We start from the raw sequence: 72,089 nt of genomic DNA on the forward strand, positions 1-72,089 counted from the left end.
TTTAACTGAAACAATTGACAATGCCAACAGATGAAAAGTCGAATACTGAATATCGAAAATGATTATAACATAGCTGCTTAAACTCTTAATAATACAACTGGAAATCATTGCATTACATAATCTGTATTCCCTTAGTTTTAAGCCATAAAGTTTTAATTTTGAACAGTGATCCCTGCAAAGTGATCGAGAAAAAAGAAAAACCGCCGCTCGACCTTTACAAAAAATCTAATTTTTTTCATGAATGTTTATCCTATATCAGGGTACTTCTAAACCACAATTAATTATTTTTTGCAACATCCCATAGCGACACAACGGCTACCGCCATTTTGCGTTTTTTTCGATTTTAGGCTTTTACGTTGTTTCGAATATCTCAGCTCGTATTTGTCCTAACAAATTTAAAATTGCTGGACGCCTCCAACTTGTACAGAGCTAAAACTTTGATCTCTTAACATTTTTGCCTAAAACCACTTGAAGGGGGTAAAATCAGGGCCTACAATAGCAACATTTTTGGACATTGAAAACATGTTTGGGAAGAGGAAACAACTTACGTAGAGGTCTGAATTTGTGAGTGCATGTAGTTCGGGGTCATAAGTTAATACATAAAAATTTACAGGCCTGTAGCTGCTCCCAAAGGCCTAAAAATATCGTAAAGTTGGTGAATTATGTCAATTTAGCATATTTCACTGTCCAATATCTCCAATGGGCCTGGATAAAAAAAAAAGTGCTATATTGGGGGTAGTTAGTCCTTTAGTATACCATAACGCACAACAAAGCACGTTTTGTGTTTTTGAGCAAAAGGGATTTAAAGTATTAAGTAATGACATCATACTCTAGGAGGTGTTTTGTTCATGAAATCTACTGGAAATTTGTTGTGAAGTAAAATGCAGTAGGATGAATGGTTAGTCCAGTCAAGACTCTCAAGCTCATTTCTTTCCTCTAGTTGTAACACTGTCTTATCAGACCCACAGCAGCACTGGTGGAGACTGCCGCTATCTGCAAAAGGCGAAGAAAGTCAAAATGCACCCTTGACAAAAAAGTTCGTAAGTATTCCTTGCTCTTGCTGCTTGCTATATCAATGATACTCAATCATGTTTATTCTTGTTTTAACTGTCAACTCTTGCAGGAGACTGTTGTCCTTTCTTTTAATCTACATTCTCAAGTCAGTGAACACTTATTCGCTGTAAACACTGACAATTTTCCAGTAGATTTTATGCACAAAACACCTCCTAAAGCATGACGTCATTACTTAGTACTTTAACCCCCCTTCTGCTCAAAAACACAAAACGCGTTTTGTTGTGTGCTATGGTATACTAAAGGACTAACTACTCCCAAAATTTCAGATTTTTCTATCCAGGCCCATTGGAGATATTGGACAGTGAAATATGCTAAAGTGGCATAATTCACCAACTTCACGATTTTTTTCAGGCCTTTGGGAGCAGCTACAGGTCTGTAAATTTTTATGTATTAACTTTTATCCCCGGACTACATGCACACACAAATTCAGACCTCTAAATCAGTTGTTTCCTCTTCGCAAACATCTTTTCAATGTCCAAAGATGTTGCTAGTGCAGACCCTGATTTCACCCGCTTTCAAGTGGTTTTAGGCAAAAATGTTGAGAGATCAAAGTTTTAGTTAGCTCTGCACGAGTTGGAGACGGCCAGCAATTTTCAATTTGGTAGGACAAATGCATGCTGAGATATTCAAACGCCTAAAATCGAAAAAACGCAAAATGGCGCCAGCCCCTGTGTCGCCATGGGATGTTGTAAAAAATAATTAATTGTGGTTTTGAAGTATCCTGATATAGGATAAACATTCATGAAAAAAAAAATATATTTTATAGATGGTCGAGCGGCATATGCTTGATCACTTAGAATGGATTTACTCCTGTATGATCTTCCCTGAAGACCTATCTCTGGAAATAATACTCTTGGTTATTATCTTATTTAGCCAGACGAGACTGATGTATCAGTCCTTCAATAAATACGATATATATATATATATATATATATATATATATATATATATATATATATATATATATATATATATATATATATATATATATGTTGTGAGCTTTGTATGTGTTGTTTCTTTCAATTGAGGGGATCAGCGCAACAGTGGTCTAACCCACATTTTTAAAAATGGAGAAAAATCAAGTTAAACTTAAAACACACGTGGTTTTTTGTACAATATAACAAAAGCAAGCACAAGTGCTTGAATGTGTCATACATTGCACATACATATATTGGACAAAAAAACACATGTGTTTCAAGTTTCACTTGATTTTTCTCCATTTTTAAAAATGTGGGTTATACCAATGTTGCGCTAACTCCCTCAATTAGAGTTGGGTGTTGTGTAATTTCTATTGAGTTAACTGCTAGCAAAAGCTCTTAAATGTCAAACTATTCAGGAGTTACGTACTATATAATAGATATTCTCATCACGTTAACATAGCGTGACAGATGTTAATAATGAGTAATTATTCAGGGACGTGTGTTATTACAGTTTAAACTCTTTAGTTAAATGTTACCTTCTACACGGTATATTCTAACGTAACTTTTCGTTGACTCGAATAGTTTCGACTGTCATGGGAACTTTATGGTATTTTATTCTGGCATTTAAGCTATGATTAACATGCAACCTGTGGTATCAGTTAAATCATTTTTTTCTTTTTTTAATTTTTGTGGTTAAAATATGGTCTATTTTGAATAAATGTTTTCTTGGTAACTAATGGATCACTTACAGCACCATGGTATTGAAAGAAGATGAACGGGAATGGACTGCGGTAGACAGTAGAAAGAATCACGCACTAGAAGTATTAATATCACCTGGCAGCTGTCAACCGCTTGTATAAGTTTGCTGCCGTCTAACGGCGAGATGTGTAACTTATACTACCTTTCAAAAAAAAAAAAAAAAAATTAGCGTTCATTCAAAAGTTATCATGCACACTAACGGGCAAACGTAAGACGTAGTTACCAGTTAAGATATTAACGAATTGACTCCGTTACTGAATAACGCCGAGATAATTACTCTAGTTATATATTGCAAGAAAAGCATAATTCAAAAGTTCTTTTTCGTTCAAAAGTTATCGTGTATGTTAACAGACGAACGTAAGTCGCTTTTACTCTATAAGATGTCAGTGGATTGACCCCATTAACGAGCCTGGCCAAGATAATCGTTCTAGCTATGTACTGTCAAAATAAAAGAAAATCAAAAATTTGCTTCCGTTCAAGAGTTACCGCGAGAAGTAACTAATATATGTACGTATTAATGCTACAATGTTATACGAGGCTACAATGTTATTAATGCTACCTGAAAGATAGGGATGCGCACGAGACGAGTCGAGACAGGATTTTCCTGAGAAAATTAGAGTCGGGACACGGCTCTTCCAATAAAAAAATATATACATTTTTCGAGTCGGGACACTCACACTTTTACAGCACATTTTCGAGACGAGACAGTCACAAATCTTGTCTCGTGCGCATCCCTACTGAAAGAAACTGAACTTATTTTTTTTAACTTACTTATTCACGTTTTAAGCATAAACCTTCAATCTCCTTCAAAGTTCATAGTACTTGCACTAATACACTTGTCCAATCTTTTATTACATTTTTCAAAACATTGTTTAAATTTATCTTTTGTGATGCTTGACAGCGCCTCCGTCGTTTTTTCCCTTCACCTTAGCAACATCAGCGAAACGCTTTCCTTCCATGTCTCCTTTTCGTACCAAGTTTCGTCACCTGTGATACTTTTTCTTCTTCTTCTTCTTCTTTTAAAGTTTGGATCATTTCGGGACTCTTTTTACAAAGCACAGCATGCTTCCACCCGACCTTGTTTTTGTTCGGCAGTCAGCAGTCACGGCACGAATTTGAGAGCCATCCTTTTCATTCGCAAACCTTCTGTTAAAATTCGCTGCACTGAACTCCAAGTCACTCCCTACATCTCCACCATTTCTTCAATGGTTCGTCGTCGATTTTCATTGATGATTGCACGAATTTTTTCATTTTCATGTGTTCGAGCTGTGGAAGGATGACCATAACAACGCTTGTCATCAATTGATATTTCACCATTTTTCAAACGGGAAAACCACTCGAACACTTGATTTTTCCCCATAGCATCGTGCTTGTACGCCATTTCTAACATTTCAAGAGTAGAGATGCGCACGAGACAAGATTTGAGGCTGTCTCGTCTCGAAAATAGGTTGTAAAAGCGATGTCTCGACTCGAAAAACGTATATTTTTCTATTGAAAGAGCTGTGTCTCGACTCGAACTTTTCAGGAAAATTCTGTCTCGACTCGACTCGTGCGCATCCCTATTCAAGAGTTTCTGTTCCACTTTTTCCAAACCGCCGCACGCTGTTCACGAAAATCAGCCATTGCAAAAACAACGTTCACACAAAACAGTTGTCACTATAAAAGATGCCGAAACTAGCCCTAACCTTAAGCGACGTCACTGGCTTACTGACTCAGAAATGTTCGCTCTATGCACTCCTAACGGCAAAACGCGGTACTATAAAACCTCTGCCCACCAAAAATTAGTTCGGTTTCTTTCAGATACCCAGTGCTCGAAAAAATAGGTAAGCAAACCTATTTGAAATACAAAATACAAAATAGTATCACAAAATGTATTTAAAATGCAACATACAAATTAGTTTTCAGAAGTTTATTTAAAATACAAAATACGTATTTCAAATACATTGCAAAATACAAAATAGGTACCACTAATTTTATATATAGTCTGCAAAATATGTGTATGCACTATGATTCATATAATTAGACATCAAACACTTTTTTTTGTACTAACCAATATCAAACACTTCCATTAGGACTACATCAAACACGATTCTTTCATTTAAGGAAATGCTTATTTTCTTTCAGCAACAATTGTTTCTCGAACATTTGTCATTCATTCTCATTTTGTGGGGTCTCACAATGAGGACCTCAAATGAGAAAAGTCACTCAACAGCTGCTGAACTTGGCACACATGACAAATAATCTTTTTTAAATAATCTAAGAACAAGAGGGTACTTCTCCAGTACACGGTGAAGTATCTGAATTTTCAAAATACTGGAGACATTGTAACTGAGAAGCATTGGAGGACGCACATATATTGTCCTCGTGATCGCTAGTGTCTGACTCGAACAAATAATATTGTACATCATTAAGATCATCTGCTTTCTCATCTGATGGTACGGTCTTGTTAGTTGAATGTTCGTGGTGTGAATTTTTTCTATAAATACGTTTTTCACAGATGATCTGTTTTCCTTGGGAACCCACCTAAGTTTAAAAAAACGAATGAGCGAAAGAAGCGAGGATAACATCATTTATTGATTACTCCAAGGTTAAATATTGATGGAATCTTTTGTCCATGCCCTTTAGCAATGCCTTCACTAGCGGATTACAGTACTTTAATGAACGTAGTTCCAGTTTTCCAGTACTTTCTTCATGCGAATAAGTTTTAAGATAAGCTCGCCATAAAAGAAGGAATCTGACGATTGGACTCGATGAAGTCCTTCTGCGATGGGCTCCATACAATTTAAGTATTCGTCGAAGCCGTAGCTAGAGATTTTAGCGCCCGGGGCGAAGTGGAATTCGTTGCGCTCCTACACAATCCTTTTCCTTTTTTCATTGCATATAAGAGGAGCAGCTTTTGTTGTTACACTACGTTAAATTTTTATCAAGCTGCTTGGACAGACCATTGCCACAGCCAAAAGCAATCATTATGTATTCTTTTACAAATAAGACTTGTTTTCAAGAGGCTTATTTTGGACTTTTTGTTAAACCTCACGAAACTACTTTTGGTTGTATACAAATCCACTTGGGGAACAGTTACACAAATTTACAACTCTTACGTTTCATACTATCGATAAGAAATGAAATTTCAATACATTAGAAACTACATACTTTTAAAATGTTCGAAATGGATGACAGCATTAATTAATAGTAAGAATTGTAAACTTTTGCAATTTCATTCTGTATGGCGCGGTGGCTCAGTGGTAGAGCGTTCACCTCTGGTGCTTGGGGTCCCGGGTTCGATCCCAGCCCCCGCCAAGTGAACTTTGTGGTGGACAAACACCGTGCTCGTGGGTTTTCTCGGGGTTCTCCCGTTTCCTCCCACTTTCTTCATTCCACCATTTTCACTCATCTCTCATTATCACCGTCTCCTTTAGCCTAATCGGCATAACTGTGGGACGTAAAACTGAAAGATTTCATTTCATTTTTTTCATTCTGTATGTGACCACACAAGTAACATTTTAATTTCGATTCTTTTAGGGTAAAAAAATATTTTGTGAAATGTAACATAAATTCAGAAGAAGCTTTCTTTGCGAATTTCTCAATGTTGACTGATAGAGGTGAAGAATATGTTTAATGTTTGTATTTAAAATCGAAAATACAGTTTGGCTACTTACGTATGTTTGAAATGATAGAAATTACTTAATTTTTTAATGAATGAAAGTTTTGAATTTAAGGTTACTCATTATTAATTGAATTAACACATTAAAAGTACACTAACACACTCATATATGTAAAAATATTACACAACTAGATACGTACGCACAGAAAAATATCCAGGCGATGCAAGTAGTTGATGGAAAAATTATCCCAATATCAGTCTTTGAGCAAGACGAAATTCTTTGGGAAAAGTTCCGACTCCTTAAGTCTAGTAGTGATGATTTAGTATTGTAACCTTCAAAGAGGCCGCATCTTATCAATATAAACTAGATAATTTGATATCAGTTGATTGATAAAGAGCACATGAAGTGTTTCACAATGATAGATGACGAAATAAGGTTAGGAAATGAGAAAGGGTGAATGACCACTACAAAGGTCATAGTGGATGCTCCCTACCATACGATAAAGAAATATGATTGTGAAATATTCAAAGCTGGAAATGCTTCCTGCGTATGCAATGGCCCCTGGAAATGGTCCCTGGAAATGGCCCCTGCAATGTTTACGTAATGCCCCCTACCTTACGATGAAGAATGTATGAATCTGATATATTAAAAGCTGGAAATGCTCCCTACCGCATGGCCCCCAGCCCATGCCCCTCCCCCTCCTCCTCTTTAATGAATTTAAAAAATGAAATTATATTTTGTGAAACCCTTTAATAGGAAGAAAAAGGAAATAACTTTATTTTATTTTATTGCATTATTTTGTATGCCCAGCCATACTTGGTGCCCGCACTAAAGACGGAGTCTTGTTCTTATACATCCATCACCGAAGAACTTAAGACATGAACTGAGGTTTTCGCGCGCTTCGGAAATCCGGATGAACTGACCTTTGTACGATTAGATAAACTTGTTGAACGTTGATATATGATGAAATATCATCTGACTACGCCACGACGAGTAATTTTGACCGTTGATGCATGACTAAACATCATGTGATACTGCGATAAGTAATCGGGGCTACAACCGTATGATTAAGTAACATGTGATTGTTGACTAACCACGTTTGATTTTCCATAAGGTGAACACGTGATGAATTTGAAAGTACTTTAAATACAAGTCCTAAGAGAAAAAAATATATAAAGATACACAATGCAATCGTATGAGAAGAAGGATCACTGCGATATTAATATTGAAGCATCATTATCTGATGCTGAAACAGAATTATATGAATCATCATCTTCAGATGTAGAATTTGATATTGATGCAATAGATTTACCAGTATTAACAGTTTTAGAAATCCCGGCATCATCACCATTATCATCATCAAAATTTTGGAGTTTAGACTGTTCTTGTAATAGTCAAAATGTGGACCATGAATATATAAAGAAAACTATTGAAAAATGGGAATTTAACGACACATTAATATGTGATGGTTGCAGAGAAGGATCGTATTATGTTTATGCGCACGACTGTATGAATCTACCCCCAAAATCATTGGAAGTTCGTGCTTGGAACGTTATAGCAAGCCCTAGTGTTGAAGATGATGTGTTTTACCTGTATGCCAACACGCATATTATTGGAATATTAACAAGAAAAAAATTTATGAAGCATATTTGGAATTATTAAATGATATAGACTATCACGCGGAATTACTAGGGGTTCTATTAAGAAAAGACAGAAGGAAAAATGTATCCAAAAAGTGCTAGTGTTTTATGTGTGTTATGTAGTGCTGAAAATATTAATGTGAATTGTGTATTAAAAACAATAAAAAAACTATACTTACATGAGAATAATCCGCTGGATTGCAAATCAAGTACTCTTCATGATATTGGATCATTTGCAGCAAAGTATTTATCACTTGACAAAACTCTTGGCGAACTTTTTGAATTGTATGAACAAGAACATAGTGAAATCTCATTTATATGCTTTATGCGTAAAGCTTGTGATCTTTTAAAAAATACAGAATTTGTTGGACAAATTATACCATATTTCATTCAGCGCACAAATGAAATTTCACCTTGCGTAAATCAATACATTATTGATATTCAAGATTATAAAATGTCTAATAACGTATTAATTATTAGTGAGTTTTGTCTAAGCGCATGTGATGATACAGTAAATTTCCATTGCTTGGTAAAATCACCAATAGAATATAATTTATTGTCATTAGGTTGCCAAAAACAAATTGTTTGGCTGACATTGAATTTACACGGTTTGAACTGGGATAGTAAAACAGGATATACTGTATCATTCATACGTAACCTTGTATATCAATTATGTGCAATGAATTCAACCTTTTGTTGTAAAGGTTCAGAAAAATCTCTTTGGATTAAGAGAATATTTGCATTAGATAATGTTATTGATTTAGAAACAAAACAATGTCCAGCATTAAATGATTTGTGTGGAAATACATTTAATGAATATTGTTCTTTTCACAAAAATTTTGTAAAGAAATCAGGATGTGCATATCCTAACGCACAACAGTTGAATTACTGGTGAAAATATGAAAGATCAACAGCATTAACTAATGCATTATCAAGATTGTAATGAGGATTTGCAAATTAAACGCATGAATATAGTTTAAAAAATTCTTTTTGTAAAAAATGATAAAAAAATTATATACAATAAAAAAATAAAAAGTTATTTGTGTTTTCTTTTTACATGTTTATAAACAATATCATCATTCTTTTTCAAATTTTTGTCGTTGAACAATTTTAAACACTTTTCAAATTATTGAGTGCGAATATGATGCAAAAAATATAATACAAAATATCCGCATAACACAGAATCATCGTGCTGATATTGTTCACTGTTTGTAAAATATATTTTAGTATTTTTGGATAAAAAGTTTTTTATTTCCTTGGGAATATCCATAGCAAGACTGTCAAAGTAGAATCCATGTTTTTTCTCATTAATGTACAATGCGACCCAGTGTGAACCACTTGAATCGGATGTGTCAAGATTAATTACAAATGCTGCAGGAGGTTCTACCATTACAGGAAGTTTGTCAATAGGATAAATCCCGGTAACACATGCACCAGTCACTTTATCAATCACTAACATTTTTAACAATTAGTCACTATACATGATTATTATTTTTTCTTAATTATAGTAGGTATGTAATTATCACTGTTTTTCACATGTAAAACATAATCATACCCTTTTACATATTCACTATATAGTAATGCTTCATGTATACTGCACCTATATTGTCCAAAACGATGTTTATTATGTGCACACTTGTGAACGTGAAAACTTAATGCAGTATACTTTGGACAGTCTATTTCTTCCAAATTTGTAACATTTCTTTGCAGAATTTCTTCAAGGAAACACTTTCTAGTTAATCCATACGTGTAAATACTGGCAATATTTGAACAATATGATTGAAGTATTTCCTTAAGAAGTGAATACTCTACATCGCCTTTGTGCCAGGTAATGCCATATACATTTTCACTTAGATATTTGTTTGTATTTATGATTGACTCAGACAACTTATTTAAAGGAAATGGTGGTTTAAAAATCCAATTTTGGAGAAAGGGAACGTCAGGATTTACAATGGCTAATTCTTTTACAATAAAGTCATTTTCGTTATCATGATACGCCGAGAAGTGTACAACAAGCCTCATTCTACTCAACTGAATAAATTAGAAGGTGTTATCAGGATAAATATTTCTATCTTTGTCTATTTGTGCTAACGAATCAAATTGAGCATAGACAATATATGTAATTGGTTCAGTTAAAGTTTCTGAAAATGATACTTTTAAATTTACAGGAGAATCACGAACTACATCCCAAGTGTTGTCATCTAAAGTTCCAGTTGGAGATAGAATAAAAGCATACAGAGTATATCCATTAGAATATTCTTCAAGAGTAACAGTATGTGAATAATTTTGATAATATATACCAGTACCTGATATCTGAGTATAGGAACTTAGAAGGTATAAATCATTATTAAAATCAGGAGTAAGGGAATTGGGAGGGAATGATTTTGATCCAACTTGTAATTGCAGTTTGTTAACGTTAAAGTTCCGGAACTCATATGGATTAAGGTGTGATTTTCCATTGAAGGCTGTGTTGGAAACGAAACCAATAACCAGTCCTTTAGGAACATTACCCAGAAAGAGATTATCAAGGTTATATGATTTGACTTGTGCAGGAATAGTATAAGATCTTGTTTCTACCTTTGGGAGAGGTAACTTGGCCGTTTCTGAAACCATTTGTGTATTTAATTGCATAGCTAAATCTGCAGCGACATCAATACGTCGTACATGTAGAATAACTTCTTCAAGTGCAACTTTATAACTTGTATTTTCAGGAGACATTCAACAAAAGTTATCTTTACTACGATGTAATTTGACACGTAAACTTACTTTATTAGGAAGCATACGATCTAAACCTACAATATCAGTATGAAGACGTCCGTACATTTCAAAAGATTTACTATTTTTTATTTTATTGGCACGCTTTTGAAAACCAGCATTATTGTTATCCAATTTATTAAAATGTTTTGCAGTATCTTTATGCCACATGGCACATGCTAAATGTGTTTGAGAAGCATCATGATAATAAGTTAATAAAGTTTCAATGTATACACGATAAGGATAAGATCCTGATAAAGAACTAATTAATTTATCATTTACCGAAATATCAATCTGACTAAATAATGAATGTAGGAAATTATTTACCGGTGCAACAACATCATCATTAACTAAATTCGTTCCATCAGCTTTTGTAATTTTAGAACGTACATAAAGATATAGATATGCAGGATGAATAAATTCTCCTGTTTCTCCAGGAATAACAAATTCAATTGGTCCTTCTGATGTTAATGTGGAAATAGGTCGATATTCAGCATTTATAGTTGCTTCACTAGCTGTTTGTGTCATTGGTATCGAAAAGAAATCAAATTCATTGGTACAGCATTCAGAACTATCGGAATTTAGGAGCGACATTATGAAAAGATATCTTTTATATGTTTACATTTTGTTGGTGGTCCAAAATTTACAATTGCAGGAGCCTTCCTTTTGCGTGACCGTTTCTTACCACTACTAGTTAGCAACTGTCCAACTTTATTAATAGCTTTTGTCTTTAAATTATTACCAGTTTCTTTTACACGTGCAGGAACCGCTTCTTTAAATGGTTTATTTTCCAATACATCCCCCGCAACTTGTATACCGGTTTTTAATGCTTGACGTCCTACAGTTTTTGCACCTTGTTTAAGAAATGGTAAAGCAAAACAAAATAATCCTTTAAAGAAACTCCCTATACCATGTCCCCTTTGATATACAGGTCCTGAAAAATATGGTATTCCACGTCCACGATGTAAAGTAACACGTCTAGATCTCATTAATTATTATTATTATTATTTAACAGGAGAGCGTTTAAAATGAAATGTTACGGTCAGTGTCCCAGATCGGAATGGCAAATTTCGCCCTGCATGACCTTTAATAGTATTTCAATTGTGTTAAAACAAAATTTTGCAAGTGGCATATAATGAATATCTTCAAAGGTAATTGTTTGAACTTCTCCATATTTAATATCTGAAATTGTTGCTATACGCAATAATGGTGCTTTTGTATCACCTAAAAACTTATATTGTATAATATCGGTATAAATAAAAATTTGATGTGGATATCCAATATCTACGTATGGTTGTTTGAATAAACGACGTTCTTTTACAGGATCGGATTTTTCAGAAAAACCTAATTGTAGAGCTAATATAGGTGACAATGTAACAGATTCTACACGTTCATCGCATTCAACACGTACAATATTTGAAAAGCTAACCCGTATAAATCTTGATAATGTATTTAATTCATCTATTAAATGATGAATGGATGGATAATATCCAACAACTTTACTTTTCATAAGGTCTGCATTTTAAAATTTGTACCATAACACATTTTCACCTTCGGTGACGTTATAACATGTTAATGGAATATGTACTTCACTTAACCCTACGTACCAATCGGATTCTGATAACCGTATATTATTTTTTAACTGATTAATAAAATGTGTTGGATTATTTGTAGGATATACATTTGTACTAGCGTTTGAAACTAATGCAATGTAAAAACTATCATCAATACTTACAGCAATCTTTTTCGTTTAAAGTGAAGTGTCAAGTTTGAAGTCCCGAAACGAAATGGTAATTTTAAACCGTGTTCACCTTTTAAGTTTACTTCTATTGTATCAAAATATTTCTTTTCAAATTTAACATAATGTGGTGTACGAAACACAAAAGATTTTACATTACCGTGTTGTACATTATATACACTAAGTTTTCGAACTAACGGTTCAATATTTTGTTGTTGTTTTACGATATCAACACATACATTAATTGAATTGGGAATATTATAATCTAGATTACATGGAAATTTGCCCCGTGATAATAATAAATCAACATTACTAATTTTTTTGTATACTACGTTTTTAATATCGTGTGTATTTTTATTATTAAATCCAAAAATATGTTGTAATCCTGGTGTAATACCAATCATACATTGATCTTTTAATTTTAAAGAATGTTTAAACAATTTGATTTTTATTTTGTAAATATTGTAACATACGAACATTTTCAGGAATTAACTCAAGATTCGATAGAGGAATAATATCCCGGTGTTATACGAACATGATGACGTCCAACTTTATTATCGATAACAGTAGTAATTATTATTTCTTCATTTTCACCAACATTATAAAAACTCCACGTAATATTAATTTGTGTTAAGGCAACACCCCATTCCCCATCACTTAAATCAATAGGTTGTGTTAATTTAAAGCGAAATGAAGCTGTTGTATTATTATTAAAAAGTTTACTACTGGCATTTGAAGGAAGAGTAACGTAAAAGTCATGTGTAAGGTTTGAATTTATCTTGGAGACTGAATAGAATCGGATCTAATCCATGAATTCATACTTGACGGATATCCCAACCATTTTACATACATCCACCCATTTTTACGTTTTAATACTTTTTAAATGAGATAACTTTTCTTTGAATTTATAATTACTTTTTTAAATTCTTGTGCATAAAATATTCCTTTAATTTCTTCTCCATTCCAATCTTTTAATTTATAAGTCACAGGATTAGATTTAATACTTTTATTAACAATAAATATTTCTTGTGACCATTTAGGTAAATATTCTTTTTCCAATAAATGTTTATACTTACTAACACGAAAATAATCACCCGGACTAAATTTACAACTTGTATTCTTTTTATTTACTGTATTTTCGTATAATGTTTCCCACACTTGATTCACATTGGAATCATTTACTTTTGCAGGCGCCATTTTAATACCTGAATGATATGAATGGTTATAATTATTGATAATTTGATCTAAGACATTAATATACCGGTAAGTATTCTTTGCAGTAAAGTAAAGATACAATTTTTCTTTTAATGTTTTTATAAAACGTTTTGCTAAAGCACATTTAATTTCAGAATGAACACTATTATGATTAATTTCATATTCTTTAAACAATTGTTTTACATGACGATTATAAAATTCTGTACCTAAATCGGTTTGCACATTAAACACGGGTAACTCGATTTTTTTTAAAGAAATTCTTATTGCTTTTGCTATTTCAGGACCTTTCTTTGTTTTTAAGGGGCACAATATGCATAACGTGAAAAATATCAATACAACATAATATATACTTATAATTATTATTATACTTTGCAATGTTTTGCATATCTGCCAATTCCATTTGTAATATTTCATTTGGTGCACTAACATAATACTTTTTCCGTTCAAAAACTTTGGCATACGTATACGAATTGGTGCATGCAATGTATATGCATCTTGAGAGCTAACCAATTTTTAATTTTCTTTTTAGATAATTTTGTTTTACTATGTAATGTTTGTATACTCGATAAAGAATTAGGATTTAAATAATCATAATATATTTTTGATAGTTTTGTCATTTTTACATACTATATTCTTTCCAATGTTCAAATAAATTAGATACTGCTTTAGGACTGGATGATTTTCTTATTTTACGAATACGTTGTCTACTACTAATATTCAGTTTTGATGCTGGTGTGCCAATAAATTCTTTAAAAACATTAAGATCTTCTAATAAATTTTTAAATTCATGAATACCTATAGGATTTCTTGAATATTTTCTTGTACGAACAAGATCATTTACTAAATCTATAATACTTGAACCAGGTATTGTTTTTCCTTGGATACATACTATACCAGACTTATCCCACTGAATTTTATCAGAATTTGTACATTGCTTTAATAATAGATCTGTTTTCCTACGTAGTGTTTTTGGTACTGATTGTAAAATGTCTGATACAAATGGTAAAATAGAAGTATTGTTATCCTGTTGCAAAGCAAGTGATGATGATTTTTCTTCTTTTTGTTCATCCTGAATAACGGGTAATGTAATAGGCTTATGTGAAGATGATGTACATTGTAAGTAACGATGCAAAGCTTGTTGATATAATTTCCATTTTTGTTGTACACGAAGATCATGACGTATTAAAATATTATTCATTTCTTCATCTAAACGTGAATGATGTGAATATATAGATTTAAGATTGGACTGAATTTCATGTATTGCATTTTCAGGAACTAAAATCATTTTACGTAATTCTGACATGATTATCGACTAAAAATACTACTGCCTACTGCTGCTAGAAATGGTCCCAAAATTAATGGTAGAAGCGCGCCACCTTTTTGTAGTAACAACCTCTTCTTTTTCTTTAATTCAGTACGCTACTGAGATAAAGCGCGCAAGATCTTTTTATGTCTACGTAATCGTTGCTTCTGGCGTGAATTTAAGGGGATGTTTCCTTTTTTTTTTAGTTACTTGAGAAATTGTTCTTATTAAATTCCCTGAAGCATTTTGTAAAATTTGTTTCCGTTTTGTATTTTTGCATTTGCACAAAGCACAGAGCGTGTTGTAGTGTTGTTTCACCTGCAACATCTTGATACCGACTAAATAAAAATTTCTGTATGCATGTTTTTTATGATAGCGTATACATGCATGATTTCATTAGGAAAAATATTTGTACGTATTCGCAATGCATCGTTTGTTTTTTGGGTTAGGTCAAATAACAAATAAGTGTGATGCTCACGTGTTACATCTTCGAATACATTCACGATTTTCTTAGTATATCGAGGCATAATTTGCCTTGCTAAATATTGTATTTGTAATTTATCACGAGGAGTTTTAAATACTATAATATAATGTGAATTTAAACTAATATCACGTGCATGTTTTTTTGGATTAAATTTTGAATAATAAATATAACAGTCAACTTTTTATGATGTGCATACTTTGTAAAAAATTAGCCACATCACCATTGGTTTCTGACATTAAGTCTTCAAGTATTAATAATGAATTTTCTTTAATTTCAAAATTATTCAAGTCAGGTATCCCTTCCACAAAACGTATTTTTGCATGTGCACCCAGGTTTGGTAATACTGCGCCATAACACCAAAGAATATCATTAAATTTTATACTAAACATTTGATCACGTTCATTAAGTAATCGATTTACAAAACATGTTTTTCCTGCACTTGATGGACCCGCAATTAAAATGGTAGAGGGATGTTGAAACTTTAACATGTTGTACTCAAATGAATGCATACAATAGAGCTTTTGCTTTATATACACTCACACATTCAGAAAGAAAGAAAAAAGAGATAGAGGTTTCTAAGAAAAGGATCCAATAAATAAATTAACAACGAGCTTCTATAAGAAACGAACAAACAAGAATAAATATTAAAGCTTTTGAGCTAAAGTAAATTATTTTATATTTCACACTCATAGAGTGCTCCTACCACTTTCCATAGGAAATTTTAAGAATGAGCTTCTGTAAGAAGCATAGCAAGTAAAATTACATAGCAATTGATCCAATAAATAATTAACGACTTTCCACGGGAAATTTTAACAATGAGCTTCTAATGAAGCGATCCACCATAAAACCATTCACACAAGTCACATTTACTCGTTCGTGGGCCCTTATCCGTAAGGTAAAGTCGTACGTTTTCTTATTGGTATATTGTCAGTTACGTCATCTTCGTCAACACGTTTACGTTTTTTATTTACCTCACGGTGTGTCTTAGTCTCTGTACGACTAAAGATACAGAACCCTGGTTTACGCACAATACTATTTGGGTTTTGTATTACTGTGGACTCTAATTGTCCACACACTAATTTATACAAACACTCAAAGTTAATTTTTGAGAGGTCCTATCGTTTAGTGTTATCCCCCTAATTTTGAGTATGTGCCGAACATACCCATTGGCATTAATCAGCTTATAACAATAGTTTTTGGCGCCTAAACGGTAGAAGGTTGTAAATTCCCAACCTTCAGGAATTTCATCCGTTAGATCACCCAGATAGTTTCCCAGTGGTAACAAAGGTTCCTCATCTTTTTCCTGTATATACATAATACTGTCAGTGTCACAGTAAATGGCTCTGTCTGGTCCTACAGTCGTTAGTAATTTGTAAAGTTCAAGTCTAGCCCACGAAGTAATAAAGGCAGCTAATATGACGTTTGAAAATTCGAGTGGGACATTTTCAGTTTCATTGTCTCTATATGTGATAATTAAGTGATCATCATTAGTTGGGACCACACTTTGAATTTCATACCTCGCCGACGTTAAATACCTAAGAAACGTAACTTCGTCACTAACGATTACACTATGTGACATATCAGTGCGCTGCCCCCATTTGCCATATAATGAATTGAGGTAAAGTTTTGCACATTGCCTCAATCCCGGGTTCGTCCTGATGTTATAATAATTTAACTGTATGCCTTCATGTGCATAATAGTCCTCGATATATTTTTGTTTGTCTCCTTCATTTTTACAATAAGCAGGAAAACCAGAGGCTTCCTGCTTCATTTGAAGGAAGGAATTCACATAAGTTCCGAACAAACCACCTGAATTCCCCTCTTCAGGATCCAGGAGTTCGAATTCCCATATTTCGTATATATCGAGTATTTTGTACCCTTTTTGAAGTGCCAGGTGTAACTCTGGAGTACAAAACGTACCTGTAATAGCACACTCATTGTCACTATGAGTACAATCATCAGTGTTTTCCTATTCCATACATGTCCGGCATAGACCAAAAAGTAAGCGGCCTCCCGCCACGTACGGAATAATCGGAAAATACAAGTATTTCGGGGGGAAAATAGTGCATTTTACTACACCATGAATACTTTCCACATCTGTTAAGTCCGGCCCCGTATGTATCTTAGGTGATTTTACGGGCATAGGTTTATGTGACATTACAAATGGGTATAGGGACGTAATATCGGCGTAACATAACTTCTCATTACCCGTACAATTGACGTAAGATTTGAACACTTCAGTGCGTCCGCCATTGTAACAATTCTTGGGAATAAGGAAATCAGGCAGGTTAGTACAACGTTCTAATAAACCTTTGTACGTCCTTATCCGTCTTTACCTTTCCATCCCAAGAACATTCCCAGAATTCGTATACGTTTATAACTAAACTATACAGGTACTTCCGACGGAGCATTGTTTGTTCATATCTTTTTTCCATCGTATTGTACGAGTCTTGAGCGTCATGTAAAATGTCGTCACGGTTGAAAGGGTAACATCGAGGGCACGAGTGCCAGTAACAACCATAAAATTCGAAGGCAGCGTTGAGTACCTCATGCCATCCATCAACTTGGTTGTTACCAATATACCAATATACTTTTCCTCACCTCTCCTAGCATGCTGGATTTCTATCCCTAATTGTTCTTCCATATACATGAGCCATTGCATAGCTTTAGTACTATACTTTGTCTTATGATGGAAACCCAACGCGGGAATTACGGGAATAGTATTTTCAGGTAAATTCAAAGTACGATATGTACGCATCGCAAGACCTGCAATGGTGGATGATGTGATGAAACATTGCAAACCATTCGTTTTCTCTTCAATAATGTTACTATATTTGATGATCGGTTCTGCTAGAATTCTAACATCGTTCTCGCAATAAGCAAGCATTTCCTTTTCGAGGTTAAACTCCTCGCCACTTACCGCACGTTCTTGGTGCCAGGCTATTAATTCTTGTTTTTCTTCGGTGCTTCGTTCTTCAGGGTCATAGAATTCAAGTGGGGGATAGGAACTAACATAATTTTGATTTTCCTCGGTGTTAAATAAATATGGGAAATTTCCCTTTCTTAAATTTCCGCACAGGCCTAAAGTTTTGGGAAGTTTAGATAATTTACAACGAATAAGTAAATAAAAATCTTTAAAGAAAATACGATTACCAATATTAATATTAAAAATTTTCTGACCCTTAATTACCACATTAGGAATACGATGCTGCTCTTCTATTAGATTTCTAAGGCAGAAAAGACCATCGTATCTGCTACTATTATGTGCCATACAAATTATACATCTAAATTCAGGTCGGTCTGCTAGTACATGGTTAATAAAGTTTGTGTAAATTAAGAATAAGAGATTATGATGCATGGGCTATTAAAGCAGAAGTTCTCTGCAACATGGGCGGAAAACGAACGATTTCCATTATTATCACCACAAGTTTTACAGGAGTCATCGATACCTTTATTCATACAGTTGTAGCAAATATGCTTACAGCATACCAGTACTACGACATTTTCCCTTTCACCGCGCGCATTTGGTGCCTTTAACATCGTTTCTATATCATATGCAATGTACATAAACCTATCAGTATGAACAGGCTTTTGTCGTTGTACAAAACATGTGTGAGTGAAATCAACATGCTTACGACAAGTCGTGCAAAAGTGTTCACCATACACATGATTTGATTTTCGACGCCTGTTATCAATGATGATACCGCAATTATTGCAGACCATAACATTATCACACACAAATTTACCACCTTTATTACGTTTCTCATGATTCTCAAAACACATACCCTCAGCAAACTCTCTATTGCACGCATTACATTTAATTTTATTACTATTATAATCTCGTACGTGTTTGCATTCACAAAGAGAACCCTGAGTTTCACTCTTATGTTTATATGCTAACCCATTATATGCTTGCAAACAATAATAACCATACTTCAGTTTACCAAGTAATTTTTTAATGTATGGAATAGGTTCAAAATGGCCAACAGTGTCACCTCTCTTATAGAAAATAAAGATCTTATTTTCTGCATACTCTCCCGGGTATCGTACTATATATTCCCGGTCATTATTTTCGTCTTCCTCATACATCACAATTTGATACTCCCCACTTAAATATGCCTGGAAAGTTTCAAGGTCTTTAAAATCATATCCTCCCTTTACTTTAACATCAACACCCGCCATGTCGCAGAGAACTTCTGCTTTAATAGCCCATGCATCATAATCTCTTGTTCTTAATTTGCCTACTTGTGGTGTGCTTCGTAATCTACCACACAATTGCCATGGGAAGGCAGTACATATTATTGTTTTCTATGCGTATTAAACGCTTCTCCAAATAATCTTGATGTTTGGAATACTTTTCAACAGCACTTGCTGCATTTCTTCCTTTTCCATGCATACTGTCGGCCAAATGGAACCGAAACTGTACTTCTTGCCTCAAAAGGAAATCCTCATTTGAATTTAAAACTCGTTCAACTGAGGAAAGGATAGTTCGAGCAGAAAAATCGTGTTTTCTTCTAAATGGGACATACACAGACTTGTTATTTCTACTATTGCTACTATCTATGTACAGTCCAATATAATATGTGGGGCGTGCGCTAGATAACACATGTTCTAACGCAAAATTAAATAAGCTTTCAATATAGGCATCAGGATTATCAATACGTCTTTCATTATCCATAGGTCTAACCAGGATTTCATGGCCCGTAAGATGAAACTTACGAAACCGTTTTCTGCTCTTTCTTTCTACTTCGAAGTTATGACTACTTTGATTTTCCCCGTCATTATTATTATTTCCACTACAACTACTACTAGTACTACCACTAGAAGTACAATCAGTACTATTTGTACTTTTGCCATTATTGCTCCCATATCCAACAAATACGGGATCAGGGGCATGTGAGGGGCCAGGTTGAGGATCAGATTGGTCCCCATAACCATGATTATCCTGTACACAAGGTTGATTGTATACAGGATTTTGTCCCTGGACTTGTTGCATGCATCTCCTCACTTCTTGTTCTTTTTCATCGAAATTTAGATTTACTCCATCTAAAAATGCCAAGTCTTCATGACTCAAGTTATGATTTTCTTGAGGGGTCAGTGTTATGGGTGATTCAGATGGAGTACTACAATTATCGGAAACAAACCGCGAACCAAAATCAAAAAAGTTGGATAACTCTGTATTATTTATTCTATCTATTTGCCCTTCTCCGCACGCCATTAAATACATAAATCTGTTTTCAGCATAATTGTAAGACTCATTACTACGAAAGAATCCTTGCACGAATAAGTCAAGCACATCTGCGGCTGAAACACAATGATTTAAAAGTATAAGGTCATTACCTTCGAAAGCACAAAGACTGTGTAGTAAAGCCTCACACCTTACACTGGCTCGATGACCTAATCTCTGTAGCTCCATTATCGCCTTCCAAGTACTGAAGACACGAGGATAGTCATTAAGACCGCGTAAAACTTCATGAAGGAAAAGTTCATCAATCATATTGAGCTCACCAGTGGAACACAGGAAATCCATCTAAAACAAAGAAACAAAAATGTTCTATGTAATAAACATAAATCTAACAAAACAAGTAATAATCAATAACTTGGTTTGAAAAACTATAAAAAAACTTGGTTATAATTAATGGTTAAAAAATACAAGCTCAGCTAAAGAAATGTTCAATGACTTGGTTTTAAAAAGTCTTGTTTACTAACTGTTGGTTAAAAACAAAACAAGGATAATTTGGTTTCAGTAAATATACTATAGTTATTATAAAATACACTCACCTTTTGATTCTTAGTTGATGTTCAAAATTAAACTCCAAAATTGGGAAAGATGGTGGAAACGCCTCGCTAATTTTTATTCTGCCACTGCAGGTTTTATATTTCTTGGGCAGTACACTGTAAAACAGGAATAATATTTTTAGACTTTTCACTAAATTCTATATTTTCAATTCAGTACTACTACTTCCACTAATAATATTTATTTTAAAATAAGTCAATTGTAAACAACACGTTAGGTCCGACGGCGTACAATAAAATAATGTTAAAACGGAATATCATGTTAATATATATTACATTCAACAAATTCACGCATGTTTTGACGTAATCATGTGGTAAGTATTGCCACCTAGCGGCCTTATTCAAAAGCATTCAGTATAGTGTTAAGTCGTCTGCAAACGGGGTCATAAAACAACTGGTTTCTGTGCATTTAAAAAATAGGTTAAAACCCATTCTATATGCGTTTGCATTAACAAAGTATGTATGCAACCTCATTCCAATTCTGAAATACGCTAAAACTCATTCTGCCCACCGCAATATTTATTCTCAAACTAAATATACCAAAAGAAAAGGCCCTCATTCTCTACTGCGCTCCACCGCAATATTTATTCTCAAACTAATATACCAAAAGAAAAGGTCCTCATTCTGTACTGCGGCCCACCGCAATATTTATTCTCAAACTAAATATACCAAAAGAAAAGGCCCTCATTCTGTACTGCGGCCCACCGCAATATTTATTCTCAAACTAAATATACCAAAAGAAAAGGCCCTCATTCTGCAGTATACACTCTGTAATTAAGCTTCCTCCTTAGTTTGCCCTAAATAGTCTTTAAATATCCCCTAACTACCCTTTGACTATCCTTAATATCCCCTAACTACCCTTTGACTATCCTTAGTATGGGCTAACTACCCTTTGATTATCCTTAATATCCCCTAAATAGTCCTTGAATATCCCTACTATGGCCTAACTACCCTTTGATTATCCTTAATATCCACTAAATAGTTCTAGAATATCCCCTAACTACCCTTTAAATATCCTTAGTATGGTCTAACTACTATTTGATTATCTTTAATATCCCCTAAATAGTCCTTGAATATCCTTAGTATGGGCTAACTACCCTTTGATTATCCTTAATATCCAATAAATAGTCCTTGAATATCCTTAGTTTGCCCTAACTACCCTTTGACTATCCTTAATATCCCCTAAATAGTCCTTGAATATCCTTAGTATGGCCTAAATAGTCTTTGACTGACACATTGTGTCTTACTATCTTGTCTGTTACTAACACATTGTGTCTTGTCTTTATATTCTAGTTTGCGTAAATAATCTATCGAAAATCCAAAAAAGCAAGTGTGTTACATTGTAGTTTGTGTTGTGCAGTCTAAATATCATAGAGGAGACTAAATCGGTGCATATTCGTACAGGCTACATTACAAATTGACCTAAAGCATTTTCATTTATTATTTTACAAACTTGGCAAGACATATACTTTTTCTGCACTTATAATTAAAGTATACCAAAAACCTCTCCCCATTCCATAATAATTTCTTATTTATTAATCTCTTTAAATCAAAAATCTTCCCTTACCATTCTCTAACTAAACACAGAATATTAAGATTTACCATCATTGCTACACGAAGTTGAGTCACTTCCTGTGCCATGTGGAATTAAACCGTTCGCGAAAGTTTGTTATACGTAAGAGTACTCAAAAAGTAAAAAAAAAATATTTGAATGTGCGCCGTACAATTAAGAAGAATATATAAAGGTAAGTCCAATAACATTTTTAGCATTAAATTATGTATTTTATTAAGCATGTGTCTGTGCTTTTCTTACAAAATCATATTAAGATAACTCGCTTCCACTAGGGATAAAGTAGTTCAAATTGGTGTTCTCTTTTTAATCAAATTAAAATCACAAATACATTTGTGCAAATTTTGTATTATACCAATTAAAATTATACCGTCAAAAAGAACCGTGTGCCGGTTAATTTATTATTTAAATATAAACGTGTTCTCTACGTGGGCTAAGCAAATAATGTTAGGTTAAGTTAAACAATATTCCCAACGGTGGTGAAAGGTATTTCCGCCAAGCGAATGTTAGCCGGTAAATAAATGCGAGTTGTTATTGTTGTTTTAAAAATCAAATTATATTTCGTATTTGTTAAGGTAGGGCATGGCAATGCTTGAGAATATAACAGTGAATGAAAATTAAATTCAGGACAAATGTTTAGCAGTTGGTGTGCATGTGGAAAAAGTGCTTGCATTTATACGGAAGCATGCGTGCATCAATAACATTTATTAGTTTTCAAGGCAAGGCAAATGCATAGCAGTGGGGGTCCAGTCGGGGAAAAAATGCTTGCATTTATACGGAAACATACGTGCAGCAATTACATTTATTAGTTCTCAAGGCAGGGCAGTGCAATACAGGAGGACATACCACTCAGTAAAAATTAAATTTATGACAAATACATAACATTGGGGGTCCAGGCGGGAAAAAATGCTTGCGTTTATACGGAAATATGCGTGCAGCAATTACATTTATTAGTTCTCAAGGCAGGGCAATGCAATACAGGAGGGTATACCACTCAGTGAAAATTAAATTTATGGCAAATACATAACATTGGGGGTCGGTCTATAAGCGCGCCAGCAAGTAGGGTAAGCTAATACTCAGGGCGCGGCAAAGCCGGTGTGCATTTAAGTTGTTCCGAAGCAAGCAAGCGCGCACAATAAAGTTAGACTAGTAAATCAATTATTCACTATTAGCAAACGCGTAGCAACAAGTTAAAACAAAATAATAATAATAATTAATTTATACATTATTATCGAAGGGAAATAATGGTACATTACATTACGTTAGGTTAGGTTATGTTAGTAAGAAACCAGTTTTTAGGACGCTTACACTGTTCGAATAAATATTTTGAGAAATTAAAAGAATGCAATCAAGACCAACTTGTAATAGATGGTCAATTTAATTTTCGTGCTAGTAATAGTGCAACTAATTCGTCCGCGGAAGTAATAATCAATAAATAAATGCATACCAGTGCGCGGTCCCAAACAAGGCGCGACATTAATAGTAAAAATATTTTATAATTGTTCACGACACGTTCTCAAATATAAGTTGGTATGCATTGGCCACCTTGGGTTAAAAATCCGTATTAATTTTCACGTTAGCGTACATGCAATTTTAAAAAGTGCAAGCAACATGTGCTAGGTGCACACATTAATTTTTATTTCGCATTTGCATAAGTGCAATTTTAAAAAAGTTCAACCAACATGTGCTAGGTGCACACATTAATTTTTATTTCGCGTTTGCGTAAGTAAAATTTTAAAAAAGTGCAGCCAACTTGTGTTAAATGGCAATGACATTTTAAAATTATTTCATGTAAGTCTGTAAATGCTTGCTATAATAAAAAAATAAATCTCCGTGTAACCGCGCAAAATTAATGGCCTTTCAAACAAAGGCGCGGCATTAATGGGAAAAATATTTTACAACTGATCACTTTTTTCTCACGTTTCAATGTAAATGCCCGTGGGGCACGTTAACGATTATGTGTTATACTTTTAAAGTGATTTACAATTTTACATTTGTTCGGCAGCCCTAGGTTTAAATATTAATGTACAAAATGCGCGTCAGTGAATATGTGTGGATATATACATCAAGTACAATAATAACTTACAATTTTTGCTGTTTGTCCAAACTTTTTAGAAATCGCAAACACACACACACACGCAAAGTCACACAATCAATTACTATAAAAGGCACTCTCAATAGTAACAATTATATTATATAGAAAAAAGGGAACAGAGGGATTTATACTAAGTACTTTATTTAGTATAGGCGGAACCATTTTTTCCCATAACTCCGTGTGCTTTATTGCATATAGGCGGGGCATACTCAATGTTCTTACCGTGGACATTGAATCCGCACTGTAATAATTAGTATTTGTATTACAATTTCATTAGTTTATTGTTCAGTTCGGGGCATTAATCTCTGAAGTTACAGTTTATTTTTTTCGTATTAGATTGCAATAACAAAATAAATGTTCTCGCCGTTCTCTGGTTATCTCTAAGTAATAACGTTTCCAAATTGTTTATATATATATATATATATATATATATTTACAAATACAAGTTTAGTTTGTGATTAGGCAAGCGTTCAATAACCCATCAGTTCTCGTGATTTTGATTAATCTATTTTTCTAAATACCGGTGTTTATCGGTTTATTTTTTCTCTATCGTCAATATTAATTAAACTCGGACACATAAACTCGTGATCCATCTGTGATTAACTCTGTTAGATATCAGTCATGCTTGTAGATAATAAAGGTTTTTAACCTCGCACGTGATACACAGTTTTCCTCATTCTGATTAAGTTAAAATCATACAAATGTTTGTAGATGATTCCAATTAATCTGTGTTTCTTGTAAATAAGTAAAGTCTATAATGATGTAGGTCAATCAGTTTCCTCATTCTGATACAGTACAAAGTTAATCTTGACGTTACTAAAGCCAAGCCAAACGGCTTTTTTCTCGTTCATTTCGATTTCAACGGCTCTCAAGGAAGGATGTCGGTGCCATTTAATCTTCAGCTCACAAGTAAGAAAGATGTTTTTAATAAATATTACCCTTTTCATAGTATACCTATTCCATTGTAGTATGGGAAGGAGGGGGGTTTATTTTAGATTTCTCACATGCTGTTCGTATGGGTCCTGCACAGGAGCCATTTTCTTTTATCTGCTCACATCTTTTTAACAGGTAGCTTCTAATAAATTAAAATATTCTCACATACTTTTCGTATGGGTCCTGCACAGGGGCAATCTTGGGTCCTGGGGGTCATTCGCTGTGTCTCTGCAAAGCAGGAAAGAGGCCTGGGAACCATTTCCTTTTATCTGCTCTCGCCTTTTTAACAGGTAGCTTCTAATAAATTAAAATATTCTCACATACTGTTCGTATGGGTCCTGCACAGGGACAATCTTGGGTCCTGGGGGTAATTCGCTGTGTCCCTGCAAAGCAGGGAAGGGGCCTGGGAACTATTTCCTTTTATCTGCTGTCGCCTTTTTAACAGGTAGCTTCTAATGAAGCGCAAAAATTAAAATATTTTCACATACTGTTCGTGTGGGTCCTGGGGCCATGGGGCCTAGGGGCCATGCGGTGTGGACCTGCAAAGCAGGGAAGGGGGTAGGGGTCATCCACTGTGGTCCTGCAGAGGGCAGTCTTCAGGGGCCATTTCCTTTTATCTGCTCACATGCTGTTCGTGTGGGTCCTGCACAGGGGTCATTTTCTTTTATCTGCTCACATGCTGTTCGTGTGGGTCCTGCATGAGGGCCATGGGCTGGAGGTCATCCGTTGTGGTCCTGCACGGGGGCAGTCTTCAGGGGCCATTTCCTTTTCTCTGCTCACATGCTGTTCGAGTAATTATTACGAGAGAATAAAATACAAAGGTCATTCATCTATCTCCAGGAAAAAAACCTAACCCAATTTCATCAACCTTATTTCGTCATCTACCAGGGAAGCAAGAAAGTTCGTGCGCTTTTGAACCACTCCCGCTTCCATTTGGCTGCTGCGGCGACATCTGTCCCCGTAGCATGAAAGTTTTGACTGTTTGGGAAAGCTTATTCATTGATGCATCAGCCACGGTGAATATAACAACGCATTTGTCAGTGTAGTGTGTAGAAATCGCTCGTGATCATGTCAGTGTCAAATGAAGTTTTTAGAGCTTGTTTGCTTTACGAGTTTAAATTGGGGACAAATGGTGCAAAAGCAGCTAGCAAAATATGTGTTGCGCTCAGAGAGGGTGTAATAAGTAAATGTGCAGCACAAAAATGGTTCCAGACCTTTTCAACTGGTGACGAGACCTTTCAAGATAAGCCTCGCTCTGGGAGGCCTAAATCACTGGATATGGAGCACCTGAAGGCCTCTATTGAAGATTATTCCAGTCAAACATGCGAGGAACTTGCTCACCGATTCGAGGTAAGCAGGAAAATTATTCGGGTAAGTCTGCATCAGTTGGGGAAGACCTGAAAACTGGGTCAGTGGGTCTCTCACGAGCTGACCGCTATGAGCTAAGTTCTAAGACTGAATATCTGTTCATTTTTGTTGACGAGACACAAAATCTGTCCAATTTTGGACCGTATAATAACTTGTGACGAGAAGTGGGTCATGTATGACAATAAAAAACGGTCACTGGCTATCACCGAATGATTCGAAGCTTTTGACTGCAAAACCGAACATCCATCAACACAAGGTTTTGCTCTGTGTTTGGTGGACTACAAACGGTATCGTGCACTACGAATTCTTGGAACGTGGTAAGACAATTACCAAAGATGTGTACTCATCACAACTGAGAACGGTAGCCACCAAACTGACCCAGAAACAGCCAGCACTAGTAAACAAAAGAGGTGTGCTCTATAACCAGGACAACGCGCGCCCTGACACCGCAAAACAGGCGCTGGAAGTAATCTCAGAACTTGGTTGGGAGCTTGTATCTCATCCTCCCTACTCCCCAGATGTCGCCCCTTCGGATTGCCATTTATTCTTGGCCATAGACAACTTTATGCGTGGCAGGCAGTTCAAGACTGAACAAGACGTCAAAAATGCAGTTGCTGAGTTTTCCGAGTCTCGGGAACAAATATTCTACAAAACTGGCATTTACAAGCTTGTTGAACGCTGGGAGAAGGTTGTAGAAGCAAATGGAGGCTATTTTGCCGAATAAACAAACCGTTAAAACCCTGTAATAGACAGTTTTCTTTTATAGTATAAAAGCGCACGAATTTTCTTGCTTCTCTGGTATCATTGTGAAACACATCATGTGCTCTTTATCAATCAACTGATATCAAATTATCTTGTTTACATTGATAAGATGCGGCCTCTTTGAAGGTTACAATACTAAATCATCACTACTAAGTCTCTATCTACAACTGATTGAACTTCGAAAATATTATTATTCCATTGTTTTACCTTAATTTTTCATATTCCCGCGCAAGCAACAGTTTGCGTGTGTGTCTTCACTCTTCTCATTTCCATACTTTCGTTCTCACCGCCATGATTAATCCGATTGTGTAGAAAAGCGTGATTAACTAACCAAACTCATCACCATCAAAACACCGAAAATGTATTTCAGAGTTTTACCGTTTCTGATTTTGAAAACGCTTCTGCGTACACTAAGTCATTACTCGACGACTTGTAGTGTATAGCACATAGTCAATAACAAATCATATATAATAATTTTCTTCAAGTAAGTGTATAAACTTGTTATTAGTCTTATTGAAATGTTTTGGTTGGGAACAGAGCGAACAAGCAAATTTTTAACATCTATTTCTTTGCAAATCGGCAACAATATTGATTTAATAGGGCGCCACTACTTTTTCGGAGCGACGCATGTTTACTCATTTGCAATATTTTTCGTTTCTTCTTGCTCGTTCGGCGCCCTCTTGCTATTTAACTTACTTTTTACGTTTTGAAACTTTATTAAACTATCAAAATAAGAATTCCACCTTGTAGACAAGGTATTGTGAGAAACACCAACAATATCTGGAAACTTCGCATGATTTCGAGGATTTCGAGGGGCAGTTCCGCAACAGCAGACAATGCAGTGATACCGCCAAGTAATGTTTAAAACTGTTAGTTTCTAGTATACTGTGTGCAGGTTCGTAATCTGTGTAATATTTTATTGCCAAGATCAGACCTATTTTGTATTATGCATATTATACAAAATAACAAAATACGCTACAAAACCTATTTCAAATATAAAATACAAAATAGTTTTTGGAAAATTATTAAAAATATAAAATACAAAATGGTATTTTGTATTTTAAATAGGTATTTGAAATACATTCATTTGAAATAGGTCCCAGCACTGTAGATACCCCCACGTTTGTCCCACTTGAGTGATTCTAAATATTAAAAATCTAATAATGAGTTAAATAGTGGAAGTTTTATATAACTATCACATCTGTCTGTTTGTCGACAGGTATCAGAGCAAAAACGGTAACACAGCGAGAAACTTTATATATATATTATTGTAATGTAGTAGGTAGATAAATTTAGCAAAGAGGATTTTGGATTTTCTCCCATAACCTTTTATTTTAAAAGTCTTGTTATGCACAAATATAACACACAAAATCACTTTAATTGTGATTCGGGGACCAATATAGTTTATTTGACAAGGGACGTATGCGAACTGTGACAGCTATATATTTACAAAAATTGATACCCTGACTAATTGTAGATCGCTAATCATCGTGGTGATAGTCACTTCATGCGTAAATGTCTTGTTTACCTGCTACATATATTACATATAATACATATACCAAACAGTGAACAGGTGTGGCTGTGCCGAGTTATACCCCCAAAACGCTGGAAAAAGGCAGAAAATGAAAAATGTATGCGGTTACCTAATACATATAGAGGGACACAGGTGACCAATAACACGTCAGTAGTGTCAAACAAGCAGTGTGACCATCCCAACACAAACTTGTAGTTTTTCAAATAGAACGTATATCATTATATGGCATTAAAACTATGAAGTCTGTACAATGAAACGAAGAAATGTACAACAAGATTGAAGAAGGAACAAATATATAGTAGGGAGTAAACTACAGCATGAACAGCATCCAGTGACTAACGAGCTTGATACAGGTTACACCCAAAAGAGGACACATGTTAGAGTAGCAGTAGAAAGAAGAAGTCCCCATGTGATATAGTGCAGAAATGTGAACAGCAAGTCTTCCTGTAGCACAGCAATTCGAATGGCTTTTGTGTGGAATTTTTATGTCAAACCGTTTCCGAAAGCTATAAACGAACTGTCTTAGGGTTGCAACACTGCATAAAATCCTACATGCCTTGGCACGAAAGATAACAAATCACTGATAAGAAAGTACGTCAGAATCGATTCGTAAAGAGTCATGACCTGTAATAGGTGTCAGTCGAGAGATTAGAAAACGTAAGCATGTGAGACAATGATGAAGACAAAAGCACTGCATTCAGGCTACCAGATACAGGCGCAAAATATTTTAACATAATACACCAATACATACAACAGAAAAGCCACAGAAAGTGTTCTTAAATAGTTCTCACCCTAGTCACACACTCGATATGATGTATCAAACCTGATAGTTACTGAATGCTGTACATGTTGTGGTTTACTCCGTACTGTACATTTGTTCCTTCTCCAATCTTGTTGTTGTAGTACTTTTGTTCGTTTCATTGTACGGACCCCATAATTTCTTAACTTTACAGCTTCATATCCCTTTATTTGGCAACACTGATAACCTGCCTTTTGCTTATTTTCTTTCACGTTCTGTGCCAATATTTTTAATACCATAAAATGGTATTCGATCTATTTGAAAAATTATAAGTTTGTGTTGGAATGGCAACACTGCTTGTGTAACACTACTGCCGTATTATTGGTCACGTGGCTCCCTTCCGTAGGTATTAGGTTACCTACATACATTTTCCATTTTCTAGCTTTTCTGGCGTTTTGGGGGTATAACTGCACAGCATCTCCCGGTCACGGTTTGGTATATGTATTATACAGAGTGCGACACGTAAAACCGGCCCGTAAAGTGAACACATAAAATGAAATGTTATATATTGAATATGGTCAAGTGTGTATAAAACTCCTCCAGGATTCCCATATACACGTCACTGTTCACTGTCGTCTCAAAGAATATGGGTGCAATAACGCGTGTGGCGGAAATGACACACCAAACACTAATCTTCTCATCATGCAACGGTACCTGGTGGATTGCGTGTGGATTTTCTGTCGACCAATACCGGTTGTTTTGGGAATTTACGTACCCAGACAGGTGGAACCACGCCTCGTCACTCATGATGAGCATTAGTGGATCCAAGAAACCACTGGCGACATTGCTCAACAGCCATGAACAGAAATGCACCCTCTTCTGCAGGTCAGGCTCCTTCAGTTCTTGCACAACACTTATCCGGTACGGTTTTAACTTCAGTCCCCTTAAAACACGTCTGCAACTTCTCTCACTCGCATGAACCTGTTGACTCAATCTCCTGGTTGACTTTCGAGGACTTCTTGTCATTATCTCCTCCACCTGCATCTTTAATTCAGGTGTGCAGACAGATGGTCGTCTGTTCCTGGGAGCATTTTGAACCGATCCTGTACGCCGCCATTTTTCAATCAATTCCTGAATGGTGCTTTTTGCTGGCACAGAACGTCCTGGAAATTTCTCCCGAAACAAATTCTTTGTTTTCACAAAAGATCCAGTGAGAATGAACCCTTCAACAATGGCAACACGCTCGGGTATCGAATACGGCATTATCACACACTGACACTCACCCGGCTTAACACAACGAGGCCCTTTTCTCAACTGGTTTCGACAAGTTTCACTGGCTGCGGCTGCACGTGACTGCTGCAGGTCACGTAAGTCGACCCGACCTCGACACGCCATCTCTTGGTAGGAAGGTAGATTATTTAAGTATTGCCAAAAACACAATATACCAGAATATTACGACGGGTCGGTTTTACGTGCCGCACCCTGTACGTGCCGGGTAAGCAAGGCATATCAGGACCAAGTGAATATCACCACGGTGATTAGCGATCCACAGTTAGGATATCAATTTTCATAAATATCTAGCTGTCACAATTCGCATACATCGCTTACAAAATTCAACAGACTTTCAGTGTATACTCCTTTCTGAAAGCAGAAATTAGTTTAATGATTCTTCCCCACCTTCTGAATTATTGACACCACATTTAGCAGAATGACGAATTTGGGTTTTTTTGTTCGTTAAATACACTAAAAAAAAAAAAAAACTTTCCAATTCTACATTTAGACACGGTTAGTAAATACTACTAAGTTTATCTAAAAACAAATATTAAAGCAAAATACGAGTAATTAGGAGGAGTATTAAATATCAAAGAATTAAATGATTGGAAAAAAAGAAAAGGAATGACAAGTAAAACTTAATTTCTTTTATCTTGAATTATTTTCTGCACTCAGCACATTTCTAAACTTGCGGTTGTTAGTTCGATTGTATTGTAATATGGACATAAGTAGCCATCACTTTTATTTCTTGCTTTCTAGATCAGAGGCTAACCTTATGTAATGCAGAGATCTTAATGATAACAAAACCCTATATCCGGTTCCGATTCGGGAACCGGAACTGTTCGTGGCTTCGACCCGGAACCAAAATAAACATTTTAATTTGGCGTGTTTCGGAAGAGAACCGAAGTACTTTTCTACGTATCGGTTCTGTTCACGGAACCGAAAGTGGTACTTCCGCATGCTTTGGGAGAGAACCAAAATACATTTGTACGTATTGATTCTGATAACAAAAGCGAAATACATTTTGACATATTGGTTCTGTTCACAAAACAAAAAAAAAACAAAGTGTCATTCAACTACGTTACGAAACGGTTTCATCATCATCGTTTGCATACATCGTTACAAACTGCAAATCATGCTGAATAACAATGAAATGATAATTTGAGGAACCCAGCTTCACCAACGAAAGATTGGTTTTGCTACATAATTTAGTTCTCTTTTCTCACACGGGAGGGTTTTACAAGTTGTCGCTAAAATCTGATTGTCATGTAGCAAATCTGATAGAGCATCATGAGAAATAAACATGAGCAAAATTTAAGGTGCTATGGACCAAAAGAATGGGAGCTACGGGGATTCAAAATTTGATATTCGAATAATTATATCATGGAATCATGTACGTTTAAAGTAAATATCTTGAAAACCGTTAAAGCAATCAAAACAAAAGTTGCACAATGTAATGAGAACAAAATGCCCTATCGAAAACTACAAACAGTGTTGCCATTGGTAAAGCAATATTGTCAACTCAGCATAAACATATTTTATTAAAAATAGCACAATATACAAGTTTGCATAGATTTAAAATGCACTATTATCACTAAACATAACAGTGCAATGTAGTGGTACAGTGTTGCACATTATTCGAGTTACATGTGCTAAAAATGTACAATGGATAAGTATGATATGTGGTAACAAAGGGCAATAAAGGAATGCATTAGAAAAGGTGAGGATTTTGAAATATACTTCTGTAGCCCCGATGAATAAGCAGACAACTCGCAAAAACAAAATGATACACGTGAGGGAAGAAACACGTGTTTTCTAATTCTGTAAACTGGTTCTCCAGGTTATCTATCAATATTTGGAAGAGTACTTTCTTGGTTAATCTCCTTCGTGGCTAAGCGGTTAGCGTACGCGCCTCTGGCGTGGGAAACCCGGGTTCGATTCCCGGCGGGAGCTCATGTGTTTCGGATTCCACGCTAATCAATAGGTCCACGTCTCATATAGCCTTGTTGCCGAAACGGGCGTTAAACTTAAAACCAACTCAACTACATTCTTGGTTTGTGTCTTTCGTGTTAAGTGACATAATCTTTTACTTCTTCTCCTACACATCATATCATTAGGTTTGTACGCTGTAATATTACCATATTCTTATGGGAAATATAATTATTTTATTACTACCTCATTTCGTTTTTAGTCGGACCGCATAGCAGTGTGGTCTAGAAGGGTAGACAACCTACATATTAGGCATCGCGGGTTCCAATTCCGCCTCGGACATGTTCTCGTTGTAATTTTCACCTTACATTTCATTGTTACCTTTCTCTTTCTAGTAATTCGAATCCCATTTTGCACTCCTATATAGCTTCGAAGCTGACACAGGATGTAAAAATGGTATCACTCAATTTCGTTTTTCAAATGCATTAATATTTTGTAACACTGCTGACATTTTGCTATGTTATACTATCTGTGTTATGCATTTGAACTAAATTCATAGTATGAGACCCAGATTCCTTTATTAGTCTACCATCTATTGCCACATATCAGACATCTCCATTGTACATTTTCAGCACATGTAGCTCAAATAGTGTGGAACACTGTACCACTACATTTCACTGTTATGTTTAGTGATAATAGTGCATCTTAAATCTGTGCAAACTTGTATATGGTGCTATTTACAATAAAATATGTTTATACTGAGTTGGCAACACCGCTTCGCCTATGGCAACATTGTTTATAGTTTTCGATAGGACATTTTGTTCTCATTATACTGTGCAACTTTTGTTTTGATTGCTTTAACGGTTTTCAAGATATTTACTTTAAACGTACATGATTCCATAATATAATTCTTCGGATATTCAAATTTTGAATCCCCGTAGCACCTATCCTTCTGGTCCATAGCACCTTAAATTTTGCTTATATACATTTCTAATGATGCTCTATCAGATGTGCTATGTGGCAATCAGATTTTAGCGACAACTTGTGGGACCCTCCCGTGTCAGTAATTTCACTTCCATTTAACATCGGTACCGGGGCGGATCCAATATACGTCTCCCCTCGCAAATTCAGTTTAAGTTTTGGTATTAGTGCCAATTTTTTCGACAACCGGGAGCCCGGAACCGATTTTCATGAGAAATTGGTTTTAGTACAAGCTTTGAAATTGTATATTCGAATCCGCGCGTGGAATTGTTTGTTCGGGGAAATTGGTTTCGGGTTCGGAACCGAAATCCAGTAGAACCGATGTAGGAGATTCGGTTCGGTTTATCATGATCAAATTCTGATATAACGTCACCAAAAGACCTCATTTATTATTTCCTTTTACAAGTGTTGTTTTATTATTTTCTTTTAAAAGAAGAAATAAGCATTTTATTCTCTATTTATCAAGGGTAAATGACCCCCTTAGGTTTTACATTTTTCTTTCGTTCTTAATATAACAACCTGACAAATCTTTCCTTTTTGAAGGTAAACTTATTGCGACAAGGGCCTCGTTGAATAGAAGGCCATTTACGTTTTTAAGTGAGCAAGCGTCATTTCTTTTGCTGTAACCACATTTCCTGTACTTTCGCCTTTCATTCAGCTGTTTTAATGACTACTTCTCACCTCGAAATGTGGCCCTCCAATTCTTTTTTTTTCTTTTTCTTTTGTACCCTCCATTATTCGTACTTCTAATCGAACCCTTACCAACACTTCACGTCCTTTTTATATATATATATGTAAACCTACCAGTATGTGTTTGTGCCTGTGTGAGACAACGGGGTATTCACGATTCTTAATTGCCTATTCTCTCGCAGGTCGCAAATGCACTCTTCATTTTCCGCTAATCGTCATTTGGCCCATTCGTTAATGTCACCATCAAGATTTTCTCTCTCCTCGCGCTCCCACCCTTTACTATCTACAAACTAACACCACCCCTGACGGCAGTCCTTAACAGCACCCTTTGGCGTCGCGTTAACTTGCTTTTCCATTCAGACTTAATGGTCCCGTTACGTCTAGACGGGACACAATGATTTCTTTCTTCGTATGTTTGTTTTACATCACAAAAGCATATATATATATATATATATATATATATATATATATATATATATATATATATATATATATATATAATCTCTTTCTTGTTTTATTATTATGATTATTATTATTATCATGATGAAAATAAATAGTGAATAAGATTTTTGTTCTCCTCTTCTTTTTATGTATAAAACCCATTGTGCGTTCAATGTTTCTCTAAATGGTTAAACAAATGTCACTTTTGGTAGTAACCAGAGGAAACAAAAAAAAGTTACATCCATCCGTTTTGTTGACGGAATCACATGCTGCGATATGTTTAACTAGATATTACGTTTCGCTATCTTAATATCCGTTCTGTATTATGCTTGGCCTTCATATAACCCCTATTCTCTTCCTATGTAATCCCTTTCTTTTTCTTTTACGCCGCATGGAAAATGATTGCTTTTTCATCCATATCAAATGACTTTATCAATGGGTGTGGTAGGTCTTTTATATTTGAGGTCGAAAATTGTCAGATGTTGTCAAAGCAAAATGACGGAAATTGGTTTAATTTTTCGTTTAATGCTACTATGAGGAGTAAACTAGCCAGAAATAATAACAATACTCAGTTTTCAGTTTCATGGTTTTAATATTATTTCTGCCAAAACAGCATTATTTCAATACCTTTTAGATTTCTTTTTATTTCTGGCATCAGCGCAATTCGGTCTTCGACATGTGGGAGGGGGGACGACAATTTTTTTTAAATCAATGTTCAAAATATTTATGAAGATGAAAAACAATGGTGTGGAGAATCAGGGGAGCAGAGTTGTCTTCAACATTGGGAGGCGAGCAGATTTTAGGCCCATTTTCACTGGGAATGAAATTCATATTACGGTAGATAAATCTGATTTCTGAGGTGAACCTGTTATATATTATACAGCAAGGGACATCAATTTCATATCACTTTCCTTTGTTGCAGTCGGACACAAATTTCAAATCACATTTCTAAAAAAAAAAAAAAAAAAAAAAAAAAAAAAAAAAAAAAAAAAAAAAAAAAAAAGGATTATTGGGGTGAACAGTCTTCCTAGTTCCAAGAATGGAATACATGTCCATCCTTCCCCTCATTCTCCCGGGATTTGTGCCAGTGATTTCTGCTTATTTTACTGTTCACATAGTATTCATTGTGTGTTTTCGTGATTTTTAACATTAGGACAGAGTTTGTAATGTTGGAAATCTGTACTTGTGACATATAAGTGAGCTGCTATAACATTTAACATATATATAACTTTCAGTTAATTAGAGTTCACAAAATTATTAGAGCTATTTAACATCCACTTACTGCTGCTACACATAGTCATTAAGGGAGTTACATACGGTTCGTGTTTTAACAAATTACAGTGCAAAGCCACTTAAGTGATGGCAAATTGAAACTTACAAAATCCCATCTCCAGAGAGAAAAGTTCTATTTTGTTCTTTACTGTCCCACTCTATATTAATTACGGAAATCGTACATTTCTTTCGAACGCCACTGTTTAATAAAATGTAACCGTACAAATATTTCGACCTCAACGTAATTCTTAAGCTATAATACACTATTCACGCACTTTATCCATTTTCTTTTAAGTATTAAGATCTCTCATTTATAATGAGACATCTATATTGAAGTTACCGTTTTATATCTTCCTGATAATCCCCATAAAAGTGCCGTTTAATTGCAGATCATTATTGTTCCGATTGATAAGTTATTTCATGTAATTCCTTCATGTCAGGACATGATTCTAGTGAATAAAAATGAACGCATTGTATAAATGAGAGTTTGATACGAAATTACTAGAATGAAATATCCTGTAATATCAATGAAAAAGATTTATACCTTTTTGACAGACATGAAATGTAATAACATAAATTACAACACATATAGGCTATTATCATACAAAATATACCATAAACATTTTTTTCATCTACAAAATGGACATAAGATGTCACTTTTATACATTAATGAAAGATATTTACAAGTTATCTCTTTCTTTATTTCTTACATTTCAACACATAAAATTTTAAGTATTTTTTTTTAATTGTAGTTATAACAGTGTTTCGATTCTGTCATTCTTTCCATTTTCTATATACTATTTGACACTTAAATTACTTCTTCCAACACGTTTCTCTTGGCTGTTTACTGTATATAAAGTTGTACAGGCGTTGAGATAGTCGATCAGGGATGCGCGACAGTTGCGGTCCCTTCAGCTTAAATTGAAAACAGAAACTAACACCAACAATCACATACAGGCATGAAGGCAAGGACCAAGGCCCGATACTTCCAAGATGGATTCATCCAGCCAGAAGAAGAAGAAGAAGAGATAGTCGAAAGAGATACATAGCGATAGTCGAAATTTTTAGTAGTGTCAAGTATTCATTCGTTGAGAATAAAGAGAAAGAACATTATTGTAGAACGATGAATTTAATGTTCTATAAGAAGCATGGTTAGTAGTGAAATTTACGCAAGTGTACTTAGTATGTACGTGATACTTTGCTATGATAAATTTAAAAGTACTCCTCAATGCAATTGTAGTGCTATACACATGACCACACAGTATATTATTATCAAGCTAACCTGAGAAGATAAACTCATTAATTTTAGATACCTTAATATAAAATTCAATTCATTCATCTTGATTGCCAATAACTCACAAATTCAACTGTTATATATGTACGTATGTCAGTATGTTTCGGTCATTCATAATTACCAATAACAAATTCAATCACTCGATTGACAATGGAAATTTCACATGGGTAATCAGATGAAACTCGTGTAGTGAATTTGCACCATTCTTTCTTATTCTAGATGAAAAGGTAGCGACTCTCTTAACAATCATTGCACCTTCAATATCACATGAATTGATGGAAATAATACCATCTTATAAACTGTTTCTTTGTCAGCTAGCTTTGACAACAAAATCACATTGCTATTTGCATCGCCTTTATTTGTCTCCTTTGTCGTATGCCCTTTTCACATAAAAATGTTGCATCTAACGTGCAACATGAACCATTTCATTATATTCATTGTACAGAAATACCTATCAGTGACCACATGTAATTCGAATCTGACATTACGTTTCTTCAACTGCCTGGTTAAGAGCTTCGTAACAGTAGAATTCGTGAATCCTAATGTAATAGTTAATCTTGACACCAGAAGGAAAATCAGAGGGTGTAACAGTCGATCAGTGAAAGACAGTTTCACATACGTTTCTAAGATGCACCTGACGAGGAACATAAGATAAAAACCATGCCAATATACGGGAAATACAGTTGCAGAGATATTGCAAAGGACCACAACAGACGACAACTAGACATACATCCAGTATCACATAGTACGATCGAGCCATAAGTGACATTATTTACGATGTGACATTGTTAAAGATAGGAAACATAATGAGTTATCAAAGACTGTCACCAATGAAGAGGTGGCAACGACGGTTCTAGTATCATTTCTGAAAAGTTCTAAATGCAATCTCTCACTAGAAAGTGGTATCAACCACCCTTCCATTGATCGACCTATTCCTACCCACCAAACCAATAGACGGTGGATTGGTTGAGTTGAGTTGATTTTGAGTTTAACGTCCCGTTCAGCAGCGAGACTATATGAGACGTGGACCTACTGATTAACGTGGAATCCGAACCACATGAGCTCCCGCCGGAAATCGAACCCGAGTCTCCCACGCCAAAGGCGCGTAGGCTAACCGCTTAGCCACGGAGGAGCTCTAGACGGTGGATTGGTTTTCGTGGTTCTGTGGAATGTCCCCCCCCCAGATCACCTAACTTCACACCCCTTGATTTCTATCTGTGGGGCGTGGGTTTTCTCGGGGTTCTCCCGTTTCCTCCCACTTTCTTCATTCTACCATTTCATTCATTACTCATCATCACCGTCTCCTTTAGCCTAACCGGCATAACCGTGGGACGTAAAACTCAAAGATTTCATTTCATTTTTTCTATCTGTGGGGTTATCTGAAGTGATGGTGTAGGCTGAGAAACCCTGCGATATAAGACACTTACAGGAATGCATTTAGCACACTTACGACCACATTTCAACAGACATTCTCCTCACCTTACTATTCGATTGTCAGTACCAGTGTTGTAACTGTTTATTAGCTGGACATCACAGTCTTCAGTCACTTTTGTTTGATTGATGTGCTATAAATAGCTTAACATTTCTTTTGAGTGCCGACATGTCTATTTTTAATAGAGCCTTTGGTTGGGGGGTGGTTGGAATGGAGTTTAGCGCCTTTTTGAGCATCGAGACTATGTGGAGCATGAACATACAGTTTAAGTGGAATCTGTAATAAGCTCAAATTTCAAATTCCTCCTACGAGGGGCTTAGTGGTAGAGTGTTCACCCCTGGTGCATGGGGTGCATGGGTTCGATCCCAGCTCACACCAAGTGAGCTTTGTGATGGACAAGGAACGTGTGCGTGTGTTTTCTCGGGGTTCTACCGTTACCTCCCACTTTCTTCATTCCACCATTTCACTCATTTCTTACCATCACCGTCTCCTTTAGCCTAACCGTCATAACCATGGGACGTAAAACTTAAAAGATTTCATTTCATTTTCAGTTTCCCTCCTACTGGGAACCAGAAATTGTAAGATCTCTCATCGAAGCCGGGGTCTATGCAGTAAGATGCGTCTGTTAGCCACTAGAACAGCCTTTTCTTGAAGAATTTGTGTATGACGTACAGCTTAATTAACAAAATCTGGCTATCCATCAGTTTAAAAATGAAATGAAATCTATCAGTTTAACGTCCCTCATTTTGTTAGACTAAGGGAGACGGATGATTTAGGCAAGTGAATGATAGAAGATTGATGGAATGAAAAAGTGGAGTACCCGGAGAAAACCCACGAATACGATATCCACCACAAGCTTATTTGGCCGGGTATCGAACCAGGCTCCCCATGCACCAAGGGTAGGCGCTCTACCACTGAGCTACAGTGACGCCCATTCCCCCCATCAGTTTGAAGAAAGCCGTATCCCTCAACCACACATAGAGCAATTTAAGATTTTAGTTGAAGTAAGCATCTTGAGACCAGCCTAACAAGATATATACTTCTTTTACTTATTTCTACTTATGAATGAAGAGTTCATTTTACTTTTTAAAAGAAAGTAAGTGGTCAGAATTATTTGACCAAGACTATACATATTAGATCTGTCAGGCTCAACTCAAATATCTCATTTACCGATCACGTAGTTTCCAATTAATTTTTCATATGGTATTCGATTTTTCTGGCGTTGAGGTCTCTCATGATAACTCTCACATAATTGTTTTCTACGTTGTTACTAAACTCTTCAATCTCTTCATATAATCCTTTCATTTCTTCTTTTTCACGGATAATCACTTGTAATTTTAATCTCCGAAGACTTTGATAACAAGTCTTGCTACTTTACTTGATGTAATATCTATTCCCATGATAATTTTCCTAGTTTTTGTTGATAAAGTATTCAGTACCTCTAGTCATACCAAACTCCGAGTTTCTGCAATAATGTTTACTCTTCTTTTCCTGTCTGTCTTATTGTGTTAGTTGGATGATGTTTTAGTCTATTTTCTACTGCTCTTTTTCCGACTTCTCGATTTCTTGCTTTTGATGATAGATATAAAAGGGGTAGAGCATTTGTGGTGCAAGAGATCTCCGGTTCGATCCCAAACCATGAGAGTTTTTGGTGGACAACATTATGCCCGTGGGTTTTCTCTAGTAGCGTAGAGTGCTATGAGACATTCAGACGCTGCTATCCGAAAGTAAAAGAACATAGTTTTAGAATCTCCTTATTAATAAGAATCAATATATATTTCACACTGAAGAAAACGTATATAAATAATAGAGTCAGCGATAGTTTGATTAATAGCAATAGTGGTAGAATGAAATTAGTATATATTTTTATTTTTGAAAACTGGGGAAGAGACGTTCTGTCTCTGTCAAAAAGGCTACACAGAGACATAAAGAAATGTGTCTCAACGCGGCTGAAACAAATCGGTGGAACTTCCACTTGAAAATGACGCGCGAAGATGGATATGTGGGCCTCTCACTCGCAGAACAGTCTGGCAAAGAGACATTTGAAAAAAAAAAGTCAGCAAAGGTGAGTGATCCCATACGATACTGTATTAAATCTAGTAAACTGTTCTCTGAAATATGACTCAATCATATTTCAAGAAAAGCATTAAGAAATAGTAGGAATCAAAAATCTAAATTAATAACTATCTCAAGAATTGCTTAAAGTTTTGTGAATACCAGTAATTCATATAAATCTTCCTTCGATATTCTCACTCCACAAATTAATTCATAATTATTCACTCTTATTAATCATCCGTCTCATTTAGCTCAGAGGGAATAATCGTGGAACGTCAAACTAAAAGTTTAATTTAATTTCATTTTATTAGAGGTACCTAATATCATTTATACAGCATCTGAAGATCAGCTTTAAAGAACAGTATTATTTGTAATTTAATTCCAGGCAATCTCTTAATACAGTCACGAAAGAAAGTATTCTTCAGTTGACAAAATTTCTTTTCCTAATAACTCAACAAAAAATAACCTATTAGAGTACAGATTTTGGCAATTTATCAAGTTATAACTGTTCTAAAGATAGCAACACAAAGATCCAAATTAATTCATTTGTTACCGAGTTATTCATAAAAGAAAATTTGTCAACTGTCAAATACTTTCTTTCCCATGTGTACCCCTTGAGTGCATTTTATGATAAACGTTGCCTTGCCCACTTACACTTCGTCCTTCAGAGATGAAAGCCATGGGTTGTTGTACGAGCAGCATTGTAGCTCGTACGATGAGCATCATTGAAAAGAATTTATTTAGAGGTACGGTCAATTGGCTCAAAAGTTCACTATGATGGACAACCATGTTGCTGGCTAATTTATTCTCTGTTTCCTATCGTTATGAAAGCCATTATATTCTACTTGAAGTTTCTTATCTGTACCTTTGGGAGGTAGAATCTTGAATAGGTGGTGACCTGAATAATCTTAAGTATTTTTGTCACCACTTGATTTCGGTGGGTTTCAAGGAAATGTGCTTCATATAAAACTTAAGATAGAATGGGTGGGTCACGCATGAAGTACTTTTGGCAGTGGCCATACATTTCCGGTAGGTTCCAAAGGAACATGTTTTGTATAGTACTTAAGAAAAAATGGATGGGGCAAATATGACGTACTTCGGCCAATACTTCCAGCATTATTATTTCAGATAGGTTTCAAAGAAATGCTCTTCATATAAAACCTAAGATATATTGGATAAGTTAAACATGAAATACTTCGGGCAGTGCTTCCGCCATCATTCTCCAGTCCCCGGTAGGTTTGAAAGAAATCTGCTTCATGTAGAACTTGAGATACAATGTTTGGGTGGAACATGATGTACTTCGGACAGTATTTCCGTCACCGATTGTTTCTAGTGGGTTCGAAAGGAACGTGCTACATATGAAACATGCGCACCGATTTCGCGTGTGCTCCGGGGCACCTGCACCCACACAAGATTTTTAGTTTGGGTCTGGGATTGAACCTGTTTCTCTTGCGTTTAAGTCAGCCGTGTTACCGACTGAGCTAGAGCAGTCCCAGCTTATCCTTATAGTACAGGCATATTTTACTTTATTACAGTACAGTCCTTTATGACAGTGTTTATAAAAGATATGAACTAAAATAAGTCAACCAAATATCGAGACTTCCCTGAAAACATAGAGGAAAAGCGGGCGAATCCGGACAGTTCAGCTATTTTGTATTGTAACCATCTTAATTCAGCGTAGAGAGCGACTATGTTATGGTCAAATATTCTTTGGAATTTACTCTACATATAACCACATGATAAAGAGCTATTTTGTTGCTCTTAATAATGGCATTCAGGAAAAGAGAAGATGCCATTTTGCTGGAAATTGCGAAAGAGGTGGGTGAATCCGGACATAAAGGGGGCGAATCCGGACGAAACAGAAAATATTCTTAAAATCAAAATGTGGTTTCAAAATCACACACATACACACACACAAAAATCACATTAAATGCGATGTTTTATAAATACATATGACTTATAAGTAAGGATAAGTCTAATGGCTTTTGTTAGTTAAACGTGAATCGCACAGTCAAGTTAGCCACAGTATGGTTACACTACATTAGATTTTATACTACACAATTTCTTGCAATAAAGACGCTGTTGAAATATGAACAGTTCAAGTTAATTGCACTTTCCACAAACGAATGAACTATTAGATTAACACCATCAGCAACATATCTTACATGATACCATATTTGCATTTTGTGCATTCTATCCAAGGACTATATTTATGAGAGTCACATGCATAATAATATTTTTTACCATAGAAGCTACAATTACCACAATCACTTGTTTTACTCCTTGCACTAGGAATTTCTTCTGTAAAATGCAATTACTATCCACAGTTAAATCGTTTCCCTGGTGCTACGTTCCCTTTTTCCATGCATTAGTTGGACAACAGATTTTTCTTCAGCTTGTTCTAGCAGTTTTGTCGACCTGTTTGTGAGCTGAAAGCCCAATTCGTCCACATTATACATCCGCTTGGGGTGATTCCATTACGATGTTTGTGTCAAAGTTTCTCTCAACTACTCATAGAAATGGATCATAGTTTCTTTATTAAACCTTTGCGCCCTTGCAATGGATAGGCCTAGTGGTTTTCTTAGAGACAAATTGTACCTCTTGACGAAGAATGAGAACCATATAGAACCAGCTAATCGTTTATTTGTGTTAAAGGGACGCAGAATATTTTGTACTTAAACAAAATCAAAGGCCAACTTTTGCATACGGTGGTGGGTAAGGCCAAATCCTCTCTTTTGTAAAGTAGAAATCCTTTCTGCACGCACTTTTTTCTACTGCAGCGCTAATAACACTTTGACGTCCAGCCTTTCTAATTGGAAGCTCTTGTTAGAATTCTTCCGGTAGTCAGGCAAAGTAGATTTGGAAATTTTAAACCTTGAAGCTACTTCCCGGATTGACATGCCTCTCTTAGATGCAGCCACAGCATTGTGAAGTCATCTTCTGTCCATGACTTATGTTATTTCCTTACGTATTGTCCAACCACCTGAAAACAAAATAGTTCAATCAGACGTCACGAAATTATTTCAATGTATTGTGTAAAGTTTAACATAAAGTAGAATATAACGTGTACTCTCATCTTCCCTTCACAGAAAGTAGCACTTTGTGCATCTACTAAATTTACCAGAGTGCACATGTAGGTGCACGGTTTAAACTATAGTGCAGACACGCTTTTAAGTCGTGCACAATTATTCGAAATGCTTATCAATGTTAGAGGTAGTCAGTTTGTGCAATTACTGTAACCGAAAAATGAGAAGTGAAGAGCCATACCGAAAACAATCGCGCTTATTCTAAAATAACGTTCAGAAAACAGGTTCCGTCATATACATTTTATTATCGGTGAAACGTAACTAAATAAAACATGTGTTTCTTCACTGAATATTCCTTGCAGAATATAGAGCCATCTATCACAAATCATGAAGAAGTATAACACAGATTGGCATTGTTTACTGCACATTTATTCTGAAATTACAACATGGGGATTTCCAATTGAAGAAACCTTAGTAAAACTAGTTTTTATTGATTAGAGTGCCACTTACTTATCGAATAAAATTTACGTATTTCCCCCCGTAGAATCCGAATCTGATATAAAAAAGTGGGGTCCCTATTTAAATTTATAAAGTGGCTCCATACCCCACCCCAAAAAGTCGGAGTGGGATAATTTTATAACAGATAATTTTCCTCACCAAAATATTAAATTTTTATTTCGAAGCTTTTTCTCATCTTGTTTATTATTTCTAGAAACATTTTGCAGTGTACATGAGCTTATGTATTTGTGTACGCACCTTCTACAAAAATATATAATCTAAACTATTTTTATTTTGATCTCATAGATTTCATATGAAAATGTCCGAAATAGCCCCAATGGAAAATAGATGTTGGATTCACCTCACATTTATTGTCCGGATTCGCTCCGCCTAAGCACTGTTAACTTTATTTATCACCAGAAGTGGTGTCGAGGAGTAACTAGCACCTGAAATTGACGTAAATGATTTAGCATAAGTGACTCTTTACTCACACGAAACTGGACTTCGAAAAACTCAATTAGGTTCTAATAATACCTTAAGGAAGGCTGTTCAGAAATTAGAAGAAGCAAATTTTATGGCGTTACTTACCTTCAGACTTGTTTTCTACACCGCATTGCTGCGTCACACCACCTTCCATGGAGTTCAACTCTACACTGATCGTGAAAGAAGATACGGTGCTTCAACTGGCAAATTCGTGTTGCGCTCTGTATTTTACTTCCCAAGAAAACGTTCAAAAACCTTAGAATGTTCGGATTCGCCCCCTTTACTCTATAGGCTAATACACCCTGCCATTGATATGTAATCACATAAATTTTGGAAATTCGGCGCCGTCGATATGGAAAATACAATGGTTATATTTAATGTTGATCTATCAATAGGAATGAGGAAGGTAAGGAAATGTATTTGTATGAAAATAAGTGGGAACTATGTTTTATTTACCTAGTACACTGAGAAAAATCCGTTCTCCGGACAGTGGTATGTTGTACAAATATATGGAATCCTCGTGCTTAATATAGAAATCAGTACGGAGCATACGTTATCCGTATGCTACATAGGCACTGCCCTTAGATGTTACATCATGACGTCACAGGATGTCTGACATCTAATAGTTTTCCAGACAGGGTAAACATATAAAGGAGTTTTGGTAAACAAATTCTCTTAAAGAAAAGTACATGAAAAGGAGAAGTCTGTCTTAGAATAAAGAATCAATCCACAGATTTCTTATCTGAGGAGAAGAAGAAGTGTTCTACATTGGTTTAGTGTAGTCATTTCGAACCTGCATGCACTGAACCGTCACAGTATCCTCCTTCACATCTTAGCAAACCACACAAAAAAGGAAATGGACCAAGCAAGAAACGACGTCGATAAAAGAAACAGGAACACTAACAGCGTAGTCGATGGTTTTTGCAGGCATACTCCGTGGATCCATTTCTACTCGTAAATTATTCTGGTAACACTTGTTTCTTCCATTCCCTTACCTCATGTCATGGCCCTTGCATAGCGTAGTCGCCAGCCCTTTCGTCTTTGGTGCGGGCGGTCCGGGTTATGATTCCTGGTGAGGACACTCGGTAGAAAAGGGGTAAAAAACTTTTTCAGACCACTCATTCTGAATGAGGTTTTTTTCTTTGGTTTCCCTCATTCACACCAGGTAAATGCCGGGATTGACCAAACATATAGGCCGAATCCTTTCTTCTTTCCTTTTCCCCGAATAGTGTGATCGGCGATTAACGTTATCCCTCAAATGTGACGGGCTAAAATGGCCATAGATGCCGAAAGCCCAGAAACCTAAATCCTAATTCTGATACTAATCCTGTCTCATGTCCTTCCCTTACTTTGTTCTGGAATTTCTCTTTGCTAATTCTCAGATTTTACAAGCGGGCTTCCACGTTATACGTCGGCAACTTGGATGTGACTGGTCTAGTAGTGGCTAGCGCGAAAAGTTTTGCACATAGTTTTGGGTTCGAATTCCGGTGGGACAACATTGAATACATTACTGTAGCTAACCTGCCACCTCTAAACTGTAGGTCTACGTCTTATATCCTGGGAATTGAAAGGAAACGCTAAACTTAAACAAATACGTAAGGAAATAATACTAGATTGTCTATTCTGAAAACTAGGTATCCTATTGGAGCTTATTCATGTCAAATAAAATTATAATTTATTTTTTTCTGAGCTTTTTCCTTTTCTTTATTTGTAAAAAAATTACAATGGTTTCACTTTGAAAATTTATTATTTTTCCTTCTTTTTTTATTTTTCAAAGTAAAACATCCCTTTTTTTCGTTTTTCTTCAGTGACATCTTACAGAGAGACAAAAACAAATTTGAAATAATAAAAAGTCCAAATGACGGTTCTCAGAGGTAGCTACTTCTTTTGTTATAGAATAGAATAGAATATCTGTTGAATCATGAGAGGAGCACGGGGAAATGTGAACAGCAAATACATAATGGTTGCTCAGGAAGAATAAAATATAAATTATTTCATAAGAAAAAGTGTAACAAAAAGAAAAGAAAATACCAAAAGAACACAAGACATAACGTTTGTCTTCTCCTGTTAGCTTTTGTCAAATGTGTTCTTAGAGAGGACATCATAGTTCATGACCTTCAGCTTTTTACACAAAAATCAAACATAAGAAAAGAAAAAGTATTATCAAGTACAGCTGAATGCTTGTCAAAGGACATGTTGATGTACCTATATGCTTGACGTGATTGGTTTGAATAATTTATATATATACAGGATATTCCAAAAGTCTCTGTCCAGTGGGTCCCGTTATACAGATCGGTAGTGGTGTTAGTACGAGATCAATACTAATATATACTAGGGATGGCCAGTTCGGGAATTTTTTACTTTCCGGAATTCGGAAAGTAAAATAAGAAATCCGGATTTCGGAAAATTCCGGAATTTAGAAAATTCAGTCAGAAAAAATCCATAATGTTTCCGAATTCCGGATTTTTTCTGAATTCGGGGTATTCTCCAAATTCCGGAATATTTCCGAAATCCGGAAAGAGAAATTTCCGAAATCCGGATTCCGTAAAATTTGGTCATCCCTAAAACAAACACAGTAGCAGCACCTTCGGAAGTACATGTCATAAGATTCTTCGAAAGGAACCCAGCATGCACCTATACAAAGTGTCCGTTTTCCATAAGTTGAGAGAAATAGACTATGATTATATATGCAATATTACCAGTGATTTCAAAATTTTCTTGTCGTAGAAGGTGAGTTTATTCTGAATATAGCTTTTTTTTTAGTGATAACACATGGCTCATGCTTTATGGCTATGTAAACTGCTGGTACACATAATCCGCATGCATTCAGAAATAATCACTTCATGGGAAGAAAGTTGGGGTATGGTGAGCCAGGATCTTTAACGGATTATAGAGCCGATGTTTTTCCATTGGCAGGGCCGGCATCCTTGACGTCATACTGAAGTGTTATGATCCAGTATCATCGGTTTCGCCTGTACAATGTTATGTAATTCGCACGAACTGTGATTATCGACACAGATGGTAGGAGATGCTGCTCGAAATCATATGCCACTTCCACCGCAGTCGCAAGACGGTTCTGAGTGACAATTCGCTTTCTTGTCACTGGGGGTTTTCTTCCAACCACTATTGCAGTTCCCCGATATCGTTTTGCTGTGATTTTTTTTAAAGAGTGTCATCATCTTGAACACTGTCCCTTGAGACATACCCAACACACTTGCCACTTTAGTCACGCTAGTACTACACAACAGAGCGCCAAAAATTTGCCCCCTTTAGAAATCAGAGAGGTCGCCCATTTTACACTTTCACCATCTACTCATTTCACTTCACACTGCCGTTCTGCTGCTCCTCACGTAGTACGGAATTTGTCCTAACGCATCATTGCCCACAGCCTGGCATTGAGGTTGTTATCTGACCATTGCTCAACCCAGACATCTGACGTGTTTCCACCTTTAGGTGTTTCATTTAAATTAAAATCCTATGTTCCAGGAACTACTGCAGGACTTTTTCCGAGGTGGGGGCCAAAAAAACCGACACACAGGCGAAGTTCCTAATATATATACATCTTGATGCACACAATATTTCACGTACAATAACTATTATTGACGCACACTGTATAACTTTAGTAACTGCAGTGAAAAATAATAAATCTCGTAGTAGGTGAGCATGTTTTGATTTGTATTTCGAAGAATCGAACCCCTTTTGGAAAATTCAGAGAGGAGGAATTGTTCTATCTTTCCTCTGTTGCCTGCTCCTATACTCTGAACATATCTACAAGTATACCAACCAGTGGCGTATTTACGATTTTGTTTCGGGAGGGGCTTTGCCTGGAAATGTGAAAATTCTGCAAGATATTTCATTTACTTTACTATACTAAGTAAGATTTCGTGGGTGGGGTAAGCCCAGAAGCCACCTCCCTAAATACGCCACTGATATCAACTATGATTCGAACTCTGATCACTGCTATCTGTGATGACTTCGCTATGATAGGAATTACTTGTAGAATACGTATGTAACGACGATGGACAACAGTACGAAGTGATGAATCAAGACACGTATCTTACATTCTATCAGGCCGCGTATTAGTTTCCGATGATGTAGAAATAATGGGAAGAGACACAGGTCATACTTGGAATGCCATACCGCATAATACACAGACAAAAAAAAAAAAAAAAAGAATGTGGCGTACGTAAAAACGTAGGTTACATGTGTAAATCCTCTAGTTTTTGGACTTAAGAGTCTGCATCCCGGCGAAATTAAAATACCGCTAATTTTACATTAATTATGTGATATCTTCAAGTAGATAAAGATAATCGAAATATGGAACAAGAGCGCCCTAGACAATATTATTTTGTGTGAGGTACCGTTATCACAAGTCACCTAGTGGCTTTATGTTTTCAGCTGTTTAGAAACGCGAAAATAAATGCCGATTTTCAAAATGGCTCGAAATCGAAAGCAGATAAGTGATAACGGTTTCTCATGTAAAATGATATTGTCTAGGGCGCTCTTGTTCCACATTTCGATTATCTTTTATCTATTTGAAGATATCACATAATTAATGTAAAATTAGCGGTATTTTAATTTCGCCGGGATGAAGACTCTTAACGTACTACTGTATGCATCCTGCAGCAAACGTATAACTGAAAACATGTATTTTATAATACTTTCCGTCCTAAGTATTCCATCTATACCTACTCTTCGTATGAGAAAGAAAGAACTGTATATAGGCATTAGTGATCTCATATAGGCCTACAGATGGACATATATAACATAGGCCATACAGTAGCTGATGTATTGCTAAATGTCAGACATCTTGCAGCGCCATCATGTAACATCTGAATGGGTAAAAGGCAGTGCGTATGTAGCATATGGATAATATACGTATGTTCCATACAGATTTCCGTATTAAACATATGGATTTGTACAATATACCGCTATCTGTATAAACGGATTTTTCTCAGCGTACATTAGAGAAAATGCTTTTGTTAGTCATTTGTTCTCCTTAGCCCTGTCATTCCTTGATAAAACAAACATTGATTCAACAGAATTACACTCTTTTGAGTGTGTTCGGTATTGCATTACGTAAAATTACATAATTTTATAGCATAAGAATAATTTTATATACTCCTATTTACTAACTGAAATGCTCTTTTTTTTTCACAAGAGGAGAATAGATAAATGGATAACATTTGAACTCTTTTCCTCCTTCCTTAGGCAGTGGCGGATCTAGCCTAGGTCCCCCCCAGTTTTTTAAGTGACAAAAAATATTTAATTATTATTTATATATTTTTGTAAGTTCATAGTAAACTTATGATATACCTATCATAGGATATCTGGTTGCTCTTCCCAGTTTTTACCTTGTAGATCCGCCCCTGCCCTAAGGATACGCATTTCATGAAAGTGTAATGGTAAAAATCCATAAGATAATCTATTTTGGGGATACTTTTTTGAATTATCTTTTCAGCTAGGATACGCACCTTAACCCAAGTGATAAAAATGTTCAGTTTTCGGTAGGTACTAGCTACATTCCAAAATCAATTTCCAATAAGACAGACGTTTTCCATTATTTGATTATAAACAACAGGTAACGTCAATTTTAATGTGGTGGAAAAAAAACACATAGAAAATGCCCCCCCTTCCCATTACAACGGGGAATATAAAACGTCGCTGGGATAGATGTATCCTTATTTTTAGTAAGAATTATATTTTCCCGAGTTTCATGCTCCCAAGCATGAGGGGCTCGTAACACGCAATTTCTCGCATAACTTTGGTTCCCGCATGTGCCCCTTAGGACACGCTCTCGAACCAAAACGGCATGATACAAAATCTAGCTCGAGATAAGCACTCTCTTTGTTCCAAAATTCATTTCAAACCATTCAGCCATTTTGTAGTGATCACAAACATCTGTCAACATCTTCCAGAAACGTCCTTATATATATATATATATATATATATATATATATATATATAGTAACTTGAAAACAATGTTGATGCCCAAAATGTAATATGGGAATCAGTTGACTGTTTCTGAAAATTAAAATTCAGGTCATTTTACGTTAAACGTTATTGTAGAATGTCTTAATCTACTTGATTCAAGTCTGGAATTTTTGGTGAACCGTTGTCATTAAGATGTGGCCTTACATTTTAACGTAGAAGCGGAACCATATTAACTATTACATCGAATCTGAGCCTAAAGTAAAATTCCGAACTAAGCTCAGGTTTGTTTACATATGCTCTCAGAAGTTTAAGTTTCAAGTTGGACAGTTTATATACACTATTAAAAATGCAAGTAAGAACAACCCATTGATGTGATACCCAAAATTAATAGACTTATGTAAAATGGAGATGGTACTTGGTACTGATCCCTCGTCAAAATTACGTAGGCATAACAACTAAGTTCTGTGTGTGTGACAAAGTTTGGTGGTCTTCGTGTATCACCGAGTGCGAAAAAGTCACACCAGTGATATATTGCTGGAATCTTTTTAGTAGGTATACGCTCGACCGTTTTAAAAATATAGCTTATACCCACCTTTATACCTCCATTACGCTCCTTATTCAAAGTATACACTGAACTACAAAAATACTAGACGGGTAAATGTGAAGGGCACCGTTGTTGGGGGGAGACGGACCCCAATGCTCATGTGGGCCTCCATGTACTTTTATGGATATGTATTTTTATTGTTCTTTGTATTTTTTTTATGAATATACAATATTTGGCATAATTTGATCTCAATTTGCCTTCAAATTCTCATATATACCTTCTTAGACCCTTGTTTGCAACCATACACACATCTGAATGGGCAACCCCGAAGCTACAGAGAAATCGGCGCCGTTGGTAAATGTCATAAATATCCCTGTATACATTCCATCTCCGCATCACTTGTTCCACCAGGTCACAGGTCACGAAGACCGTGATCCATTCCGTCACTGGTGGTATAAGGAGAAGACTCTATTCCCATCTCTGCTCAACTACACTTTTTATTTTTATTTTTATTTTTTTTTATTTTTTTATTTTTTTATTTTATTTTATTTATTTATTTTTTTTTGTTCAGTGCACGCCTCATAAGTCTTAACCATAGAGTAGGTCTAAAATGACTACACAGAATTATTTTATCTTAGTATTTTTGTATGGAAGTATGTTGTGGGATTCAAAACTAAATTAAGGCGATGGCATATGGAAGGAAATACGTTACATACTATTATTGGAATCGAGAAAATGTCTTTTAGATCTCCCGTGAGCGATCTTAGAACTTTTACTGTAATTAATAACAAACTTCACACAGCTGTCAATTTACACTAAAGAAAAATAAATAAACATAAAAACGCCACAATCTTCTTAATTTTATTTATTTTGAGATACTTTTTTTCCCTTTGAGTATTGAAGGTAAGTACATCTAATTAATTTTCTGTGCCGTAAAAGTAACAAGACCTACTTACAAAGCCTGTGGAACAAAGGGACATACAGAGAGCTCTGCGTTTCTTTTACTTTTTTATTTTATTTTTTTTTATTTTGTGTTTTAGAAAGGAGGAAAAATCATTAAACAGTTCTCAAACAAATAATACTAAGAAAAAAATAATTCACGTCAAAATATGTTTTCTCCTTGTCGAAAAATCTATTAATATTTTTTTCTCTTTTCTTATCGTTTTCTAACTTTTTTCTCTTATTTTTTTGTCTAGAGTTCGTTTTTAGGTCTCAATATAAACTTTGCCTTTCACATCTGAAATTAACTTATAACTTGATTTTACTCAAATGTTTTTCAACTTCCATCTTTCTTCTTCCAAGTACCTGCCCATGCATAAAGAAGTTGTTGATTGAATACTCTCTAAGTCTTCCTTCTGTTCCCTTTATTGCAAATGTCCTTTTTTTCTACCTTTTTCCTTTATAATATTTTTCCTTTTTCTTCTTTTGTCGTATTGGTAGTAGATGGGCAGCACAACAAAGTCTACGGTTAAAAAAAAAGGAGAATCTGATTGATAGACATTATTTTTGTTTTCTTGTTTAACTATACTATTTATTGGACCTTATCTACAGTGTAGGTCAAAATCGTGATTAATTAAAAGCTTTATTCGTTTACATTTAATATTTTATTTATTTATTTGTTGAGTTTGCTCACCAACTAACATGCGCTTAAACAAATACTGTCGGCAGATAGACAAATGAACGTTCCGACAAAGTTTTTGTATAAGACTTCCAACACTTACAAATAGCATAGTTTGAAAGTCTAATCATAGTGCTACCTCTAACCTCTAAAGCCGCCCATACACGCAGACACATGCATGAAGAAACCTTCCAACACGCATGAAAAATGATAAAACCACATTCAAGTTGATCATGTATGGCCTCGTTCATGCATGTGAAAAGTTTTCAAAATCTTCTGTAAACATGCATGATGGTTTTGCAGTTTTTCATGCATGTTTACCGTGTACGTGCTCGTTCATGCAAGTTTTTATTTTATTTATTTTTATTTTATTTTATTTTATTTTATTTGTACCTATTACAGGAAATAAATCCCAATTACAATAGGCTTACATATTAGTAAAACATCAGTGAGTATAATATGAAAAGGAAAAGAAGAGAACAGATAAATAACAATTAAAAAGACACTGATAATGTAACTTCATAGTGTACAAGATAATTTGAAAATATAATATTCAACTTAAATATTTTCACAACAAGGCTTAGTATTTATTCACACGCTGCTTATATTACAATAGATTTAATTGTTTTTATATAAGATGAAAAAGATGATGAAAAATCTAACTCCATATTGGTTGCCGATAAATTATTTTAAGTTTTACACATTCTCATTAGTGGTGAATTCAAGTATGCTTCGGGTTTAGCTCTTGTAAGATGGAATGGCACCCTGTTACGAAAATAGGTATTTTTTACATTAAAATGTAATTTACTCAATAATTCCGGATTATCTACAGTACCATTTACTAACTTGAACGAAAAAAAAAGTAACAGGGAAATCTCCCGTCTTACAGATAACATAGAATAGTTAAATGTATTTAATAGTTCCTTATAAGATATGTTTTCTCTGATGGAATTTAGCTTATAAATTTGGTAATACAAATATCTCAAAAATTTCTTCTGAATACGTTCAATTTTCTTTTCATAGCACTTGTAGTAAGGCGACCATATAATAGAAACATATTCAATTTTACTACGAACCTTACTGTTAAATAAAGTTGTATTAGCTTTAATCTGTTTAAACTCCCTTGTATTTCGTATTAAAAAACCAAGAGATTTAAATGCATCGTTTACGATATTGTCAATATGTTGTTTGAAACATAATTTACTATTTACAAGTATACCCAAATCATTTACTTCATACACCTTTTGTATAATAATATTGTTAATTTTATAGTCATGATCGTAATTAGAGACCTTTCTCGAAAACGAAATTGATACACATTTATTGATATTAAATGGTAACTTATTTTTAATACTCCATGTATAACAGTTATCCAAATCTGCTTGCAGTTGTGATACATCATTACTATCTCTTATCTCCTTATATATTTTCATATCATCTGCATATAATAGACATTTTGAATATCTAATGACAGTAGGTAAATCGTTTATAAATAACAAAAACAATAATGGGCCCAGATTAGAGCATTGGGGTATACCTGAGGTTATGTCATGTACTATTGAGTTAGTTTGATTGAAAGTTACGTACTGCTTCCTACCTTGTAAATAAGAGCATAGTAACATCAACAATTTGTCAGAAAAAAACATATTTGATAATTTCATTAGCAGTATATCGTGATCGAGTCTATCAAAAGCCTTTGCAAAGTCTGTGTATATAGCATCAACTGTAGATTTGTTATTAAGATAATCGAAAATGTTTTGAATAAATGTAAATAAATTCGTAGTGGTAGACCATCCTGCATAGAATCCATGCTGATAAATCGAAATATATGGTTTTACATGGTTGAAAATTTTTGTATATAATATCTGTTCAAATATTTTAGCTAGGCTTGAAATCAAAGATATCGGCCTATAATTTTCTATTTTGTCTGGATTACCTTTTTTAAGTATTGGACATACCTTACTAGTCTTCCAAAGTACCGGAAAAGTGGATGTTCTTAAAATAAGATTAAATATGTGAACAAGAGGTGTAATTAATACATCAGCACACCCCTTAAAAATATAAATTGGAATCATATCAGGACCACTTGATTTCGAGGATTTTAACTTATTTATAGAGGTTAAAATTTCGTTATCTGTAATTGCATCAATTAATAACGGGTGAGAAACATCCAATTTACCTGCTTGAGGAAAATCATATGTAGCAGAGTGAACGGGATATACACTTCTAAAATATCGTGCAAAACCATCTACAATAGAATTACTAGTATTCAACTGTTGATTATTATAATACATACAATTGATTGTATTATAATTTCTCTTTTTACGTTTAGTAAAATTCCAGAACGATTGAGCATTGCCTTTTGTTGTATCCTCAACTTGCATTATGTATGATTTGTAAGCTTGAGATATTTTACTTTTTAATTGTCTACGTTAATTAACATATTTGTCATAGTTATAGTCCGATTCATTTTTATGCCTTCTATAATATTCTTTCTTCTTTTAAAATATTAATAACTTCAGAGGTAAACCAACTTGGATATCTGCTTTTTTAAAACATTCTTTTCTTAGGCACATTTTTGTCAATAATATAATTAAAAATATCATAAAATTATTTAACAGCATCATCAACATTATTACATTCAAGTAAACTTTTCCAATTTTGTAGCTGTAGCATTTTATATATATTTAAAAAAATCTGCCTTATTGTAATTATATACAGTAACTGGGCTTAATAAAACCTTTGGTATGTTTTTTTTTATCAAGCATTCACATTTTAATGAGAGATGATGTGTATCTTCAGGTAGCAGTGGAAATTCAGATTTATTTACCATAATTCCATTTTGAATATCAGTTATAACTAAATCCAAAGTCTTCCTATTATCATTTTTTACATTATTAAATAGTTTCAGGTCAAATAAAGAAAGGAAATTTGCTAACGAAATGCATATTGAATCGCCCTGTAATAAATCATAATCGCAACCAGTAATCGCTGGTATGTTAAAATCTCCCAAAATTATCAAATTATTATGCTTACTACTACGAGTAACAATGCTTTCAATTTTTAAAAAGAATTCATTATATTTATCAATTTTTGTTTTTGGTGGTATATATACTAAGAATATGTAATAGGTTTAGTGTAATAAACTTAACCTTATACATACAATCTCTAATAAATCAATGTGTATAGGTATATTTTCAACCTGGAAATCCTTTAAGACTGCTATTAGAACTCCTCCCCCATTTTTGTCTTTTCTATCCTGTCGATACACATCATACCTATGATCTATAAATTTACTATCAAATATACCTTCCGACAGCCAGGTTTCTGTAAGCAAAATCATATCAAAATGAGAGACTTGTATATAATTCATTCAATTTTGACCTTAACCCTTCAACATTTTGATAATAAATTGACATCGTTTGACTAAGATTCATTTTTGTAAAATATTTAAAGCAAAGCATTAACTTCATCGATAGTACCAAGTGTATACTCATAGGTGTCATTCGCTCTCTTTTTCAGTTTAAGATTACCCGCATAATCTATCCAGACAAAGTCATAATTCTTTTCTTTCTTAACCCTCCTTGCCTCTTTGAATACCGTTTTCCTATGTGATGTTAAATTCTGATTCACATAAATAGTTCCACCAGTTGTATAACCAATACCACTACAATTTAAATTTCTTTTAACTTTTCTTTTTTTCATAAAAGAATCTTTATCACACCTTCTTACAAATTTAACTATTATACATGGATTAGGTTGAGTAGGTGTTTTTTTTATTCTATGGCAAATATCTATCATATCGTCAGTTACATTAAGATCTAATGCAGAACCAACCTTTTTGACAATAGAGTTAACATCCTCATTCTGAAGAATTGGTATACCATGTAACTCAATAGTATTTCTCCGACCATATTGGTCTACTTCATCTAATTGTAGCTTTAACTTGTCAACCTGTTTTTTCAACAAAGAATTTTCATTTTTTAGCGCTTCAATAGTAGTCCTACATTTCATTATTTCCTCATTTTGATTTTTCAGTAATTTTGAGTTTTCATCCCATTTTTCGTGTGCAACATTCAATGACTTCCCCAAATCATTCTCTAATTTTGTGTTACACGTTTTAATATCATCAACTTCCTTCTTTATGATAAGTAACAACTGATACACTTCTTCCAATGTAGGTTGGGGCCCATACACGTAAACACATGCCTGAAGAAACAGCCCGACTTGCATGAAAAATGATAAAACCACAGGCAAGTTGATCGTGTATGGCCTCGTTCATTCATGTTCAAAGTTTTCAAAATCTTCTGAAAACATGCTTGATGTTTTTGCCGTTCTGCATGCATGTTTACCGTGTATGGGCTCGTTCATGCAAGGTGGCTGTTTTATATTTAGGTCCGCCAATCACGACAGCGGAAGAAATCACGTGACTCTCTCCTCCGTCTCATGCCAAGGTCGTTGAAGATGGATGATCTGCGTTACATGAGAAGGGATTCTATGCGTAAATCTATTCAGATATACAAAGAACTTCCGTGTTTGTGGAAGGTAAAATTAAAAAAGACTATTGTGTGGAGAAGAATGTAAAAAATTCTGCATATGAAAAACTAGAAAAGCTGAGAGATTTTTAACTTGACGCCACACTTGATGGTGTTAAACGCAGGATAAACACATTGTGCTCCAAGTACAGAAGAGAGCACAACAAAGTAAGAAAAAGCAAATTAAGTGGTTCTGTCGCTGATGAAATTTACATGCCGAAGTTGTGGTACTACAGGGGTGTAGCCAGCAGGTTTATCTAGAGGGGGCGTCGTTTTTGAGGGGGGGGGGGAGCTACAATGTACAAAGCCCAAAAACCGTGTTACAGTTAGAAATTTTGAGGCCTGAAAAAAACGGAAAATTTTGTTTTCCGTCCGAAAAACTAAAAACGCTGTTTTTAAAAGCTTTTTTCTCCATAAACATTATGTACCAGGTAGTTTTTCTTATGCTTAACCAAGAGCTACTGACCCGGACCAAACGTTATACCTTTGTGCAAAACTATTTCAATTTAATCCCTTGTACACAGAACCTATCTACATAAGACTGATTTTTCAGCTCAAGTGGTAGTGTGTTGTCTTCGCATTTGGGAGGTCGTGGGTTCGATTCCCGCTGCCAACTATCCTGACGGGTTTTCCAGGGTTTTCCTCAGTCCCACCAGGCAAATGCCGGGACGGTACCTACTAAACAGGCCCTAACCGATACCTTCCCAAATTATTTCCATTGTTATTGTTGTTGTTAGATATCCAGCATAAAATGGCCTCAGAGCTGTATCTGGTGATTATTAATAAAAAAAATTGAAAAAACAAACAATCACTCAATTTCTTTATTTCCTGACAAAAAATATTTATTACTCGTGACTAAAAACACCATAATTATTTTATTAACAGCCATATCTCACTTCCTGTTTCACACCAAGTAAAAAAAAAAAAGCAAATTAAATCCAAACTGAAAAACTGAATAAAAATTTTTCCCCATATTTTCCACCTGATAAAAAATGTTTTTTAAAACACTTTATAGCATATAAAAATATAATGTACTTACAAATCAGTTTAGTGCCATAGTTTTGTAGCAGTATTTATAGTACCTGGTTAAAATGTGTGTCTTCAAACTATCAAATATAAATCATAGTAAATTGTGTAATCTGCTGTTAAAAAAAATATCGAAGTCCATTTGTTTATGTAGATAGTTTATATTGACACAAATCTAAAGAAGAACCACACTCACAAAATATTATAAATGGTGTATAATAATATAGTTCCATTATCGAAACCTTCTCAATCCAATTTGGACAAGATCCGCACAGGAGCACTAGATCAATCGGTTGTAGCATACGTGGTAGCAAGGTTGTACATTTGGTTATTCCGTGCACGGAAGAGGTACCGTACTATTTTTCGATAGATAAATAATTTAACGTAAATTATTAATTATTGTAAACTTAGTTAGTTTTAAATGTCTGAAGCGAGGTAATCTTGCAATGATGTTTTAAAAGCTGGTCATTTATTGAATCATTTTTGGGGGGACTAGCCCTGATGGGTTCCCCGTAGCTACACCCCTGTGGTACTACGATGAACTTTCATTTTTGTCGTATCAGGAAGAAACACAGAAGCAACCTATAAGCGAGAGAGAGAGAGAGAGAGAAAATAATTATTCCAACTACGTTTTCATACTTATTCCTGTGTACTGACATGTAGAATTAACAGACCTTGATGGTTACTACTTGTTGATAGCAATCATATTGTCTTGCCATTCGACTCTTCCTGGTCCTCCACATTTCTCAAACCACTAGTAAGTTGGACAGCATGTTGGTACGTGTGTGGGCAAAAAATTCTTCCAACATGCATGATGAAACAAATTTTTCATGCATGTTGGTCATGCAAGTGTGTACGTGTATGGGCCGCTATTAAGTTGGTTATTTTATATTTAGTTACGCCAATCACGACAGTGGAAGGAATCACGTGATTCTTTCCTCCGATTCATTCTTCTAGTAAGTTGGACAGCAAGTTGATACATGCATGATGAAACAAATCTTTCATACATGTTGCTCATGCAAGTGTGTGCGTCTATGGCTCCCATAAGAGGCATGATGGCTGAGTGGAAGAGTGCTTAGTTCTGGTACGATGATACCTGGTTCAATCCCAGGTCATCTGAGTTTGTTGTGGACATAATCGTGTCCGTGGCTTTTTTCTAGGCCCTTCCGTTTCCGGCACCATTTACATGTTTGTCATAAACATTCACTTTCACTAACCACCCGTCTCCTAATGGGCATAAACGTGGAGCGTGAAGGTAAAAGATTTAATTTTCATTTATAATCTCTAAATCCTATCTCATAAGAACTCACTTCTAAGCATTTTGTTCAGTCAGGCTCAGAAAGAAATATGTTACTAACAAGCAAAGAAGACAAATTCAGGTATATTTTTCGTACGGTACTGATTTCACCAACATTGTACTTTAATAATTATATAAGTGTTTGTTCAAGTAACAATAATTTAAGAAAAATATATTAAAGACACTTTAACATGAACGAGTAGAATAAACTCCATATGGTCATTAGTGACAAACTTAAGAGAATAAATAGTAAGTCTTCATATAACCAGATGTTAAATAATATTTAACGAAATGTTAATTTTAACAATGAACTATTGATGAAATCGGAAATATTTCCCTTATTATCAGAAATAATGGAATGAAGTAAAATGAAATATTTCAGTTTTACGTCCCACGATTATGCCGGCTAGGCTAAAGGAGACGGCTGTGGTGGAACGAATAAAGTGGGAGGAAACGGGAGAACACCGAGGTAACCCACGCACACGGTATTTGTCCACCATAAAGCTCACTTGGCGAGAGCTGGGATTGAACCAAGAATCCCACGCTTCAGAGCCGAATGGAACAAAGTAATAGGAGACGTTAACATTAAATATATTAATCTTCTCAACCAGATGTTAGGTAATATTTAACGAGGTGTTAATCTAATGATTAACAGTTGATGAAATAGAGTTTGATTCTCTTAATATCAGAAATAGCGGGACAAAGTAATATGATATAATAATAGTAAAGGTATTACTCTTCACAACCAGATATTAAATAATAATTAACGACACGTTAATTTAACGATTCATTGTTGATGCAACTGGGTTTGATTTTCTTAATGTTAGTAGTAATGGGAGAAAGCAATAGAAAAGAATAATAATAGTAACGGCCAATTCCGGAAAGTAAAATCGGAAAAACTCCGGAATTCAGAAAAATTCTGGATTTCGGAAAAATTCCGGAATTCGAAAAAAATATTTTTCTTTTAGTAATCCTAAGAATTTTGTTCAAATGCAAACGAACAAATTTCCTTTTTGTAATCCTAAGAATGTATGATGCAAGTTAAGCTGAAACTTACATCCTAAAGTATACACTATTCAGTCTTTCCATGGTTAATGAGATGTAGCCCAAAAGTATGATGTACTCTTAATATTTAGTTTTTGTTTTACTGTGATATTATCCAGAGATAAGACATATATCACACCGGGATAAGCAAAATGACATGATAAAGATGAGTTATCATGAAACGAGAAAATCGTTTTCGAGAAACAAATTTTTATGAAGTTAAAATATGCGTCACTTGTTGCCAATGTGATGTAATTGATAACTTTTATGCTGGAATAGTCTTTATTATTATTATTATTATTATTATTATTATTATTATTAATAATAATAATGATTTATTTATTTAATTTAATTTATTTATTTATTTATTTATTTATTATGAGAAATTGCGATCACAGCCAAAGCCATAATGGTCATATATACAATTATATACAATGGAATATTACAGGAAAAAATACAACAAAACAAAGAAATTAAAATACATGAAATCATGACAATCAAGAAGAGCAAAAGAAAAAACATTAACACAAGTTTAATTCAAACTAAATTACAAAATAAAATTACAAACATATCCTCAATTCAATAAAGATTCAATCAAGTAGGATGTATTACTAAAAATTTACATAAGTAGATCATAAAATAAACAAATTTAAAAGAAATTAGTAATAAAACACATGAACAAATATACACCATATGGGTAAAAAAAAAAGAAAATTCAATAGACAATATACAAAAAAAGGTTAAATTAGTTATTTTAATTAAATATAACAATCCAAAAACTGTTTTCTAAGCGCCAAAAAATTCGAATCGAAAAAATCAATTTTGAGTGACTTTTTGTTTATGTTGTCAACACAAATAAATAATGGCGAACCAACTAAATTACTATTACACAATATAGGACGGTAAAGCCTAGATTTATACAGGGGAACTTTAATAAACAAATATTCAATTAAGTTCAGTTTCGCATGTATTATATCATGAATAAATTTAATTTGCCTTAAATTACGTCGAACTTCGAGAGCAAGTAAATTCAATCTAGCGAGAATCTCCCTATTGGGCAGATCATATAGTTTAAATTTATATTTTAACCAGGCCAGGAAGGAAATCTGGACTGACTCCAAAACTTGAGTAATACTAATGAGGTTACGGTTCCAAATCAAGCAAGCAAATTCCAAGTGTGAACGTACATATGCACAATATAAAATTTTGGAAGTTATAATATCATTAAAATCTCTAGCAGCCCATTTGATGAGTCCTAGATTCCTTCTAGCCTTGGAAACCATGGTTGAAACATGATGGTCAAAAAGTAATTTAGAATCAATCATAACACCTAAATCTTTGTTAATTGAAACAGGTTGTATTCTATACTGATTTATTGAGTAAGAAAAATACGATACATTCGTTTTTCTGGAGAACGCTATACTTTTTGTTTTATTTATATTTAATGGAAGTGAATTTTGTACAGACCATTGGTAAACTGAGGTAATATCAGCTTGTAATTTAAGGTGATCCTGATTACAAGTTATTTCAGAAAATATCTTGAGATCATCAGCGTACAGTAAAAAAGGACATTTCAAATAATTACCAATATCATTCACATATATTAAAAATAATAATGGACCCAAATTGGATCCTTGAGGAACACCCGAAGAAATCTTGAAAACAGAAGACTTAGAACCCATATATCTAACTACGAATTTACGATCAAACAAGTAAGAAGCGAACCAGTGAATCAAGGATTTGGAGATTTCAAAGAAATGAAGTTTATTAAGAAGCTTATGATGGGATATTTTATCGAAGGCTTTAGCAAAATCAAAATAAATAGTATCAACTTGACCACGATTATATACAACAGGAGAAACCAAGGTCAGAAATTTATTCAAATTGAGTTCAGTTGATTTACCTTTCAGAAAGCCATACTGTTCAGGTATAATAGAATGTTCAACGGAACTATAAAGATAATTGTAAATGAGCTGATCAAAAATTTTTGGTGTTACATCAAGAATAGAAATATGTCTATAATCAGTTACAGACCTACCATCAGTTTTCGGAATTGGAGTTATAACAACAGTTTTCTATACACTAGGATAGAAACAAGATGCTAAACTCCAATTAAACAATGATGTCAAAATTGGTGCAATTATATCGGATATACCTTTTATTATAAAAATCGGAATTAGATCAAGACCTACAGAAGCTTTAACATTTAAAGATTTAATAACATCTGTTACCTGTTTGGTAGAAAAGAATATTTGATCACTACAAAATTGACTGGCCATAAAAGTAACATTATTATCATTCACATTAATATCCTCTTTATGATAAACAGCTGCAAAATGTTTGGCCATGGCTTCAGATATCAATTGAGGGTCGGAAAAAAATTCATCGACTAATATTGCCTTATGACCATCTTTACCATTTATTTTATTACTTGTATACTTCCAAAATCTTTTGGGATTATTTTTTAAACTATTCTCAATCTTATTATAATATTTAGTTTTATCAATAATAAGTTGCTTCTTAAAATCAGAACGAAGTTTAGAGAAAATATTATAATCTTGAAGAGATTGGGTTCTTTTATACTTTTTATGAGCATTATTCTTTTTTTAAGCAAGTAAATTAAATTACGAGAATACCATCTCGGATACTAAGAAATTGATTTGGTTACTAGAGGAACATTGTTTCTGATTGCATTCAATATAACATCATTAATATTTTGAGCAACAAGATCAATATCTGTATTCAACAAAATATTGGCCCAGGGAAACCCTTCGATTTCTTTATATAAAGAAAGATAATCACCCTTTTGATATAACAGAAAGCTATCTCTAGGTATCTCACGTATAAGAGATAATAATTTAACAGTAATCTCAATCGGATCATGATACTGATCGGGCGGAACCAGAGATACTACTGAATTATTAGATTGAACATAAGTGTTGTACAAAATTAAATCAAGACCAGATGTCCCTGAAACAACGTTCAAATTCATATCATCTAAAAAATTAAATAGGATTTTCGCCTTGGTTTTAGAATAATAGTTTATATCGTTTGACAGATTTCTATTCGTCCAGTCAACTTTAGATATATTAAAGTCACCAATAATCACTACTTCATAGTTCAAAAAGTTCACTTTGGAAACAATATAATTAAGATAATTCGTAAAACTTGTAACAGGATAAGTTGGATAAAAATAACAGCATGCAACTAATAATTTTTTTCCCATTGGACGTGTCAATCTCAATCCAAACACACTCAGTTTCAGATTCCAAATCAAATCTCCTTTGACAATTTATATTTGTTTTAACTGCTAGCAAAACACCACCTCTACTACACTGATCAATAGTATAATTCCTATCAGAGCGAAAACATTTGTAAGTTTCAGAAAATAATCATCAGTATGCTGTTTATAATTAAACCATGACTCAGTTACAGCAATAATATCAAAAGAACAATCAGCAACAGAAGAAAAAAATATATTACTTTTAGTTCTAAGTCCTCGAACATTTTGATACAAAATATGGACTTCCATATTGAACTAGTTATTGTTATTAACATTATTAATTAGATTTTCAGAATTAATTGTTAAAAGTTTGCCATAAAATGGACCAATTAATATGCCACTGGGCCAAATCATGGGATCATTAATAATCCCAAAGTCAGATTCAAACACTTCAACATGAAAAGAAGCATAAGTATCATACTTAGTTTTTAATCTAGTACATTTGACATAGGTTACATTTCTATCACTCACAATAGACCCAACATCACTTTCTTTTACTGATGGATCAAATCTAGTAACAAATAATGCCCTTTTTCTACTTTTAGCAACCAAATCAATTTTATCAGAACCACTACCAGAAGTCAACTTACGTTGATTTTTATGTAACCCAGTACTCAAATTCCCTCTATTATCTGTCTCTCTTGGTCTTTTATTCTCTAATCTCCTTCTATTACGTGAAATAACTTGAACCCATTGATCTTTGTTCGCATCAAACTCAACTTCTTCCTGATTAGAGTTTACAAATTGTATATTCTCATTTCTACTTAATTCAGGAAAATGATCAGGATCGCTTATATCTACAACCTTAGGATTCTTTCGAGAAGGTTCAACTGATACCTTCCTCAAACAATTACAGGATTTGTTCACAAGTAATTCGTTAAGTTTTTCATTTTGAGACCTTATTTGCACTATTTCCTCTTTCTCCAAAGAATCTTCCAAATTTGGCTTTCCAAAATCTCCAAAATTACCCTCATTATGAGATATTTCAGATACACTTTCGCCCTGTATACAATTATTACACAAAAATTCAGACAGTTGAATGGAACTGCTGTCCATTTTCGAATATGATTCAACGCATGCAAAATGGCACTTTATTAAACAAGTATTACATTTGATGGACTTTTGTCTACCATAAATGGGCTGACTACAAAAAGGACAATTCTCGCCAGTAGGAGCCATAATATATTGTCTATTGAATAGATTAAATAGTTACAAACAAATATACAAGACAATTCTACACATTCCTGGCCCAAATGTGAGAACTAAAATTAAACAAATTAAACAAAATGAACAAAATTGCACAACGTTACACAATATTCACAAAAAATCGCTTCTCAACCTGCATAATAATAATAATAATAATAACAATAATAATAATAATAATAATAATAATAATAATAATAATAATAATAATATTTGTTTGCGTACTGTAAAATAAAAATATGAACCGTTAAGTAGCAGGTTTTATCTATAGTTTTTTTTTGATATCTTCTAACAGTAATGCACACACTACTTGTAAATTCCCAACGACTATCAAGGACAAGGGCATATTAATGTAAGGAATACTTTACAAACTAGCAATACATAACAGATAAACAATAGTTGCAACAAAGTAACTAACTTGGGCACGTCAGGCAGCACATCCACATTGCGCAATATGTTCGCGAGCATTGAGGGACCCATTGAGACTCTAGCAAAGAGCGTGATGTTATCATGTTCATTTGGCTAATTTTAATAAGGTGAGCCTGATGTATAAAGTTGTTAAAGTCATATTTATTACTCTAAAAGCTGTACGATTGAGGCATTAACGTTAATATTAATGGCACTAATAAGCACTTACTTGCTCTAACGGTTAACCTCATTTTTGAGATGATTCTTAGACTTGGGCCTGTTGGCATGCAGTTAGAAGACCTATACCCATTATTTAAAAAGCACATGTTATCTGTGAAGTACTAACGATTTGCGTCACTATCGAACACTAACGTAGCACTAGCAGCGTGTAAAGTCGAAATTGGTGTCTGATGTAAGTGGCTTGTCAACTTCACGGACATTACATTTTCCTTATTCATACAGGGTTTATGTCAACCGCGGCAAACATGAAATTCGGCGCTCCCAAATTTATATGTACATCTATCTATTTATTGTCCTTTCAGGTGCCCCTCCAACCACACGCCCGGGGCACGTAGTGTACACATTTTAAAATAAATTTAATAATGTCTAATTTAATTGCAGGAAACATGAAAAAAATGTAAAGAAGGAGTTCTCAACTTTTGCACTACTGTACTGCCGTAAGTAGTACGAATCACCCTTAGAGCCTCGCGATCAAAATTAACTAGGCCTAAATGAAATCTAGTTTTAGAAAATGTCCTTGATGGATGACTGTTTCTTCTTGGCACAGCCGCGTTTTTATGAAAGCGTTACAAGTTCAGTAGATCGTTTACAAAACATTTCTCATTTTATTAAGAAGTTTTCTCTCTTTCTTTCTTTTTCTGTCTCTTAACTAGACCGGATAGTGCAGAGTCTACTGTACTTGATTTTTGGAAATAACGAAAACAGTAGTCTTTGTGGAATAATTTATTAATAGGACCAGTGGCGACTCGTTTCTGAACCCAGCATGATATGCGCAAAATAAAGTAACAATTTGCTTTGAAGCGATCTGATACAATATTCTTATTGACTGTAGGATATCCCTGTGTCCTATTCGCTTGGTCTGCATAAAGTTAATGTAGGAATTCGGGAACTTTCATTTTGACGCATATTAGTGATAATAAAATATGCTTCGGCCCCGCGTGGCGTAGTCGCTAACACTCTCGTCTTTGGTGCGAGCTGTCCCGGGTTCGATTCCCGGTAGGGACACCCGTTTGAAAAAGTGTGACAGCTTTCCTCCCCCTCCCCCTCCCTTGAGCTTCATAAATACGTATTGTTTGATCAAATGTATAGTAATACACTAATAAAAAAGTGAAGAATCTTATGTCGGCGGAGAATACCCTCCCCCCGAATAAAATCTAAAAGACACTGCTCGTCTCGTTACTTTAGGTTTCTTTGCCTCATATTGATTGAGATCAAAATCTAAAAGACACTGCTTTTAGCAAACAAAAAAAAAAAAAAACATAGAGTTAAGATAGCACAATGCTAGGGAGCTTACATTTGGTTTCAATACTCGAAGGTTTGATCTCAATCCATATGAGGCAAAGAAACCTAAAGTAACGAGACGAGCAGTGTCTTTTAGATTTTATTCGGGGGGAGGGTATTCTCCGCCGACATAAGATTCTTCACTTTTTTATTAGTGTATTACTATACATTTGATCAAACAATACGTATTTATGAAGCTCAAGGGAGGGGGAATTACACCCTCCTGTACTGCCCAAATGAACCCCCTGGAACATTTGCTTGCAATTACTGAAAAGAAATTAAATGAATCATTGAATAACACGTTTCTATCAGTAGATATTTTAGAGCTCTGTGCGTGCATTATAGACTTTAGGAAGCACAAAACCTACTGGCGTTATTGGCAATTTCCATAGATTTCTTAGGGAGCATCTTACTAGCTTGCAGCTTTTAAAGAAGGGAAAGAATGAAACTAAAGGTCTTTATGAAGCTCTTGAAACATTGTGTGGCTTTTTTCAGAAGAAACGAATGGAAAAGACTGTTTTATAGCTATAACGTTGTAAACTTGATTCCTGTTTCTTTTTCAGCTGAATGGAAAGAGTGTACTACGTCACACTCACTGCTTTAGACAAGGAGGAGTTGTATTGAATACTAGAAGCAACTAATCGATTGAGACACGTATTTTTGGATGCATAAGAAAACGGGGCAAGGGTTTGTTATTAATTTGGATTTAGAATTTTTGTAACAATTTCTATGCCACGAATTGTGCCATCCCGTCATTTCCCTAGTGTGAATGAGGGAAACTCAGGAAAAACCTCACTCAAAATGTATAGTAATACACTAATAAAAAAGTGAAGAATCTTATGTCGGCGGAGAATACCCTCCCCCCGAATAAAATCTAAAAGACACTGCTCGTCTCGTTACTTTAGGTTTCTTTGCCTCATATGGATTGAGATCAAACCTTCGAGTATTGAAACCAAATGTAAGCTCCCTAGCATTGTGCTATCTTAACTCTATGTTTTTTTTTTTTTGCTAAAAGCAGTGTCTTTTAGATTTTGATCTCAATCAATATGAGGCAAAGAAACCTAAAGTAACGAGACGAGCAGTGTCTTTTAGATTTTATTCGGGGGGAGGGTATTCTCCGCCGACATAAGATTCTTCACTTTTTTATTAGTGTATTACTATACATTTGATCAAACAATACGTATTTATGAAGCTCAAGGGAGGGGGAGGGGGAGGAAAGCTGTCACACTTTTTCAAACGGGTGTCCCTACCGGGAATCGAACCCGGGACAGCTCGCACCAAAGACGAGAGTGTTAGCGACTACGCCACGCGGGGCCGAAGCATATTTTATTATCACTAATATGCGTCAAAATGAAAGTTCCCGAATTCCTACATTAACTTTATGCAGACCAAGCGAATAGGACACAGAGATATCCTACAGTCAATAAGAATATTGTATCAGATCGCTTCAAAGCAAATTGTTACTTTATTTTGCGCATATCATGCTGGGTTCAGAAACGAGTCGCCACTGGTCCTATTAATAAATTATTCCACAAAGACTACTGTTTTCGTTATTTCCAAAAATCAAGTACAGTAGACTCTGCACTATCCGGTCTAGTTAAGAGACAGAAAAAGAAAGAAAGAGAGAAAACTTCTTAATAAAATGAGAAATGTTTTGTAAACGATCTACTGAACTTGTAACGCTTTCATAAAAACGCGGCTGTGCCAAGAAGAAACAGTCATCCATCAAGGACATTTTCTAAAACTAGATTTCATTTAGGCCTAGTTAATTTTGATCGCGAGGCTCTAAGGGTGATTCGTACTACTTACGGCAGTACAGTAGTGCAAAAGTTGAGAACTCCTTCTTTACATTTTTTTCATGTTTCCTGCAATTAAATTAGACATTATTAAATTTATTTTAAAATGTGTACACTACGTGCCCCGGGCGTGTGGTTGGAGGGGCACCTGAAAGGACAATAAATAGATAGATGTACATATAAATTTGGGAGCGCCGAATTTCATGTTTGCCGCGGTTGACATAAACCCTGTATGAATAAGGAAAATGTAATGTCCGTGAAGTTGACAAGCCACTTACATCAGACACCAATTTCGACTTTACACGCTGCTAGTGCTACGTTAGTGTTCGATAGTGACGCAAATCGTTAGTACTTCACAGATAACATGTGCTTTTTAAATAATGGGTATAGGTCTTCTAACTGCATGCCAACAGGCCCACGTCTAAGAATCATCTCAAAAATGAGGTTAACCGTTAGAGCAAGTAAGTGCTTATTAGTGCCATTAATATTAACGTTAATGCCTCAATCGTACAGCTTTTAGAGTAATAAATATGACTTTAACAACTTTATACATCAGGCTCACCTTATTAAAATTAGCCAAATGAACATGATAACATCACGCTCTTTGCTAGAGTCTCAATGGGTCCCTCAATGCTCGCGAACATATTGCGCAATGTGGATGTGCTGCCTGACGTGCCCAAGTTAGTTACTTTGTTGCAACTATTGTTTATCTGTTATGTATTGCTAGTTTGTAAAGTATTCCTTACATTAATATGCCCTTGTCCTTGATAGTCGTTGGGAATTTACAAGTAGTGTGTGCATTACTGTTAGAAGATATCAAAAAAAACTATAGATAAAACCTGCTACTTAACGGTTCATATTTTTATTTTACAGTACGCAAACAATTATTATTATTATTATTATTATTATTATTATTATTATTATTATTATTATTATTATTATGCAGGTTGAGAAGCGATTTTTTGTGAATATTGTGTAACGTTGTGCAATTTTGTTCATTTTGTTTAATTTGTTTAATTTTAGTTCTCACATTTGGGCCAGGAATGTGTAGAATTGTCTTGTATATTTGTTTGTAACTATTTAATCTATTCAATAGACAATATATTATGGCTCCTACTGGCGAGAATTGTCCTTTTTGTAGTCAGCCCATTTATGGTAGACAAAAGTCCATCAAATGTAATACTTGTTTAATAAAGTGCCATTTTGCATGCGTTGAATCATATTCGAAAATGGACAGCAGTTCCATTCAGCTGTCTGAATTTTTGTGTAATAATTGTATACAGGGCGAAAGTGTATCTGAAATATCTCATAATGAGGGTAATTTTGGAGATTTTGGAAAGCCAAATTTGGAAGATTCTTTGGAGAAAATTTTTGAAAATAAACTGAATGATTTGAAGAAAATATTTTTAAGGGAATTTGAAAGTTTGAAAGAGGAAATAGTGCAAATAAGGTCTCAAAATGAAAAACTTAACGAATTACTTGTGAACAAATCCTGTAATTGTTTGAGGAAGGTATCAGTTGAACCTTCTCGAAAGAATCCTAAGGTTGTAGATATAAGCGATCCTGATCATTTTCCTGAATTAAGTAGAAATGAGAATATACAATTTATAGACTCTTATCAGGAAGAAGTTGAGTTTGATGCGAACAAAGATCAATGGGTTCAAGTTATTTCACGTAATAGAAGGAGATTAGAGAATAAAAGACCAAGAGAGACAGATAATAGAGGGAATTTGAGAAGAAATAAAATGAATCATTGAATAACATTGATTTCTGTCAGTAGATATTTTAGAGCTCTGTGTGTGCATTACAGACTCTAGGAAGCACAAAACCTACTGGCGTTATTGGCAATTTCCACAGATTTCTTAGGGAGCATCTTACTAGCTTGCAGCTTTTAAAGAAGGAAAATAATGGAACTAAAGGTCTTTATGAAGCTCTTGGAACATTGTGTCACTTTTTTCTTAATTTAGGCTCTTAAAAATATTTGGGAACAAACGAATGGAAAAGACTGTTTTAAAGCTATAACGTTGTAAACTTGATTCCTGTTTCTTTTTCAGCTGAATGGAAAGAGTGTACTACGTTACACTCACTGCTTTAGACAAGGAGAGGTGGAGGAGTTGGATTGAATACTACTTAAGCAACTAATCGTTTGAGACATGTATTTCTGGATGCATAAGAAAACGGGGCAAGAGTTTGTTATTAATTTGGATATATAATTTTTATA

Source organism: Thermobia domestica, chromosome 5 (assembly GCF_964235325.1).
Source record: "Thermobia domestica chromosome 5, izTheDome1.hap1.1, whole genome shotgun sequence".
Classification (NCBI taxonomy): Eukaryota; Metazoa; Arthropoda; class Insecta; order Zygentoma; family Lepismatidae; genus Thermobia; species Thermobia domestica.